At 43.1% G+C, this 60,948-nt stretch overlaps 1 protein-coding gene across 2 annotated transcripts; it reads right to left on the reverse strand.

Moving 5' to 3' along the window:
• Positions 1 to 39,489: 39,489 nt before the first annotated feature.
• Positions 39,490 to 57,955, reverse strand: LOC103548663 (betaine--homocysteine S-methyltransferase 1). Of its 2 annotated transcripts, none has more exons than XM_008516557.2 (9): positions 57,783 to 57,955; positions 57,343 to 57,589; positions 53,515 to 53,647; positions 48,078 to 48,196; positions 46,905 to 47,096; positions 46,380 to 46,527; positions 43,470 to 43,652; positions 41,790 to 42,018; positions 39,490 to 40,190 (listed from the first exon to the last, which is right to left on the reverse strand). In XM_008516557.2, exons 2-9 carry the CDS (start codon positions 57,373 to 57,375, stop codon positions 40,004 to 40,006), a joined length of 1,224 nt encoding a protein of 407 aa, XP_008514779.1. In that variant the 5' UTR covers positions 57,376 to 57,589; positions 57,783 to 57,955; the 3' UTR covers positions 39,490 to 40,003. The 2 variants fall into 2 exon arrangements, with proteins under 2 accessions (XP_008514779.1, XP_070427648.1); XM_070571547.1 differs by having other exon boundaries at positions 57,752 to 57,818.
• Positions 57,956 to 60,948: the final 2,993 nt, after the last annotated feature.

Below are 60,948 nucleotides of genomic sequence, written 5' to 3' on the forward strand. Positions count from 1 at the left end.
TGGCAGAGCTTGATCTTAGCCATATCCCAGTGCTGAGCCTAGTGCCTGGAAAAAAAAAAGTTTGTGAAAGAGGAATACAGTGGTATCTCCAGAATTTTAATATAGATGTGGTTTAGAGTTGATTATCTGGGTGATTGGCGATTAGGGAGCTTGAATTGAAATTGCATTTGCTATAGGAAATGATGGTGGTTAAAGGGGTGTGACTAATGTCCCCTCATCCTAGCCCTTGAAATCACCAATGAATGCAAAAAGGAATGAATGAATGAATGAATGAATGAAGAGAGTAGCAGAGCTAGTGCTCTTTCAGTAGACACCACTACAAGGATACAACCTCCAAGCAATACCAGAGGACAGGAAGAAATCTCAGAATGGGACCTGAGATGGACTAATCCGATATAAACTGGGTATTGATATATTATCTCTACCTGTCAACACCCCCAGGCTGGAGAAGTATGCATTTCAATGGTTATGAAAACGATGCATTCCTTGCCCTTGCAGGAAGACAAACAACTTGAACAGGGTCTTTGACCTGTGACTTGTGGCCCACGGTTTAGAATACAATGTTCTAGAGGATATATACTTACTGATGAGATTCTCACCACTTTTTCAATTTTCCTCACAGTGGCGTGAGATTAATGAGATAACCATTTTACAGCTCGATGTGAAAGACACTAGTATGTATAAGCTATTATTGTCGTGTTTATACTCCAGAATGATCTGATTAAGTAGTATATTTAGATACCTAAATGATAATGGAGAGTTTGTGTTGAGTTTTTAATTTATTTGATTAATTTGTAGAGTTTTAAATTAATTTGAGTTTTTATTGGACTATGAGTTTTTAATTCACATGGGATCAAGAATTGGAGGTCTTCTCTTTGTTGACAAACTCTATCTTCTCCAGGTAGTCCATGTCTCTACTCTTTTTGCTTTTATTTTTATTTCTGTCTGGAAACTTGTCTGACTGGTCTTTGCTTCTGACGGCACCAGGTTATATGAAGGTCTTGGCATTCCTCGCTTGACGACTGCACATGACTAACTAAGTGTGGGGCGAATTCTCGTCAGGTGACTTCATAGTTCCGGGGAATCACTAGGACACATTGGTCATTAAAGCATTTTTTTTTTCTTTTGAAATGACCACAATATTTATTAAAATAGCAAATTGCTTTTTTTCTCTTTCCTTTCTAGAGATTTTAGTTTTTCTTCTTTAGTCTTCACGGCTTCACTTCTCTTGGAAGCTTGGAAATAATCTTTCCCCATAATGGGGCCTTTTTGCCAAACACTGCCTTTTTTCATTGAATTTGAAATATGGGCTTGATTTATTTCTATGGTTTGTGAGTTTGTTTACCAACATAATTAATATTATCAAAACTGCTCTTGGAACAGAGTTTAATCCCTTGGCTTTCATTTCTGATGCTAGGATGATTAACTCTGGAGAAATAAATTTTAAAAAATTGTATGTTAGGCACAATAGCAGTGACAGCATTCCTTAATTTTCCTGCTTCTGCCCACATTTGTTTACATGCACATCTGTCTGTAATGTCTCTGAATTAATCACTGTTCCTCCTGCCTAGAGAAAACTGAGAGGCCTCTTTTCTGAGTCTTTACCAATGAACTTCTTACAAATGGATCACAAGAACCATTCACTGACACAAATTTCCTTTTCTAAGAAAATGAAGTCACTGTTTTTAACTTGAGACTCCTTAGCCTCTGTTAGCCCTAATATTTTATTGAAATATCCCCATTTAAAAATCTTGGGTTCTGGGGCCTGCCTGGTGGCGTAGTGGTTAAGATCAGCACACTCTGCTTTGGCGGCCCAGGTTCAGTTCCCAGGCACAGACCTACACCACTTGTCAGCCATGCTGTGGTGGTGACCCACACACAAAATAGAGGAAGATTGGCACAGATATTAGCTCAGGGCAATTCTTCCTCAGCGAAAAAACCAAAACAAAACAAAAGCTTGGGTTCTTTAATAAAAATGAATTTCAGCAATGCTGCTTTCATTCCATGTGTGTCTTCTTTCTTTTTAATCCCATGGTACCTTTTGTGATCCAGCGGGATTTTCAAGTCCCTTGGTAAAAATATTCCCATGGTGTGGTACGCCAGGATCCCAGACTAACAGGACCTCGAGCATTGAATGTCTTGTCAGAACTTCAGTTCCACTGATGACAGATTGTGCAATAAATAGTGCTGTAGTAAGTTACTGGCTTTTCTGCCAAAAGGAAGCAAATCTTTTCTCCTTAAGAGCACCTATTTTTTTTTTTTTTTTTGAGGAAGATTAGCTCTGAACTAAGATCTGCTGCCAATCCTCTTCTTTTTGCTGAGGAAGGCTGGCCCTGAGCTAACATCCATGTGCATCTTGCTCTACTTTATAGGTGGGACGTCTGCCACAGCATGGCTTGACAAGCAGTGCGTAGGTCCATACCCTGGATCCAAACTGGTGAACCCCTGGCTGCCGAAGTGGAACATGCAAACCCAACCACTGTACCACCATGCTGGCCCCAAAGATCACCTAATTTTAAATTGCTAAGGAACCACAATTCAGCCCATAAAGATTATTCTATTAATTTGGCTCTTTCCCCAATATTCCTACATTTCATTTATTTAATTGTTCTTTCCTGCCACAAAAATTACTGCTTCATCTTGGCCTGAGATCCTCTTCTTCACACTCCCCATTCTGGTTTCTAAAGAAAATTGGAGAAGAATGAGACAGAAGTCCATGGCAGAGTTTGCAGGAAAGGAACAGAGAAGAGAGAGGCTGAGGAGGTCCAAGAACTGGTGAGTGAGTGGGGTGGACCTGTCATCAACACTTCTGGGCTCCTTCTTCCTCATCTGACTCCTTCCTCCTGGGGCTAGGACTTGACCACTGCAGCTTCCTTTGCCTCCACTCATGACTTCAAGACCATCCTTGCAGCAGACTGCCTTAGAAGGTGGTTGGTTATCTTCCTTGTTGGCCCGAGGGGTGATTCTGCCACTGTACCCGCTGGCCTGGCATCATGGAAATCTGACAAGCCCGCCTTGCAGAGACATAACAGATTGGCTTCTTTCTCTTCTTTCCTTTATCACAGTCAGAGAGAGGCCCAGAGAAGGAGGAAGCCATGGTTATAGAAATCGCCCTCCACAAGGGAGCTCTTGTGAAATTCACTCTGCAGGGAAAACAATACTGTGGGGGTGTCATTTTCAGTTGTGCTGTTGCTGGCACGACAATTTAAACAGTACTGTTTCCCTGATCTGTTTGGGCTTGGTTTCCACTCTTGCATAATGCACATGCTGGGTTCTTTGTCCTGTGGATAGCAGAGAGCCCACGGCTACCTGGGCTTGGAGAGCTGCAGGGTTCTCTAATTTTATAAGTCAAGCAGAGTCTAAGATATATATTTCTAAAATCTTGGATTTTTATTGCCACCACAATATATCAACATTAAAAGTCAGTTTTAATCATTATTTTGTTTTTGAGGAAGATTAGCCCTGAGCTAACATCTGCTGCCAATCCTCCTCTTTTTGCTGAGTTTTAATCATTATTAGATATTTTAGCCATACAAAAAATACATAGTTCTCAACTCTCATTGAGTGGGTGATGAGATGCTCATTAGAAGGATGCGCATTGGAATCGCCTGGGGAGCTTTTCAAATGACCGAACCAACTGAATCTGACTCTACAGTGATGGGGCCCAGGCGTCTGTGTTTTTAATAAGCTCCTGAGATGGGTTGAGAACCACTGGTAGAAGATAGTATTTTTAAATAACAGGTTTACTCTCCAGCCAGCTTAAGCAGTAATCTCTCACTGGTAACATTTCCCTCCCTGGCCCCAGAGGTAATCACTAGCCTAAATCTGGTGTTTATTGTTCCCATCCAAACGTTTAAATGTATGTGTGTTTGTAACCCCAAGCATACATGGTATAGCATTTATAAGTTTTAAAAATTTCGCAAAATGGAATTATGTCGTAAGTATCTTTCTGAAACTTTTTTTGCAAAGATTTATTCATATTGATACATGTAGTTTTAGTTCATTTTCACTACCATATAGTATTCTATTGTATAAATATTTTTAAAAAAATTTATTTTGAAGTGAGCCAGTGATTGTACCATTTTAACAGAAGCATTTCCATTTTTGGGGTGTTTTCTCCCAATTTTGTCCTCATGCATACATATTTAAATAGTGATAATTCCATTATAACTCAATTTTGGGTTTTTTTCCCCATCTCATATTATGTCATGAACTTCTTTCCATGTTTTCACGTGTATAATGATTATTTAATCAACTCTGTAATTTTCCTTCATGTTTCTTTATCATAATTTACCTAACTCTACCCTTTGTATATTTTGAGGGATGGAGCTGGTGAGGCTGTAAGGAAGATTTGGGGGTATGTAGCTTACGAGTTTTGTTGAATTGCTTCCCTAGGATAACTTTCCAGGAGAAGGGTTATTGAATCAAAAGCCTTGAAAAATTTTAGAATTCTTGATACATTTTGTTATATTGTTTTCCAAGCACACTTTTACCATCTCTGGGTTAACGTTGGATGATTCTGTTTCCTGGGAGAATATAATGTTAGGAGTGCTTCTTTTGGAGAAGGCATGCTCTTGGTTCCAAATTCTTAGAAAAAATCAAACACTGAAAAGAGTTCCCAGAATTGAAGCTATTTAAAAATAGACTAATGTAGAAGACTAAATGGAATAGCAAATATACAAGCAATACCAAATACATTGGATAGTCAGCTGATTCCAGATGTGACTTTACAATGATAATTGAAAATCCCATACCTATGTTGCCTAACCTCTTTACTAAACCTCAGGCTCCTCATCTGTTAAATGAGGTTATCATAGAAATAATCACAATGAGTAGCACAACAACATTTTTACAGTCCTTATCATGTGCTAGACACTGTTCTAAACATCTTTCATACACTAGCATTCAATCTTCATAACCCTATCATATAGGCATTATTATTTTTATTCTTACTTTATAGTTGAGGAACTGAGGCATAGAGAGGTTAAATGACTTTTCTAAGGTCAGATAGCTAGTAAATGGCAGAGCCAGAATTCTAACTCAGACAGTCTGGCTCCAGAGTTTATGTTCATAATCACTAAATAAATAAGATAGTCTGAATGCCTAGCATATAGTAAATACTCAATAAATGCTTGCTATTATTGTTATTATTATGTGTTTAAACAAAAACAACTGAACTAGTATAGAGAGTGGCAGAATTGATTTTAAAACTCTAAAACAGGGTCAATGAGTGGAAGTTTCAGCAAGGCAAGTTTGGACTCAATAGCAGTAGTGCACCCTTGGGCACTGGACATGAACAAGGAGAGGCTGAATGGCCACTTGTTAAGAATGTCGTAGACAAAATTTCTACATCAGGTGAGTGGCTGGACTAGATGACCTCTAAGGCACTGTCCAACTATAGGATTCTATGCTTCTAGGCAGAGTCTTATGTTCTTTTTCCATACAGTAAAGCTTCATTTGTTTTCTTTAATATTAGTTTCAGTTTATGAACCTTGTTGATGTTGTTTTCCTTGTAATTATCTGAATCATTCGCCAAGGAGAGCGTGCCTTTGTAGTTTGTGCAAGCCTTTGGCAGTCTCTTGTGTTGTAATGTTTGATGTGTTACAACACCTGAACATTGTAATGATGGGTGCTGGGGAAACCGACATACAAGCGTGTAGGTCACTGTGCTAAGGTGATCAGCCCTCCTGGGCAGGCATCTACAGGGTTACCGTCACTTGGTTGAATATTGTTTGGAGTCTGACACCTTTAACAATCAAGACAACATGCAGGCCCATGAAATCATCATATGGGGCTTTAAGTGTTTACACTGAAGAATTATGAGATATGATTGTGGATGTGAATTGATGTCACGCCTATAACAGCACAGTCTGTAAGTGACTCAGGGGAGTTCCAATGAGTTTCCTGCTGGGAAGGCGAATTGTTCCCTGGATGAACATAGTAGTTTTGCTCAAGTCGTGGGGAAGCCACACCTGACCTCATGATTTATTTTCCCTTTGGATTTCAGCCTAGGCAATTTTTCTGTCTTTACCATTACGTCTTAAGCAATCCTTCAGGACAATGCAAAATTTCGTATCCCAACTTCATGTCCTGTCTCCAACAAGGGTAATTTAAAAAGCACAGTTAATTCTGTTACCAAGAGGTTGATGATGGGAGTCCATAGCAAGTATACTGGACTGGCTCGGAGAGTCAGTACTTGGAAAACAATTCCTTCTTGGCTATATGTCTTTGTCTTTGATCTAATGTTTTATGTTGTGCTGAATGTGTAGTTACTATGGAGATAGATGAGAATAGGCATAGAGTTTTGGGGATCAAATTGTCAGCAAATGTGCTAATATAAAAATTGAATGTGGAGTCAGAAGGAAGGTGGACAAAGGCTTTCAAAACAGTATTAGGAGATTTAATCAATAATGTAAAGGGGAATGAGAAAGCCAGAGAGCAGATAGGACTTTACACATTAGATTCCCCAAAATCTTAGATAAATGATTTGAAATGATCATTTTTGAATCAGCATCACTGAAACACACAATTTACCTTATAAGGAAAATAATATCTTTTTCTTTCCCAAGGAAGATTAGCCCTGAGCTAACATGTGCCAATCCTCCTCTTTTTGCTGACGAAGACTGGCCCTGAGCTAACGTCTGTGCCCATCTTCCTCTACTTTATATGTGGGATGGCTACCACAGCATGGCTTGGCACGTGGTGCCATGTCCACACCCGGGATCCGGGCCGGCAAACCCCAGGCCATGAAAGCAGAACGTGCGCACTTAACCGCTGCGCCACCGGGCCGGACCCGGAAAATAATATCTTTTTATTTAGTGGGATTCGGCTATTTTCAACATTAGTGATAATTCTCCTAAAACAAAAGTTGTTACAGGTTGGCTTCTATTATCATGGTACTTTCATGCAAACAACTCATGTATTTATCCATAAGAATATTCATACTTTGTATTTAACTTAGAAACACTGTAACTCGAATTAAAAAAAATTTTTAAACGCCAATTTATTTTGCGTAAGCTAAGGTTTGCTTTCTAATCTGACCAACCAATAAACAATTATGAGCATACATTTGGGGCATCTTGCTTTTGGGAACTTCAAAGAAGGTGGCAAGCTGTCTGGCAGGAATTACGAGTGTCATTATCCTTGTGTTATTCATAATGAATCCAATAGGATGAGGGCGGTGTCTCCAGTCACCCAGGAACTTGAATTAGAACCCTTAAGATTCAAATGGCAGCAGTGGGCAATCAGGGTCACTGCTTTTTTGGAATGTAAGTAGCATTTCTAAAACGAACATGTGTTATTTACATACATAAAGCAAATATTGAAAGATTGGCTTAGGCTAAAAATACTCAAGGTAAAGTTGTAGTACTGGATAGTAAAAGAATGAGTTCATATTGTGGACTTTTCAAAACAAAAAAATTCTTTTAATCACGTCTATTTAAGATGAAAGTCATTTTTTGATTCAAATAAAACAGAAGGGAGTTGCCAAAAAAGTTTGTCCAAGAAATAATAATTGTATCTTATAGACAAGTACCAATCTCAGTTTACAATATTACTCTTAAGCAAATAATACTTTGACGACATCTTGCTGCATTTTAGAGACTGTATAGTTAAATATGAAATTTGAAAATTGCTTTGACATATTCTATTTTGTGTAACATTTTGAAAAAAGTATCATGAACAAGGCAGTAATATTTATCTACAAAACAAGGCAAGGAGATTGCATTTAGAATCTTCTTCTGGTAGGTTAGTTGAACAAACGAAACTTTCGTCTAGAGCTAGAAGTTGCCGTTGGTCCTGTCCAGGGTGAAGCCTTGCGTAGGGACAAGGTGCCAAATTTGGAAAGGAAAAAGGGACTGTCTCTTCTCTCTGCTGGGGAAGGAAGCACAGAGTGATTGAGGCAGCCTGAATTTCCGCCTCCTATTTGAAAAAGTCCTTCTTGTACTGGTCTTTCTCTGCCTTTAACCCCTTCTGTTGTGAGAGAACCCTGTCAGAGGGTTACTTTAGGGAATACAATTTTTTAAAACGCAGGGAGGGCTGCTCTGTAAACATGACAAGTATGGATGGCATGGAAGTCTTGATATTCTTCTGAGTCCTGAGAGTTATAGCCGCAGAAGATGAGGCCTGTAAGGTCAGTGGCCTGCCTGCTGAGATGGGAGCAGCGGTCAAGGGAAGTATGCCCAGTGCCGTGTGGGGGCAAAATGCCTCTTCACCACTTTGGCGGCCTCGCCCTGCTGACCCCTTTCTCCCACCCACCCTCCCTCCTGTCAGCCCCTACTTGGAGGCTGCTCATGCCCCTGGCAGGAAAGGACAGGTTTCTCCTCTGCTCACTTTGCTAGGGTATAAATTCCTCCTGTGAACAGACCTTTTGCGCCAAATTCTCCTGCGACTCCACCACCATGTCAGACACTTAATCCGTGATTCAGGCACAAATCAAAGGATTTGGAACTTCAAGAGACTTTGAAGACTCGAAAACTCCCAACTTCCCATTTTACTCGTGAAGAACTGAGACCACGTGAGAGCCACAGAGCTAATGAATGCCAGAGACATGGGACAAGAACCCGAGGGTCTGGAGCAGGATTCTTGCAGATGTCATTTTCTCAGGTCTGCGGGCGAGGCCTCCAGCCAGTGCTCATTCCTATGTGTGGTTACTAAGCGCTGTTGGTAGGAAACATAATTTTAGATGGGGTGATTTGGGGCTTCGTATTTAAAGAAATGAATCTTTGAGAGTCTGTCATGTGCAAACGACTGCCAAACAATTCTCTTCACACTGTTTTCTAAAACAATCATCGGCCCCACAGCTTTTCCTTATTGGGATGTGTCCTTAACTGAACTCCCGGAGATTAAACCCTTCATCTTCCATCCCTTTGAGTGTCTCACTCACACACTGAGGAATCTAAATTTGGAATCCTGAATTCTCTGGCTCGTATTTAAAGATGATTCCCTTTCTATTAGATATTCTTTATCTGAGCCTGAAGACTAGACAGCTGAGTATTCATTTAATGGGAAGACCTAAATTTTGTCCCCTGCAGGCATCCTGCCCAACTTACACAGTGGAAATCCTTGCAACTCTTTCTTTCATTTGGGCTGAGATGTCTTGTGTAGTCACAGCGAATTTATACAAAGCAAAGAAGATTCAGGAAGCAGAATAGACTGACAAAAACACTTCATTATTAGCATCCTGGAAGCAAATTGCATTGCTTTGGTTCTGTTCTCCATAAATACGTAGAGGAACAGATTGCAGGTACTGGCTCTGTGAAAGTTTTAAGCAGGCGAATTTTTACAAAATTGTGCATCTACTATGTGCCAGACATATTTTTCACATGTTCTTTCATTCAAGGAAATGCTTTATTCTCCTTCTGGGTAATATCTATCCTAAAAATTTATTCTTGGAAAGGATTTGATGTTGGTTATTTATATTTTAGTTTATGCATTTATTTACCCAGTAAATATTTTTTGAGCAGCCACTGTGTACCAGACATTATGCTAGGTGCTTTGTTACAATAGGGAGAAAACATTAGACAAATTCATGCCTTTATGTGTTAGATTAGTGAGGGACACAATATAATGACATGAGCAAATGTGAGATAAGAACTTGAAAGGCACTGTGAAGGAGGTGTACAAAGTACTAGGAGACGGGGATTCGTAAGAGCCGAGGAAAGCTTTCCTGTAAAATGATGCTTGAGCAGAAATGTGATGGAATTGGAGTTATCAGGGAAGGAAAAGTGAGTTGAGTCAAGAAAACAGTATATGCAAAAGCTTTGTGATAGTGGAGTGTCATGGAGTACAATATGGATTAAAATTTCTGCTCTTGCTGTAATGAGTGAATACGTTTGACTGGAGTTAGAAGGGAGAGAGGTAGACTGATTAGGACGTTGTTAAAAGAGACAAAGCTTGGCTAAAGAAGGTGGAGAAGACGGAGGGAAACACAATTCTGACAGGATTGGGGGATGGTTTCAGCATGGAGGTGAGGGAGAGGTAGGTGTCATGGATGACTTCCGGGTTTCAGGCTTGTTCAACTGGATGACCAGTTCACTGAGATAGAGGTCCATGGAAGGAAACCAGGTTAGCAGGATTGGTGAGTGTGGGGAGTGGTGAATTCACTAAGTTTGGGCACCTTAGAGAACCTCAAGAGGACAAGGTGAGTTGCCAGTTGTATTATCAAGTTTGAAGCCCTAGGAGACGTTAGTTTGGGCTGGAGATAGAAATTGGTGAGTCATTTCTGTATGATAGTAATGAAGAAATCGAGTAGAGGTGAGATCAGCTGGGAAAAGAATATTTTGGAGTGCATTTAAATAAATGCTTTGCTCTTTTCTGGGCATGAGCCTTTTAAGCCTTGTGCAAGTACAGAATAAATTGCTCTGATTCCTGATCAAGGAAGACCTTGAACAGGTTTTAGAGCAGGTGGACAAACTTATGAATTTGGTAGAAATGTCCCTAAAGTGATGCCACATAGGCGGACCCTTCTGAGCTTGTTCAAAAGTTGGCCAAAAATACATGAAAGATATTTTTCACATCTTTAGGAAAAATCCCCTTTTAGCTGTCTGCTTGGGAGGCAGATGGTGCCTACGGAGAGAAGGGCAGGTGAAAAGCCGAGGCCTATAGAGCAGATTAAATGCAGTACTGTGCTGGCCAATAAACTGATTAAATGATCAAAGATGTGCTTTCCATCTAAAGCAGCTTGAAGATGTTTTTTCTGTGAAGACTGAATTAATCTAAAACTTCTCTACTGGCTTCTAGAGAGTTTAAAGTGTTGGTTTCCTCGTGTGTCCAGGTGTTCGCATTCCTTCAGAATGTAAGCATTCCCGGCCATCACAAGGAGGAGGGCTGTGGCTCTTCCTGACTCCCCAGCCTGGGTCCCTGTATCCTAGGGTACTCGCTGGGGCCTTATCTGTCAGTAAGTAATTGAATAGTCCTTCCTTGATTTGTTAGTTTTGAGTCAAGAAATTATCCTTTCAGATACAACGAAGATTTATTATCCACAAATGTGCTAGGCATTGTGCTGGATGTTTTCACCTTTATTATCTCATTTAAGAACAAAGAGGTATTTATTAGGTGTCTCTTACATGTTCACTATAGTACTAGGCACTATGAAGAATAGAAATAGGTAAGATTAATGTTTTCTTCCTCAGGGTGCTTATGGTTTGGTTGGAATGAAGAGACAAGAAACCAGGAAACAATTAGGATACACGTAAGTGCTTTGTAGGCAAGAGTAATCCCAGAGGGCTGCCTGGAGGAGGTAGGAATTGAGTGGGCTTCGAAGGAGGGAGGGGGTTTAGAGAAGCAGAATGGGGATGGGGAGGGGACACCCCAAGTGGAAGGACAGTCTGAGAGGATGCCAAGCTTAGTAAAGCCCAGGAAAAACAGGAGCCCGGCTGCCAGCTGGAGCTACCCCAGCAGAGCCCCTTCCTGAACGATCTTGGTGCTGAAGCTGGCATTTAATGTCTGGAGCTTTTTCAGTCAACCAGGTAGAGAAAACTCATTGAAATTTTTCCTTTTGTAGAATATTTGGGAAAATACAAAAGAGTATAAGAAATAAAATTTAAATTACGCACTATTATTATTAACATTTTGGTGTATAAGCTTCTGGAAAATCTTGTATGCATACAGATGGACAGACTGACATGCACAAAATCAACCAACAGCTCCCTGAAAATAGCGTTTTCTATGGTACTATTCTATTCTCTTCTGTCGTCATAGCCGCTCAGGGGAGGACTGTAAATAAGAATATTGATTGATTTGCGAAGTACAAAGTTCACACAATGAACACTACAAAACTGTTTTAAAAAGATGAAAGGGAGAAGTAGATAATCTGTATGTACACGTTCACAGAAGGAATCCTATCATATATTATTAGGTGAGAAAGGCATGTTACAAAACATTATTGAAGCATATCCATTTATTGGCATTATTTTAATTTTTAAACAACATATTAGAAAAATGAATAATGATATTTCCATTTAAAAATTACGGGTTAGACATTTTTCCATATTAAACATTCTTCAAAAACAATTTTTATTGGCTACATAATGTGTCATCATGTGAGTGTACAACAGTTTATTTAATCCTCCCTTTGTTGTTCCAGTTTTTCATGATTATATAATCTCACACACACACACACACACACACACACACGCTTTTAAAGTATAGATTGCTATAATAGACCTATTGAGTCAAGGGAAATAAAAATGTTTGAGGTTCTTGCCAAATTACTTTCCAGAGAGGCTGCCAAGATTTTTCATTTGTACCAACAGTGTCTGAAAGTACAGGTCTCATTGTACTCAAAGCACTTTAAAATTCCTTTTGAAAGTTAATAGGAAAAATAATGTTTCATTGTCATCTTTTTTGCCTCATTTATATTGCTAATAACATCCAAGATTTTTGATGTTTACCAGCCACTTACATTTTTATTTGAATAATTTAATTCTTAACTTTTACCTATTTTTCTATTTTATAGTACGCAAAAAATTAATAGACTTTATTTTTTTAGTGCAGTTTTATGTTTACAGAAAAACTGAGCGAAAAAATACAGAGATTTCCCATATATCACCTTCATCCACTCTCCTCTCAGTTTCCCCTACTATTAGCATCTTGCGTTAGTGTGGTATGTTTGTTACAACTGATGAGCCAATATTGATACATTATTGTTAACTAAAGTGTATAGTGGCTTCACTTGTGGTGTTATACGTTCTACGGGTTTTGACAAATGTATAATGACATGTATCCAGTATTACGGTATCATGCAGAACAGTTTCACTGCTCTTAAAAATCCTGTGTGTCCCCCTATTCATCTTCCCTCTCCCATAACCCCTGGCAACCACTGATCTTTTTATTGTCTCTGTATTTTGTCCTTTCTATGACATCACATAGTTGGAGTCATGCAGCATGTGGAGTTTTCAGACTGGCTTCTTTGACTTAGCGATATGCGTTTAAAATTCCCCATGTCTTTTCATGGCTTGGTAGCTCATTTCTTTTTATGGCTCAATACTATTCCATTGCCTGGATGCACCATGGTTTGCTGATTTATTCTCCTGTCGAAGAGTATCTTGGTTGTTTCCAAGTTTTGGCAATTATGAATAAACCTGTTGTAAACATTCATGTACAGGTTTTTGTGTGGACGTAAGTTTCAACCAATGTGGGTAAATACCAAGGAGTGGGATCGCTGGATCATATCGTAAGAGAATACTTAGTTTTGTAAGAAACTGCCCAACTGTCTTCCAGAGTGGCTGTACCATTTTGTATTCCCACCAGCAATGGATGAGACTCGTTGTTGACAGCATTTTTAAAAATTTATTCACAGCAACAACAGTTTTTTAAAAATCTATGCATACGCTACTTGTCTGTGAAGAAGAACCTCTTGTTTCTCATACATGGAGCAGAGGTGTTTTGTTTTTTTTTAATGTCAGCTTATTGATTGTGTTCTAAAACTCTTTTTCAGTGGATAGAGTTTTACTTCACTGTGAAGGATCTGCCTGTAGTTGACTTCCTCCAAGATTCTATTTTTGATGTTGGATGCTTTGAATTCTTGATTGTAATAGTAATCAAGAATTATTTTCTAAATTTTAACAAGTTCATATGCTGCACTCAACAAGATCGCATAGAACACGTTAACATTTTGCTGTGTTTGTTACGCAACAGTAAAGTCTTTCACCAGTCAATTTTGCATGTAGGCATAATTAACTTCAGTGGGTAAAACCACCACAAAGACTTGGAGTGTCCTCTGCCGAGTTCTTTTTAGGTTCATGCAAAATATTTTGTTAATGTAAATTTAAGATTACTTATCTAAACATTCAAAAGAAAGACAATGAGACCTTTAACGTTGTCAGTGCTGGCTCGCCTGACCCCTCCTTGCCCCTGTACCTAGGCACTCCCAGGGCTGTACCGCAGAAATGAACTCATTTAATCATAGCCTTGTGAGCTAGAGGGACTCTCAAGGTGCTTTAGCTCAGCCACAGGCCTGACCTGGTTTAAGTTGCCTCCAACAAACGATGCTCGCCCTAATCCCTCAGAATTCCAGATACGCTACTCTAGTGAGGCAGAAAGGCTCCCAAGTTTTTTCTCTTTCCATACATTCTTCCTTGGGTCAAATCAAACTTCTTTACCTGCAGTTAGAAAGCCACTTCTTTGAGTTTTTTTATTTCAGAACCATCCATGAGCATTTCTCTTGGAAGTTGCTAAGAGAGTAGATCTTAAATGTTCTCACCATAACGACAACAACAAAAATGGTAATTATGTGAAGTGAAGGGTGAGTTAACTCACTTATTGTGGTAAACGTTTCACAATATATATGTGTATGAAATCATCACATTGTACACCTTAAACTTACACAATGATATATGTCAATTATATCTCAAGAAAGCTGGAAAAAATGTAAATCCTTTACAAACATGAAGACAGGTTCCCTTTGCCTCTGACTTTTGTGTCATCATTCTTAATTATGCCTTTCTTTTTAAAAATTTTTCGGTGAGGAAGATTGTCCCTGAGCTAACATCTGTGCTAATCTTCCTCTACTTTGTATGTGGGATGCTGCTACAGCATGGCTTGATGGGCAGTGTGTAGGCCTGTGCCTGGGATGCAAACCAGCCAAACTGGAGTGTGCGAACTTAACCTCTATGCCACCAGGCCGGCCCTGATGCCTTTCTTTTTATTTCTGGCTTTTTCTTTGTTCTTGAACTATATACTTGTATCTTTCTAGACAATTCAATTAACATTTACAGAGTACCTACTGTGTGCCAGGGGCATTGGGCTAAATTCTAGGAATCCCTTTAAGGAACCATCAAGGACAGGAGGTGGCAAACTTTTTCTTTAAAGGACCAGATAGTAAATATCTTAGGTTGGGGGTGCTATACTGTCTCTGTCACACTACTCAACTCTGCCTTCGTAGTTTGAAAACAGCCATAGACAGTAAGTAAACAATTGGGCATGGCCATGTACCAATAAACCTTTTTTACAAAACAGGTGGTGGACCCCTGATCAAGGAGATCACGGATACTTCCGAAACAAATTAGAATACACCATAAAGAGTACTGTTCAGCAACAGTATCAATGTGGTAAGCGAACTCTATCAGCGTGTGAACAGCTTTCTACTGGAAGGGAGCGCAGGGAATAATTCATTTTACTTGGGGCTGCTCAACAAGTTTTCATTTAGGAGGTGACTTTTAGGATTTAAAGGATTCCAGGAGGGAAAAAGGATTTCAAAAGGAGAATTCCAACTAGTGTGAGCAAGGGATGTGAGCATGAGAGAACATGTCACGTTTGCGAAGTCTCGAGTTCTCCTTTTGTGGCTAAAATACAGTGTATTTGTGGGAAGATGGGGAAAGCCGCGCTGGAGCCAGACCATGCAAGGCCCTGAGGCTACCCTCTGGGAACTGGATTTTAGCTGTGGGCAAAGATGGGGACACAGTCAACTCTGTTTAAAAATGGAGGGGCCGGCCCAGTGGCACAGCGGTTAAGTGCGCACATTCCACTTTTCAGCAGCCTTGGTTTGCATCCCGGGTGCGGACATGGCACCGCTTGGCAACCCACGCTGTGGTAGGCATCCCACATATAAAGTGAAGGAAGATGGGCGTGGATGTTAGCTCAGGGCCAGCCTTCTGCAGAAAAAAGAGGAGGATTGCCAGTAGTTAGCTCAGGGCTAATCTTCCCCCCCCCACCCCCAAAAAAAAGGGATTGCCGAAGTCTACACCATGTGGAGGGAGTTTTGGGGTGGGAGACAGTGGAGGCAGGGAAACAAGTTATACACCCATTCCTGTTGTCCTGGTGAGACAGGATAAGGGCTTAAACTGAGGCAGTGGTTTTGGTATAGAGAAGAGAGATGTTACGAGGATGAATTGACAAGTCATGTTGACTGAATGGTTGTTTCCAGAACTCTGGGATGGTCAACTGGGTGGTTGTGTCCAGTCATTTAGTGCTCAGATTTTCTCCCAGACCCTGCCCTTTCCTTGCTCTGTATCGCAGAGAGCTGATCCTTGCAAACTATAGTTCCCAGCTCCCTCGCCTACTGGCGTCTTGTTGGGCACAGCCACGTGGGAGGGGGGAGACAGAGAGAAGCCAAGATGTTTCTCCCATCTCTCCCTGTTCCTGTGGCAAAAGCAGCAGCAGCTGCGTCTCCTTTGTACATCGAGCTCCTGCTGTGGTCCAGGGTTCCAGCTCCCACCTGATGGCCTTGGCTCTTGGGCACCGTAACACCATCTCTTCTGTGTTTCTTCAGCCCCGGGGGTGAGAATGTCTTCCTGCCATTGCTAATCTCTGGGAGGCCTCACCTTCCTCTGTTTTCTCCCTCAGCTTCTCTGATATCTTTTTAACCACTTCCGCAGGTTAAATTCCTTCAGTTGAACTCCCTAGCATAGGTTCTATTTTTCTGACGGACCCTGGCTGAGAGAGGTAATGGTTAAGAGTTGGGCAGTGCAGAAGATTAAGGTAGAAAAGGAAGATAATTCCATTTTCAATCTGTTTCTTAGTTTGATATGAGGTTCCTATTGTGCTATAATGGCCTTCATGCTTTCTCCCTCTAGTCCTTTTTTCACAAAACTGGTCAGAGTAATTTTTTAAAAAGCCAAATAGATCATATCATTCCCTGCTTAAAACCTCCCAGTGGCTTTCCATTGTACCTAGAATAAAAGCTAAACTCCTTACCTAGGTACATGAACCTCTACCTGCACCTGCTTATCTTTATGTCCTCATTTACCCTGCCAGCCACATTGGCCCTCTAGCTGTTCCTCAGACTCACCAAGTTAATTTCTGCCTCAGGGCCTTTGCACTTGCTGCTTCTACTGCTGGGAATGCTCTTTCCTCAGCTCTCCTCATGTCTTCCTGCAGGTCTCTGTTTTTGTGCCACCTCTTCAGATATACCACCACCATTCACCTCTGTATTCTGGTTTTTGCTCTTCATCAGATGTATGAAATTATAGCCTTTATGTCTTTCTAATTCTTTCAAGTTAGAGGGAAGAAAATTTTGCCTTGTCTGCCTTTCTATTCTCAGCACCTGTATAGGGTCTGGCATACATTAAGGGCAGGATGAATATTTGCTGATGAATAGATGAATCATTATTTTACCTTTACAAAGTCTTGTATAGCAGAGGTGCTTTGTATATTTTATTTTTATGACTTTACTTATTTGTTTTTATTATTTTACTTCTATGTTTTCTTTTCCTGAAATGCTCTCTCCCATTCTATCTTCACTATTCAGTTTTGTTTGTTTGTTTTTGTTTTGGGGGGTTTTTTTGGTGAGGAAGATTTGCTCTGAGCTAACATTTGTTGCCAATCTTCCTCTTTTTTTTGCTTGATGAAGATTAGCCCTGAGCTAACATCTGTGCCAATCTTCCTCTATTTTCTATGTGGGTTGCCACAGCGGCTTGACAAGTGGTGTAGGTCCATGCCCAGGATCCAAACTTGCGAACCCAGCCCACTGAAGCGGAGTGTGTTGGACTTAACCACTACATCATGGGGACGGCCCCATTCACTATTCATTTTTCAAAACAGTTGGAATCCTTTCCTCTACGAAACTTTCCCTCCCTACTCCATACAGAGCATTGACTCCTCCCTCCTGTGGGTTCCATTGTACCCTGGCAAGACTGACATTTTATTGCACTGATTTAATATTCATCTCCTTTTCCTAGATAGCAACCTCTTAAAGGAAAGCTGAGATCAGGAATGTCACTTCTATAGCTTCAGAATCTAGAGTAGTGCCTGACACATAGTTGCAGTCAGTAAATTTTTGTTGAATGAATGAATGAATGAATGGAGTAGCAGATACAGGAGACTCTTTAATTCCACATTTCTATTTTTCCATACACAGTGGCTCACTGGGAAAGAAAAATGGTTTCATATCTGTAAAATGGGGATGACAGTACCAACCTCACTCCATTTGTGGGGAAGATTGAGATCATGGAATGAAATCTCTTGGGAAGTTGTAAGTATAGTATAAACAAAACCCATCATTCCTAAAGTATGGGGAAAGGGCTTCTTCCACAGACAAGGATGCATCCTGATCTAAGTAACAGTTTTACCTGAAACTTGTCTATAAGAAACCTTCACATTTCTAGAATTTTCAGGATGACTTGGGAAGAAGGTGTCCTGATGGAAGTAGGGTTGAGATAGAGTTCACAGAAAAAGAGGGAGAAGTCCTTAGGTGAGCATGCCTGGCTTTTTAGAGGTTTGGTTGATCCTGGCAGGAAGGCCTCATACTGCGTCCGCTAGGGATGGATCCACAAAGCCCCTAAGCAAGAGAAGAACACACTCGGGGAGGCCCTGACCCCACAGCTAGATCAGGTGTTGGGCCAAGATGGCCAGAGCCGTGTATAGCGCCCATCTGTGCCTTCCCTTTCCCGTGTGAACCCGAGACCCCAGCCCAGCACCCTGAAGGGCCAATCGTCACCTGAGCACTGGAGTGTTGGGTCCTGACAGGTGCCGCCTTGCTCTGGTGCCTTCAACTCCTCAACTCCTGCATCTGCAACTTAGAGAAGCATCGGGTGGAGTAAACATGTGTGACCCCTCTTTCTGCCCGCAGTCTTTATCCTTTGCTATTCTGCAGTGCCTTTTGGAAGCCGAGGGTCTGTTTTGTCTCCAGCCCTATTTTGCACTGTGTCACTGAGTACCTAATTTACTACCTATTAAGCAAAGACTAGAGGGAGAAACAGATTTTAAAACATTTAAGAGTATTTAAGTGCCAAAGTGCTTTTTCTAAGGATGAAACCAATGACAGGATGTTGGTTTTCATCCAAGAGTTCCTAGAAGACAAAAGCCATCCATGAGAACACATCTGGATTGAACCTGGGGGCACAGTGGGTGGGGACGTTGGGTTGAACTGGGGGCCTCTATGTAAAACCAATCGTGGCCTCAGAATTTAAAATTAAGTCATGGTGTGCAGGGGTACCTGCCCCCTTTGTGCTATCCATACTGCCCTCCCATGAAGGGGATCTTAGCATCATTTCAGACATATTTTTACTTCAGACACTTTTTAAAAATCCCAGTTCTATCAAAACAATTATGGATATTTTTGCTGATGCACAGAGCCAAGTTTTAAAAGAAACCCAAGTAGACCTTAAAAAAATTAAAAGGAATTAATTACCTGCTTAGCCCAAGTGCCCGCCTTTTAAAAATTTAGTATTCTAAGAAAAGATATGTGAGTGGCTGGCATATGAGCATTCGTTGCTCTTCTCTGCGCTCTCCTATTTCTGTGCTCCTTCTTGTTTTTTCTTTTAATAGCATTTCGTATTTAACTGCATGTTTCCACATCCATCTCCCTCATTGGACTTGAGCTTATCTGGGACAGAACCGAGTCTCACCCAGCTTGGATTCATCATCACATCACTATGATATTAGTGTGCCTAGTGCAGAGTTGTTTTTCAAAAACTATTTGTTGAATGAATAAACATCATTTTTAGCGGTAGGCTTGTTGCAATCATAGGTACTTTACCTGCCACACAAGAGGGGCCACATAAAAACTGGAACGCCAGACTTATGACAAGGAAAGGTTTTTATTTCAGGTGACATCAGCTGGGAGATGAAAGTGAGCCCTCAGATTCGTCTTGTTTCCCCAAAAGATGGGAGGCCAGGGGTTTTGAAGGTTGTGAGGAATGTGGCTGCTTGTAGGGAGGAGGAGCCTGTGGGCTTGCTGGCTGGTGCTTCGTTTGGCCTTGTGAGGCTGTTTGCAGAGAGGAGGATGGTGGGATAAGGGAATCTGCAGGTGGCTGTCCTTGGTTTTCTGCCTCCGTGGCGGACAGCGGATTCTGGTGCCAGGAAGCGGAGGAGTAAGCAGGGAAAGGGGATGAGTGCTTTGGTTTTAACCCCTTATGTGCTAAGTTTAACGTAGGGCAACAGATATCAGGGCCAGTATCAGGCTTTTGTTTGGCTCTCAGCCTAATTAGATACTTTTAAATTCATAACAAGCACTAGCTCTTAATCAGATCAAAAGATGCTCCAGCTCCCTTTTAATAAAATAAATATGAATTAAAACTCTACTGAGACGCCACTTTTTCCTCAGTCATGTCCTTGTATACATTGTGCACACAGTGTCAACATTTTGTTAGTGGTATACACTAGTGTTACTTCTAGGGAAGGCATTTTGGCAACATGTACCAAAATTCCAAATGAACATACTCTGTGACCCAGGAATTCCACATCTAGAAATTTGTCTGATAGATGTTCTCCCACAGGTGACAATGATACATGTAAGAACAGTACTGTGGTGCTGTTCCCAGGAGCAAAAGCCTGGCACTGACCTAAACGTCCACCAGTGGGGGACTAGTTAAATAAATAATGACATATGCATACTGTAGACAGTCTAGTCCAGGGGAAAAAAAGAATAAGATAGCTCTGTATCTACTGATATGGGATAATGTTAAAAAAACAACATTCAAGATGGTGTGTAGGGGCCGGCCCCATGGATGAGTGGTTAAGTTCGCGTGCTCCACTGCAGCGGCCCAGGGGGTCCCTGGTTTGGATCCTGGGCGTGGACATGGCACCGCTCGTCAGGCCACACTGAGGTTGTGTCCCACATGCCACAACTAGAAGGACCTGCAACTAAGATATACAACTATGTACCAGGGGGGATTAGGGGAGATAAAGCAGAAAAAAAAAAAAAAGATTGGCCACAGTTGTTAGCTCAGGTGCCAATCTTTTTTTAAAAAAAAGACAGTGTGTACAGTATGCTACCATGTGTTATTTAAGTGATGATAAGACAAATGACATGTTTGCATGTATATGCATAGCTATCTCTGAATGGACTTATAAAACCCTAGTAATATTGGCTGCCTCCGGTTCAGAGAACTGGGTCCATAGGTCACAGAGAGCTATGGTTTCTGTCACTGGCATCAAAGAAAGTCCTATTGACCTTCTTGTTTAACCCCTTACCATTTTGCCTTTGCTTTTAGAATTAAAAGTCCAAAATCCTTCCTATGGCCAGCAAGGTGCTTCACGACAGGAACCCCACCCTCCCTCCCCTGCCTCATCCTCAGCCCCTCTCCCTTCCTCTCTGCTTGGTCTCCTTTCAGTTCCTCAAACACCATTTTCTATTCCATTTTGAGGTCTTTGCAGATGCTGTTCCTCTGCCCAGAATACTTTCCCTTCATCCTCACCTGCCTAACTCCTAGTGGTCCTTGAGGCATCGGCTTGAGGCCACTTCATCAGAGTGACCTTTGCTACCTCCTCAGACTTGTATAGCCCCCTGATAGATGCTCCCATGGCACCCCAAACTTCTTTTTCTGTGGCAAACCCTTACAATTGCAATTAATAAGTTATTGGCCTGATGTCTGTTTTCCTCGCTAAGCCACAAGCCGATGTCTGTCTTGGTTACCTTTCCACACACGCCTATCTCAAAGCAGGCACTCGTAAACACTTGTGGAAGGAAGGAGAGCAGGATGGAAGGAATGAAGGTGGGAAGGAGGAAGTAGGGAAGGTAGCAGGTAAGGGAGAGAGGAGAGAAGGAAGAAAGGGAGTAAAAACAGACGTTAAAGCTCTTTGTAGGCTATCCCTATGTGTGTTCTTTGTCAGTGGTTAGTTTGTAGGCTTGGTATTCTCAGATTTATTTGAAAATTATATTGTTAACTCCATGGCCTTAGAATTTATACTTCATAAAAATTGGGGATTTGGGTTTATAGTTTAGTGAAAAAAATTTATCACTGCCAATGTGTTTTTGTGTTAATTTAGCCTAGAAATCATGTTATTCTGAATATTTCTTGTTTTACCCTTGAGGGGCAGTGGCTCTTCAAACAGAAGGTAATAATTTCTATCTTTTATGGGTGGGAAAATATTTCAATACATCCATGTTAGGAGTTTAGGCGATTTTAATTATTCTACACATTTTTACATTGATGCTGCTATGTTTAATATGAATCAGATGGTCACTGGGTTGTACTTAGAATGAAATCAAGCTTCTTCCCCAGCCTCCAAGGTCCAGAAGGAGCTGGTTGCTGCCCATCTTTCTGCTCCAACCACGCTGGTCTTCTCAAGCCAGGATCATCTTCCCTCAAAGCCTGGTCACTTTTTACCTCTTCCAGGAATGCTGTCTTCATTCAGGTCTCTGCTCCAATGTCAGCAACTCAGGAAGGGCTTTCCAGAAACTTCCATCTGAAGTATGGGGGACCAGACAGGTTTTATGAGGCCTGAAGCTTATATAATTTGAGGAAAAGAATACAAAATTATGAATATAAAAATTCATACAAAAGTAAACACTTATTTAAAATAAGAAATGACAACAAAGGACAAAATTAAAGAGCTGACACATGCCCCAACCATTAGAAAAAGAACATATGTTTTTATCAATCAACTGCCTGAGATAATAATTTTTTACCCTACAATTTTGGCTACATACTCTTTGATCACCTCTTCCTGTGACAATGATAGTGTGATATTTTCTATACAGTGAACAAAAAGATAATGCAGTCTTCGCCATAGTATCATTGATTGATATGTCTTTTTATGATTGGCAGTTTACAAAAGTTTCTTTGAAAAGTTTCACTACTCATTATGGGTAATGTCAAGTAAATTTTTAGGATTGTTGTCAAAATTTGAGAAATTTCTATTAGGTTTTTTTAAATATATGAGCTCTAAGACTTTAGGGCATTTCAAGTGTTTTGTTTTTTTTATGGGGTGTGTGGTGTGCCAGTGTGTGCACGTGTGTGTGCATGTGTGCATGTGGGCCTCCACACCAGCATGCTCCCGTCCCTCAGGGGTCTCGGACGGAGCCTGAAGAGCTCTGAAACTGAAGTCTCATTAGCCTCACAGTCATTGCCCCCCTGTCTCTACTCCCCAGTTACTAGTTATCACTTCACTTGGTTTCTATTTTCCTCGGCACTTAACATAATCTGACAGCGTCTTAATCAAGCCCTTTCCTCTTTGCAGCCTGCCTTCCCCCACTGCAGTGTGAACCAGCAAGGATGAGGGTCCCTGACTGTTTTGTGCAGGCTGTGTCCCCAGAGCCTCTTACAGGCCTGGCCGAGGAGTGGGGCTCAATAATTTGATGAATGAATGCTAAATGGGATTTAATGTCAGTCTCTAGAATTTGTTCCTGGAACTTATGAATGTCGATTTTTCATAAGAGCCATTTAAATTAAATTTTCACATTCAGTGTTATGAGCACTAATTGTGCTAATAGGATAATCTTCTAAAGTGGCAGTTTTTACCTGATATCACAGTGTGTTTATTTCTTTGACTAGAAGTTTTGAAACGGTAACACCACAGTCTTTAGAGTTTGTATGGACCTCACATCTTTGACACAGCAGCTTTCAAACTTTCATGCTCCATTAGCTCCCAAATTAATTTTAAAACAAAATAAAATGAAACAATTGGCACCCTCATACATTTTCAAGTTATTAATTTCTTTAAATCATAAATTTAAATATTTGCAAAGGATGTAATTTCTAACTTGGTGTAAACTGTATTAATTGGAAGCAAAATACCAAATCAATTTGATTCCTGCCTTCATTGCTTTTATTTATTTATTTATTTTTTCTAAAGATTGGCACCTGAGCTAACAACTGTTCCCAATCGTTTTGTTTCCCCTGCTTTTTTTTCTCCCCAAATCCCCCCAGTACATAGTTGTATTTTTTTGTTGTTGTTGTGGGTCCTTCTAGTTGTGGCATGTGGGATGCCACCTCAACATGGCCTGATGAGCAGTGCCATGTCCGTGCCCAGGATCTGAACCCTGGGCTGCCAAGCAGAGCTTGCAAACTTAGCCACTAGGCCACGGGGCCGGCCCCTCTTCATCCCTTTTAAAAGTACATTAATGAGAGGCCGGCCCCATGGCGTAGTGGTAAAGTTCTCACACTCTGCTTAGATAGCACAGGGTTCACAAGCTCAGATCCCAGGCACAGACCTACACACTGCTGTCAAGCCACACTGTGGCAGCATCCACATAAAATAGAGGAAAACTGACACAAATGTTACATCAGTGACATCTTCCTCAAACAAAAAGAGGAAGATTGGCAACCGATGTTAGTTCAGGGCCAATCTTCCTCACACAAGCACAAAAAAATTGAAAAAAAATCAATGAGCTCTTCTTTAACAGTGGAAAATATTATAGTGTTTATTTTTCTCCCTTAAATCTGTATTCTCATTCCACTTCTTCTCCTCTCAATGTCATTTATTTTTATGCCTGAAAGTCTTCTATGGATAGACCGCTCAAACTTTTCTACAACAAAATATGTATATATATTTAAATTTAAATTTTAGAAGTTTTTTGTGATCACAGGCTCAAAGTATTAAAAATTTCTTCTGGATTGAGTTAATATAATCATTATTAATATACAGATCATCAAGAACATAAATGTTTGACAGATTTTGACCTGTAATTATGAAAAGTGAAATTTTATTAGAAATGCATTTCTCAATTAGATGAATGGAACTATTTTTTCAATTAGGTTATGTATCTACGTTTGCATCTTATTTATTGCTAGAATGAGACAGAGTTTAGCATCAATTCTATGTCTATCTTTTGTTTTATAAATCAAAACTCCGAGAAACTTTACTCACATAAATAAGCAGATGGGAAAGAAGACTATTTTCTGGGTTTTTGTTTTTGATTATTGTAGCTTTATTATAATTCTTTTTTCAATTTTATTTATTATTTTTTTTTAGTTGCAGTAACATTGGATTGTAGCATTATATAGCTTTCAGATGTACATCATAATATATTTTGAATTCTGTGTAGATTACATCATGTTCACCACCCATGAAACTAATTATAGTCCATCCCCTCAGAAGACTGTTTTGTTACAGCAGTATCTCTCAGCTGTCTGAACTCCTTCCAAGTTTTATATGAGAAATTGTATAATGATGTATCATCGGGAATTCCTGTTAATGCACTGTTAGCTGACGTGCCCTGCCTCAATTATATTGATAGCAAAGAACTAAGAACTTCCTCCTTGCAAGCAGATTAATCAATCATTAAAGTCAGTCACTTTCTCAACACCCTTGATTAGGAATCTCCCTGCGTTTGGGCCTCAGAGGTTCTTACATCTCAGGACAATCTCATGTTTCACAACGCAGTGTAGAAAGATTTGGGATGAGTGAAAAGTGTGCTTTTTAAAAATTTCGATGGTGGGGTGTGATTGTTAAAGGAGAGGTGGGAAGGAGAACCCACAGACAGCTGGACGTAGGTGAGCTTCAGGCAGATTAGTTGTAGGAAACAGTCCTTCCAAATCAAGTTGAGGGTCTGAAATTGACTTCCTTTAAGGGACCTCTGTGTACGAAGAGGAAAGTCTAGGAGTCACATCCCAGTTGGAAGGCCATCCATTCGGAACCTATTTCAGAATCAGGTTCCGAGGTGTACTTTGTAATGGTCACACCGCTAGCCCATAGCAGACCTGGGATGGTGCCAGGCGTGCCCCCACCACACACCTTCCCCACTGCTCCCCTCTTACAGCAATTGGTGTTTTTCTTTAAAAATAAACAAATAAAACACTCAATTTAAATTAGCTCGTAAAGCTCCAGCAACTTCAGTCAAGATCAACTCGTGAGTAATCTGTAGAGGGAAAGGAGCCTTTGGCTCTGGAATGACACCACGTGAACTTCTGCAATCTGCAGTTTGTTCTTGAGATCTCTTCATTTAGGAGCTTCACATGGAACAACTGTAGTAAGAGGACCAAGGGTGACCAACACGATGTCTACCAGCAATTGCAAGGTTACGACTATTTACAGTCACATCCACCAAGCAGAAAAAGTAGGTAACACGCTCTTTTATCAAAATAAGCTAAAATTAAAATACAAATTCAGTGATTCAGTCTCAATTTAGCAAATATTTATTGAGTCCACCATGTGCCGACAATACACTGGCTGCTAGAGATTTTGAAATTAATCCTAAACTAATTAGCCTACTACAGGAAGGCAGGCACGTGGTGATTAAGAGCAGCAGACGCTGGGGCACCTCTGGCTTAACCCCTGCTCCATCCTTTTGGTTAGGTGGCTTTAGGCAAGCTCAGTTTCCTCTTCTGGAAAATGGAAATAATAGTATGTAGCTCATAGTGTTGTGGGGCTCAAGGAGATAGCCATGTAATAAACACTCAGGAAATGGTAGTTACTATCATTATTTTTATGCCTCTTTCTACTCCAGCAGCTGGCATGGTGTCTGCGCATAGGGGTAGACACTTGATAAATGCTATTGTCAACAAATAATTGGAAAAATAAAGGTTTTAATACACTACTCCATCACAAAGGAATTACATTGTAGGCAGAACAGGTTATTCTCAAAAGTCCAGTTTTATTTACAGTATTTAGTCCATTCTAAAGCTAAATATCTTTTAAAATATTTCTTTCTCCTTTCTACTATTCAGTGAAGTCATAGATCTCACTTTTAGACAGCTTTCTGTATATTCAAACATTTTTCCATCAATTTTTTTTTAGCAGAGTCTATGGGATAAGAACTATTGTAGGGTTTTAAAAATTATACAATATAGTTCCAGGAAACCCAAAAGTTTCCTAGAAATACATGGATCTAGTGGGAAAAACATGTCACATCTTTGAGAATTCACAGGTGGAAGTGGGAAACCAATGCCGTAGTGTCTTGTTGAGAAGAGAGTTTAAAGGACCGTTGAGGTTATATTATTGTAGAGCATTTTTCTTGTGCCAGCTTGATACTGGGGCAGTTCTCCCTGCTGTGGGGTGAATAGTACACGTTCCAGGCCTCCAGGGTCTTTCCTAGCATCCTCTTCTGTTTGCTCCCTTCTCCCTGCCTCTACTTTCCCTGCTCTGATTATTTCCTCCAGGGACGACACCTCCAGTGCCTTGGTGGGAATGTTGGAGGTAAGAGAAGACATGGCGTCTGGGAACGTGTGCCTTAGCGTAAAACAGCATTGCTGGAGCCCCACATCCTGTGTACTCGCATTGCTTAAGCTTTGGTTGTTTTGACATTCTTTACATTCACCTGGATCCTATTACTTTCTCTTAATCATTAAATAGGGTATTGGGTTATTAAAAATTGGAAACTTAAATAAAGCCTAGGAACTGGAGAGTATGCTAATTAAGCACTCTATCTGGTTCCATTAATCCAGTCCTGTGTGTGCTTGAGGAAATATATTTTAAAGTCTTCTTTAAAATAAATATCATTTTTTCTAATTATACTTCCTTTCACACGCAAAAAAATTTTTAAACTGGTCTTTAGGTGAGGTTAGTTCTTTAGCTGATTTTGGTACTCCCCATCTCTTGTCCTGTTGGAAAATAGAAGCCCAGCTACTGATTGTACAAGCACTTGAAGAGAAGAATTAGGAATTTGTTTTGTTCTCTTTCCTAGCTCTGTTTTTCATTCCCCACACGCCTACTCCTGCCTACAAATCCAGGGCTACAGTCTTTCTTTCTAAAACCTGTTTCTGCCTACAGTGTACCCACTGTTAATTTACACAGCCCTGATTCATCTTGACTGTCATCTGCTTCCAACAGGTGAACACCTCCAGGCGGTCACCTGGAGACACTTTTCTGTAATAATACACATGTTTCATGATGGTGGTATGTATCACCCTCATTTTCCAGGCATGAGATGTGACAGAATTCCAGTTTCTTGTCCTGTGTCCTTAGATATTTGTACTTTTTTTCCATGTTTCTTTTTATGTGTGTCTTAGCAATCATTTTTAGTTTTTCTAAACTTCTCGATGTTCCTCTAGATATTTTATTGCTCCTGTGGGTTTTGTTTCCTCTTCTAGTTTGTAACATAGTAATATGTTGTTCTGATAGTATATTAGTCAAAGATGATTTCTATGGGGCCATATAAATAAGGTAAATAATGAACTGTGAAACCTGCAGTTAAAAATATGGAAGTTCCAGGAAGAAAATTTTAACCAAGCAGGAATAAGCTGGCCAAAGGCTGGGTTTCGGACTGGCTATGTTTAGATAGGGGAGTGTGTCTTTTAGCATCCCTTCCTCCCTACCAGCAGCATCCCTCAGCTTCTCAGCTCGGTATTTTCATGTCTCCCAGTTTCTAATCAGGAAGAGAAGCAGCCCATGGAGGACGACCTTTGGGGTGTGTGCTGTGCTTGCCCTGTCTCTGCCTGTCTTTTAAACCTGACTCCGTCAGTCACAGGGTGGCTACATGTTAGTCATTATTATATGAGATGACTCACCCCCAGCCATAGTTGATTGGACCTGGAGAGAACATCTAATCCAAACTGCCAATCAGATTTGTTCTCCACAAATCCTGATTCGTTTTAAAACTTCAAGTTCAAGTTTGATCTAAAGCTCCCCTTCTCCTCTCAGCACACACGTGGCCCATGGCCCCAATGACTTGCGTGTGATTTTGTGTATTTGTGCATGTGAGTGATGGAGGGGTATGCAGTGTTCTCTCACAAGAGCCCACCTTCCTCCATGATGTACCCCTCCAGCATGGGAAGAGGGAGGAAGGAAAAGGGAAAGATGTCTCCTGAGGCAAAGTTGTAGTCTGCACTCCCAATGCACTCTTCTGCACTCTGGGAGACATGGGTGAGGCTCTTAAGGGAGTCAAGCCAAACAATACCTGGGGGAAACTTTTGAGGGATCCGATGACTCCAAACCTGAAGCCTCCCGCCATATTCCTCTGTGGCCAGTGCCTCTTTGCCTCATGCTGCAATGGTCCTTGATAAACCTGCAGTCTTCAATCTTGCACACCTTCCATGGTCCCAACTCTGGGGTGTAGGAGGAGGTGAGCAGCGTTGTGCTCTTTGCCTCTGAGGAAGTGGGAGTTTGAGGGGTGTTCACTGGCCCCTCTCCTTCTGATCGCACCACCACACCTTTGGCCTCAATGCTCATTCCCCCGGTGGTAGCTTGAGATGGATCAGCAAGACCGTGCTCACCAGTCATGCAACCAAGGACTGAGATGTATGGCTTCTCTTCCCCCCAGACGCCTACCGGCTTGGAGTGGTTCTGTTGAGTTCCCCTCCCTCAGCTTTGGAGAGGAGGCCAGTCCAGAGACCAGAGTCTCGTATCAAACCTTGTCTTTCCCCGCCAAAGGAACAGTCCTCCTCTTAGACCCTCTCACGACAGAACCTGGCAAACCAGTCTAGGCTCTCCAGCCCCTGGAAGGACAGGAGTTTCTGGTTAGCAGCTGGTCCCTCCTTTTCCAGCTCCGAGAATTTCTTAAGTTCTTTCAATACAGCACTAACACTGCTGTGATCTGTGCATTATTCTGCTAACATGAGGGGCAGGACTAGCTCTCAATCAGAAACCCACACCATCTGCCTACTATAGGTCAAAGAGTCTCTGATGCTTGCAGACCGAGTCCTAGCTATTATGCCATCAAACCAGTTCTTATTCATATATTTATAACTTTTCCCAATGACATGGATTTGGTAAGATTATTGCTTAAAGAAGTCAGTGTGTCCCAAAGGAATGACTCTTCCTGGTATTTTTCAAGTTCTGCTGCGTTAGTGGGACTTGCCCTCCAGAGACGGCTGACAGTTTGGTGATTTTCCTCCAGCAGAGCTCAGCAGCTTCCGTGTAGGAATGGAGAAAGTGTGCAGTAGGGTTGCTCCAAGGCTGGGCTTTTCAGGGAGCACGTGGCAGAGAAGAAGAGAATGAGGAAGTGAGGTGCTGGTGGGAAGGTGGTTAAAGTGACAAACTGTGAGGCTCAGGTTATGGAGCCCCGAGTGGCTCTCCACCTTGGCTGATCATTGGAATTGGCTGGGGAGCCTTTCAAAATATTGATGGTTGAGTCCATCCCCCAGAGCTTCTGATGTCACTGATTAAGGCAGTTTAGTCATCCTGAGCCTCAAAGGCTCCCCAGATGATTCTAATATTTAGCTAAGGTTGCAAAACATTGTTGTACGTAAGGGAAGGGCGTGAAATTAGATAGGCGCTGATAGATTGAAAAGGGATTGAAAGGTCAAGATGCTGGAGATCCCAGACGTGATAGGGCTGCGTTCAGAAGGGAGGCTGCCAAGAGAGCAGGATGGCAGGAGAGAAGGTGGTAACGAGTTTCAGGGTGGCTTCTGCTGAAGTGGACTGTGTGGGAGGTGAAGTCGTTGGTTAGGCCAGACTTCAGGCTGGCTCACCTTTGTGGATGGTTGTCACTTTCTGGGATACCGACTGGAGGCTGAGGTTGCAAAGAAAGCCTATAAGGAGGTGCTGAAGTCCTTGCTGACATTGGTGGAGGGCCCTGGGGTAGAAGATTGAAAGAACGAGGACAGGAAGAAGGAGCGTGTTTAGATGACATGAACTGGAACTGCCCCTTCGCCTGCAGGGAGCTTTGGAGAAGGTAGCTGTACAGGAAAACTCAGGTTTCCACCTGTGAGTCTTTCTTTCCTGTGTCTGCTTTACTACTCACACAAAACCCTTTACTCTGGTCACCGGGTGTCCAGGGGGGTGGGGTGGTGGTTCCCCACACCAAGCAATTCTCTACGCCACCAGCTGGGTGTCCTACAATTTAACTCAGTCCTAACACGATCTACTTGGAGAGAGTGTCAGATCCCACAGGTTGAGATTAAGAGCTCAGTCCTACAAGGCTGTCCTCCTAGCTTCAGATGCCTCCGATGCCAATCGCAAGTCCGGGTTGTCACCTGTGCCTCTGATCAATCACCTATAAATTGGAGGTTCCCATGACCCCCTCCACAGGTTCAATAAATTTGCTAGAGCAGCTCACAGAACTCAGGGAAACACTTCCTTAGTTTTCCCAGTTTATTAAAGGACATGGTAAGGGATACAGATGAACAGCCAGATGAACAGATACAGAGGCGTGCGGTCTGGAAGGGTCCCAAGTATAGGAGCCTCTGTCCCGGTGGAGTTGGGTAGCACCACCTTCCCAGGGTGATGTGTTCACCAACCTGGAAGCTCCTCGAACCTGTGCCGTTGGGGTTTTATGGAGGCTTCCTCACGTAGGCACGATCAATTACTAAGTCCATTTTCAGCCCTTCTCCCCTCTCTGGAGAATAAGGGGTCGGGGGGGCTGAAAATCCCAAGCTTCCCTTCATGGCTTGTTCTTTCTGGTGAGCAGCCCCCACCCAGGAGCCCACGCAGAGTCATCTCAGCAGAACACACGATGCTCCTAGTGCTCTTATCACTTAGGAATTTACAAGGATCTCAGGAGCTCTGTGCCAGGAACCGGGAGCAGAGACCAACATAAATTTTCTCTTACCTCATGGTAGGGAAATGAGCAGTTGCCATAACACAGCTGTGGCAGAAGTGAGGTCCTGGAAAAGAGCCTGATTCTTCAATATTGTGGAGGTTTGGTCTCCAGATGGCTGAGGATTTCTGTGTAAAATTTTTTAGAATTGAATGAATAGATTGTTCTGGATCCATGACTTAGCCTATGCCGCGCAGGAGTCACAAACTGGCTGAATTCAGGCTTGTTTTGTTTAGATCACAGCATAATTTGAGGGGAAATTGAATTTGAATGTCTTTGTGCAGAGCCTGCTGTCCCCAGTTTACCCCAGGTCCCACCTTTGGGCTTAAAATGAAGTTGCTTCATACATTTATATTACCTACTTGGCCCCAAGACTTTTGTTTCCTTAATTTTGTTTTATTATGAAAAATTCCAGTATACAAAAGCAAAGAGAGTGCTATAATGAATCCCCATATCCCCTCACCCAGATTTCCGATGTTGAGACCCCTGGGGAGACACAAAGAGCAGTACAATCCGTTTCTTGGCACAAGCTCTTCCCCTGGTGTGGCGGGCTCCACGCTCACCCCACCCTCACTTGCTCGTTGTTGTTTGTGTCTCTACAGAAGGATCATCTTTTTATACACTTTACCACATAATCATTCATTACCTATTTGTTGAGCCCCTTCCGTGTGCTAGGCCCCCTCATAGGCACTGGAGTTAGAGCAGAGAGCAAAGCACACAAGGTCCCTGTCCTCAGAGGACTTAGAGCCCAGGGTGAGAGACAAATGGTACACAGTAAATAAACAGGTCACATGAAGTGCTCTGAGGACTGAAGCAAGGCCATTTGACAGCGTGTCTAGTCCAGGTGTAAGGGATGGGAGGATAGGGGTGCGTGGAGCACTTTAGTATTCACAAGGGCCTCCCTGAAAGGGTGACCTTTGATCTGAGACACAAATGACAAGAAGGTACCACCATGTGAAAATCTGGAGGGTACCACATTCCAGGCAGAGGGAACGGCCAGTGCAAAGGTCCTGAGGCAGGAATGAGCTTAGGGGCAGTTTGAAGAAGAGAAAGAGGTGAGCAGGAGGGAGATGTTCCTCAGGGCTTCCTTAGGACACCTTAGCCCTCCTACAGCTGGGTTAAGCCACTTTTCTCTGTGCCTCCACAGCACCATCTGTGACATCTATTATAGCACTTAAGTCCTTTCGTGAGGACTTGTCTGTGTCCCTCACCGGTCCAGGGGCAGACCAAAGGCAGGGCAGGGTAATTTTCATCTTTGTATCTCCCAGCCCTTAGCCCAGTGTCTGGCTCATAGGAGATGCTCAATCAAACTATGAAACATAAATGTGTGCATGTGGGAAAAAAGAAGAGGGGAAGCTGAACGCTGGGTTCTAGACTTAAATATGGAAGTAACAAGCAAACCACAAAAATATTTGGCTCCTAAAATTTTCTTTATGTGTCTGAGGGGAGACAAGGAAGTATTTTTGTGGCTGCTCAAGTTTGCTTCTTTCTCGGGGGTCTCCCAAACGTGCATTCGCTTTTCATTCATCAAGTATTTGCTGAGTTCTTACCACATCCAGGGCTTTGCTCTAGGCATGTGGATATGGAGAGATTAGGGCCAAGTCCCTGCTCTGGAGCAGCTGAGGTTCTGGTTCGTGGGGAGATGATGAGAAAACAAATATTCTATGACAAAAAATGCCTGGCAAATGGTGCCAATTGCTGTGGAGAAAAATAAGCAGAGGAATGGGGTTAGAGAGTGCCAAGGAGCCGCAGGGCTGTTTCACGTGGGGTGGAGAGGGGAAACAGTCATTTCTGGGTCCTCTGGGAGTCAGATGCCAAGAAGGACATAGAAACATGAGATTGGGGGCTGAGGCGGGCAGAAATCCTTGTGGAAGTAAAAGTGGAGAGGGAGGCAGAGAGGCAGGGGAGCCTTCAGACCGCAGGGCAGGTCTGATGGCTGAGAAAGGAGAGGAGGAGGAGATGGGGCTGCGCAGAGGTTGAAATGTCTTGGCCAACCGGGTGGTGAATTCTGGAGAGAACACTGCCTGTTAAAGTCGTCCTTTGTCAGGCCAGAATGCCAGGCTTCTCTACTCTCGCTTTGCTCAGGCCTCAGGTGCAGCTGCCCCAGGAAAGGTGTGACCTTGAACAAAGAGGTCCTCTGCAGCTTTGACCTTGAAGGAGCTGGATGCTGTGGTAACATAATCCACAGCTGGGCAGGCTGTCCTGTGAAGGGGCATCTGGGTGGCATAACTCAGTGCCTGTGACAGGAAGCAAGTAGAAGGTTTTGAATTGAGGAGTGACATGGTCTACTTAGTTTTTATTTTTTTATTTTTATTTTTTGGGTGAGGAAGATTGGCCCTGAGCCAACGTCTGTTCTCAATCTTCCTCTTTTTGCTTGAGGAAGATTGTCGTTGAGCTAACATCTATGCCAATCTCCCTCTATTTTATGTGGGATGCCACCACAGCATGGCTTGATGAATGGTGCTATGCCCACATCCAGGATCCCAATCTGTGAACCCCGGGCCACTGAAGCAGAGTGTGTGAACTTAACCACTACACCAGCAGGCTGGCCCATACTTAGTTTTTAAAAGAATCATGCGGGATACTCTATGGAGAAAAGATCTGAGGGAGATCAGAGGAAGCAGGGAGGCTGGTAGACTAACTTACCGTGTGATCATCTAGGTAAGAGATGACGGTGGTTTGGTCCATGGAGATAATGGTAGGAAGGAAGTGAGAAGTGGTCAAATTTTGGGTGTATATATATATATTTTTAAAGACTGGCACCTGGGTTAACAACGGTTGCCAATCTTTTTTTTTTTCTGCTTTGCCTCCCCAACCCCCCCCCCACCCCGTACATAGTTATATATCTTAGTTACAGGTCCTTCTAGTTGTGGGATGTGGGACGCTGCCTCAACGTGGCCTGACGAGCGGTGCCATGTCCGCGCCCAGGATCCGAACCCTAGGCCGCCACAGTGGAGCACGCAAACTTAACCACTTGGCCACAGAGCCAGCCCCCTTGGGTATATTTTGAAGGTAGATCTGACAGGCTTTGTTGATGGATTGAAAGTGGGTGTGAGAGAAAGAGAGGAATCAGTGAGGATTCCAAGGTTTTGGCTTGAGCAACTGGAAGATTGGAGCCGCCATATTCTAAATGGAAGCTACTGTGGGAAGGGCAAATTTAGGTGGGCAAGGGAAGATCAGGACTTTGTCTTCAGAGTCAAGTTGGGCTGTCCCTAGAGTGTAGAGGGCTCTGGGAAATATTTTTCTGGGACATATGTCTATATAAGCAATTTGTTTTAAAAGACATATTTGATTAAAAATGTGTTTAAAAATTCATGGGCCCATGTGAGGTGTGGTGATCTGCCGTGTGATTTAGAACAGAGGGTTGGAAAGAGGGCCTTGTACATTTGCTTCTTGGCCAATTGCTCTTCGGCACGTGGAGATTACCGTCTCTCCCTGTTGAGGAACAGGAAGCATCTCTTCTCGCTCCTTATTGTCAAATGTGCTGCTTTCGTATCTTCCACCGAGAGAAAAAGATAGCAATGCTATTATTACTCTCCATGCCATGGTTCTTTGGAAACTGTTTGTATTGAAATGATATAGATCTTGTTCCCACAGCTCTCTAATACCATTTATTTAATGCTGGTTAGCCCGCTACTCCTGATGCTACGTTGTCCATATGCGGTCTGAGACACTGGCTTCCGTGACTCTCAGAGGAGACTCCTGTGTTCTGTGGGTGATGACCACAAGTGCACGTCTTATCCAGAGTATGTGGGAACATGTGAATGATAATTCATTTTCTGATAAATTTACTGTTGGGGATTTCATAGTGTAAGTGTAGAGGATGTCCAACCACGTTGTTCAGCCATAAACGATGCCTTCGTAGAATGTGATTTCTTTGAATGTTCACTGTGCTCCTGCCTTCCACACACGCCATCAGCAGGAAATGCTAGAAGAGAAGTTCTCTTCCCTTAAGGAATGTCCATCTCTCATCTGGCATGACTTCAAACCAGCCTGAGACCAGCACAGCACCGTATCCATAAGAGGCCGGAGGACACTAATGAGAATAGCCTGTTGACATTGTGGAGCAATGTCTGAAAAACCCTCAGAGGACGAGGTGTGGCTACCCCAGAGAGGCCTGACACCTATGCCAGAGCCTGCGGAGGGATGGGCTGTAGGGAGTGGTGATGTCTGGGGAGGGACACACAAGGCGAGGACACCTGTTGCCACCCCTGCTGCCCTCGAGTGCTGTGGACTGCGGGCAACACTGAGGTCAGAACCCCCATGGGTGAGGGCCAATGTGGGTTGCCCGTAGATGGCTCAAGGCAAGGACTGGCAGGGGACCTTCGGTGGCCCAGAGTCCTCAACTTGTCCTGTGTCTGACATGAGCCATACGGAATCAGAGGGTCAGCACTACGCTGGGGCAGCCCAATCTCATGTGATTCCAGGACAGAAACGCTACATCTGTCACTGGGAGCCATCCTGTCACCAGCTGCCCCTCCTGGAACCGGGGCCAACAAGAGTCCTAGGGCTCCTTGGGCACTTGGTCAACTGTGACCTGTCCATGCGCTGGGCTCCCCTCCCAGAAGGCACAACCGGCTCTGACTAGTCCTAGCCACTAGAGAGGGACTTAGAAAATCTTGAGGAAGGCACCTCTGGTGACCAGAAGCCATGCAGGATCAGGTCCAGATGTGGGCATCTGCCTGGACAACCAGGGGACAGGGCGCAGGGCCTGAGGCCAAGGGCAGGGACTGGCTGATGTCTAGAGCATGTTCTTGGGAGCGGTCCAGGCTGGAGATAAAAATCTGGGAGTCATCAAGCTTCTGAGAATGGCTTTATGGAAGGAAAAAGGTCTGAGGCTTCTAGCTCCCAAACTCCACCAGCTCACTATAAAATGTGAGAGGACCCTCCCCTCCCTTCCTAGGGAGAAGAAGAACTCTAAACAAGAATTACCCACTTGAAGGTTTCTAGAACTTCCATACCTTATGCAAACCTACAAAGAACTCTGAGTGCTGAAAGTAGAAACACTTCATCATATGAAGAACCCCAGACCCAAATCTCCCGAGGAAGCAGTACCCGTGGGGAGGAAAGACGTCTCATTTCCCAGTGCCGGGCGAGTCGAGGCTGATGACATTTTCCCTGCCCTCATAACAGTGTTGTTTTAGTCTGCCATCTGTTTAGCCGGGGGAATAATTAATTAACAATTAGTCTGCTGGAAACACACCACTGAGTGGCACTCAGGACGTTTGTTGACAATGATGAGGCCCTTGTGTCTCTATACCATCAAAACAGAAACATGAAAGTGTGGGGCTTTTCCAGCAAGGTGTTAGAGACTTTTCCTCCTACAGATGAGAAAATTGAAGGTCAGAGAAGCGAGGTGGCTCATCCAGCGTTGCCCAGGGAGGTAGGCGCCAAGCGAGGACTGGCACCCCAAGTTCCTGAGTTGAAATGCATTCATTGCTTTTTCTAGTGCATTGCACTAGCGTTTTTGGGAAATGGCTGGATTCCACTGAGCCAGTTCATATGTTGAGACATTGAATGTTCCAAAGAACAGTAACATCTCATTAAGTCAAAATAATTGGAAGAATGGCCAGGCTGAATTGGGGGAAGAGTTTGAACTATTTTCAAAGATATTCAGCTTTTTCCTCTCAAGGCCATGTAGTAAATTGGAACAAATAACCACAAAATGGGGCCACGTAGAGGCTCACTGAACCTGCTGGAGGGAACAAATAGGAATAATTTATAAACGGTACATTAACAGTTTGCATATAAGTGATGACTGCTAAAAATATTTTAGGCATTTGGGGAAATAAATTTTACTTCAAAGGAAGCTAAATGTTTCTTTTGAAAACTCACTTCATGTAAAAATTTGCATAGGGAACTTTCACAAATATGTCAGTCAAACCATGTGCTAAAAGTATCGTGGGTTTGACTGAGTGGCATATAAATTAACCTGTTTGTTTTGCGGTGCTCAAGTGGTCTGGCTTTATTTCTGCAGCTCACAGCAGCACCAGCGATGTCGTCTGTCTCTCTCACTCTCCGTTCTCTTAATTTTTCATCGCCCCAGGCCCGCAGAATGCCTCCAGCGGCTTGGAAACTGGAAGCATTTTCTGGCGATTCCTTTTCCTCACCACGCTCCCACTAATTCTCGCCAAATGACCCCGCCCTTCCTGTCACCATCCGTGAGAAGTCTCTGTATTTGGCTGCCTTTCCATCATCTTCTGTTCAAACACTAACCTCTCGTTTGTTCCTGAAGATGTTTAGAAATATTGGACCTTGTTATCTCTGTTGTTCAACACGCTGTCAGACACAATCTTGAAGCCATTCCTAGGGCTCCTCTATTTTTCTCTCTTCAAATGGACTTCTTCCTCCTTTATTTAATCAGGGTTGTCTACCTGGCAGGTAACACATGGAAAGTTCCAGACTGGCCAACGGGATATTATTGACTAACAGGGAGGCTATTTGGGAAAACAGTCTGTGTAAAGCTTTCAGTCAACCAGTGTGCCTGAAGCTGGGAAAAATGAGGATCTGTGGGGAGAATGGGGATCCAGTTGGAGACATGTAAGGATTACTGTGCTGAGTGAGTCGTCCTGGACGTAATTAGATAAAAACTGACCAAAACTAAAAAGATGGCTGCAGATATTTCTGCCGTTCAATGTTGGTTTATTCTGCTGAAAGAGCTTAAGTTCAAAGCAAAGTAAGCTTCTTTGGCATTCCCTGCTGGTGACCTGCTGCCCCCCTCTGGAGGAGTTGGGAACTGACGCTTTTGATCCCTTCCCGTCCAGTTGGGTCTCTATCGTGGGTCTGCATTGGCATGGCTCCCTTATCCAAAGGTGCTTTGCTACAGTGTAAAGAAGGGTCAGGCCATAAACTGCAAATAGTTGATTCAGTGAGTTTACATTGACTCTGAGCAACGCAAGGATCTTTATTTCCTGGCCAGAGAATGAATTCCTCAGTTTTGCGAAGCATCTGTTCTGGTTCCTCTCCCCTTCTACCAAGAATCCAAGCCACAGTCGTCTTTCTTGGCAGCTTTGGACTAGCGAGAGGTCCTTGCTGACTTGGCACCCTGCCTTAAGAATCTTAACCTTAAAAGGGAGAGTTTAGACTCTTGATCTCTAAGGCCCTCTGGTTCTAATTCCATAAAAATATGTTTACCAGTGAGAAATGTCTATTTAACATGAAAAAAGCTCTTAGGTATCAAACGAGCCTTCTTTTTAATGAACAAGATTTCTGGAAATAAAATAAATGTGCTTGGAGGAGGCGCTGAAATTTCCAAAAACATTTTCAAAATATGCAACATGCCACTAGGCGGCAGTGTTGACACATAGTTTCATTCAAGCCTATCTTCAATGATGTTCTTTTGAGGGAAATATTTACATCAAAGGATAGAAGAATGATTAGAGGTTACAATGTCTTGTGTGGCAATAAAGTTCTGAAGAGAATATTAAAGGGGCATGCATCTTACACAGTAATAGGACAGTAAGTGGAATGGAAGTTTCTATCGCTATGAACGAGAATTAAATATTGAACCTGATTTGAGAGTGAGAAACTGGTACATAGCAACTTTGTAAAAAAAAAAAACAATGTGGAGCTCACTCTCCTATTTCACCTCAGCCATCTGCAGCCTCTGAGAGATGTGCTGCTTCGTCTATTTCTATGTGTTGGAGGATGAGGGGTGGATTACTAATTTTTAGTATGAAGATTCTGGAAATTTCTTTTCCGTTTAAATACTACTACTTCCTCTTTTAAAACTCCAGCATATTCGTGAAGTAGGAAGGTAGTAGTATTTTTTAAATAGATGAATAAACTGAAGTATAGAGATTTCACATAGGACTTTAATTATGGAACAAAATTAAGAATCAAATACAACCAATAGCTCCTCTCTTTTAATAGCTGAAAAAAATTAGTTTCAAAACAGCTAAACCCATCCAAGGATGTTTAGAAAGCAGCATGAACCCTTTTCTAGTACAGTAAGAGTGGCTAGCCATGTTTATTCTAATGGTCTTGCATCTTCAGCCTTGAGTTCTCATAGGAGAGTAGACATTATGTGAAAATATCATAGCTCTCAATCTAAGAAACCTGCATAGAGTTTGGAGAACTCTATTTTTCCTTTATTATACTATTTTTAAGCTACCAAAGTAACACAGGCTCACTGCTCCTCAGCCTTACCCTTTGGAGGCCTTTGGGTGGATCCAGTTTTGAGCAGGACACCTAGATGAGTCTGTGTGTTTCTTAGCAGTAGGAATGGGTCAGCGAGGAGAGAGAACACCTCTGGAACTCTGAGAGCAGGACTCTGGACTTTATGTTCCATACGACTGATCTTCTAAGAATAAACTTGAAGAAATACCAAAGTGCCTATATCCGAAGTGTCCCATAGCAGTGTTTTTCAAACTATGGGTCAAAACTCATCGATGGGTCATAAGGTCAGTTCCAAGGGTCTCAGCCAGCATGTTTTGTTAATGAAACAGGACGGAAAGGAATGGAATAGAAAATACCAGAATCGATCACACATTTTATTTCAGTGGTTGTATATTATATGTTTTACTGGGTCATTATATAAATTGTGTTTCTTGCTGAGGGTCGTGTTCAAGAGAGCTTGGAAGTCACTTCCCTGTAGCACTCTATCTGTCCCTGTCTGGCCCTGAGCCACTTATGACAGCTCACGCCTCCTCCTCCTCCTTACTACCAGGCGAACTTCCTGAAGGCGGATTAATGTCCAATTACTTTTCCTTGGCCGCAGAGATTCCCTTAATACCTTACACACGGTGAGTAATCAGTAAACCTACTTAAGGTTCGCTCCTTACTGATTTTGCTTCTAAGTAAACTTCTAAAACATACTTTTAAAATTGTCAAGCGCTATTTGTAATTCTATTTTGTTCAGCTAGTACCAGCTTTATGTGTAGGCTGGCGTTAGCACAAGCATTGCTTTTTAACTATCTTTTTCTGTATTTCTAGGAGCTGTGGCCCAACCGTAAAGGAAGTCACCCAAAACAGCTTCCACGAAGGCTACTGTGCAGATTTGAATTTCTGTTTTTCGAAAAGCTCTCTGAGCTGCTGCTCAGTTGTGGCTTCTTTCTGCTGCATCAGCTCGGATGTTCCCTTGGTCATTCCCCAGGCGTCAGGCTTTGACAGTGAAGGGTTGTATGGCCTGCCGGAGGCTATCCGGAGATTTTCCCAGTATTCCTTCCTGGCCCTGGGTGAACAGAACACACATTAGGCTCCTCCCCGAGTGTCGGTCTTTGTCATTGAGCTAAAACACCTCCATGGAGCCGTCTTTGGACTCCTGAGAGTGTGTCCATTGACACACATTTATTAATCTGAATCTGTAGGTCTAAAATTACTTTGAATGTCTTCTTTTAATACATGCATGGACATGAAAAGCTAAGGATTTACAATAGGGATGTTTTCTATCCAATCTCTCCCACTTCCCCATCTACACATTCGGGCACTCTTCATCAACAGCCAGCGGAGCCCACATTTTCTGCTGTTCCCCAAACCCCGCGTTACTTTTGCACCTCTCTCTCTGCGGATCCTGGATCCTTCTCCTTTCTGTTTCCATTGTCTCCTAGTTCAGGCCGTATCATGTCTGGCCTCTGTTCTATAGAAGTGCCTCTCATGTTTCCCCGTCTCAAGGCTATTAAATCTCGCTAACTTGCTTGAGGTCCTTGGGGCTCTGCATTGCCTTTGGGATGAGGTCGGACAAGCTCAGGAGCACAAATCAAAGGCCGCCTCCTGTTCCCAGCGTGTCTTCTATCAAATGCTGCCTCTGTATTCTCAGACTTCTGGTTTCCCAATACCCTGTTCTCTTCCCACCTCTCAGAGCTTTCCTGGAGGCTGTTCCCTTGTCTGGCAATGTAGTTCATCCTTCAAGATTCAGCTGGGGCACCAGCTCTCTTAGGAATCCTTCATTAGCTCCCTCTGCCTTCAGCCCCTGGGCTGTCAGCTCAGGCCCCACAGCACCTGTGCAATCTTCAGCCTTGAACTTCTCTACCACTTGGGACTTCCCTGTGTCTCTCTCTGCCGACTAGACTGCTCACTCCAGCTGGCTACCTCAGTGTCCAAACAGTGTGTGACACAGCTGTGCTCAGTTACTGGAGGAAGTGCTCCCTCCACCCTCTGCTCTAGCTCGTGGAAGCCTACTCAGCCCCTCAAAATCCAGCCAAAAAACCCCTTCTCCTAAAACACCTTTCTGTTAGGCAGATACTCATTCTTTTCTCTTCGTTGTTACTTTTTTATCCGTGCCTCTCGTAAAGCCGTTACCACAGTGTAACACGGTGGCTTTCTCTGCCATTTCCCCCAGTAGACTGTCTCTCAGCCAGGACCACAGCTTTGCATTTCTAGAGTCCTGGTGCCCTGCACGTTGCCCGATGCAGACTCTGTTTACTGTTCATCCCCCTGGCACGTAAGCTCTAAGGGCAAAGACCTGTCCTGTCTTATTCACCACTGAATTCCTGGCTCCAAGAATCGTGCTCAGCACAGGCACCTAATTAGTGTTTGTTACACTTAAATCTTAACCGATTAAATGTTAGTGTCCCCCACGTGGATGGTGCTTTCCTAGAGCGTGAAATCACATTTCATTGCAACTTACATTATTTGTATTCTATGTTCTGAAAGCCTTCTCCAGAAATCACTCCATAAGGCTATTTTATAAACATCTCTGTGAGAGAATTTGAGGATAACTGATTCTTTATCATCACACAGCAAATTAGCTGCACTCTTTGTAATGATCTCGCTTGGACATATTCATAATCTAAATGAGTTTGGTTTGGCAAATATGCTATAAGGTTCTTACCTGGCTCGAATCCACGGTTTGGTGTGCATGTCCAAACCGCTTCCCCAGCTGCCATGCTTTTCTGAAGCTGGTGGCAAAAAGCCCCTTTCTGGGGCCAGCTCCTCTGCAATCGCCCTGATGTGGTAGGGTTCAAATCCACAGCACCCGCCAATGTACCTGACCCCCAGGTTGTAGGCCTCTCTGGCATATTTTTGAATATCCCATCTCGTTGTGACTCTGGGCTCCAGTCCTGTAACAAATGGCATTATGCCCCATCTCTTTTTAAAAAAAATATTCAAAATAAACAGCTATGAAAAATATGTAATTGTCAATAAACAAATTAAGTAAGTTGTCAATATTCAATTCTTAACTTCTAAAAACTATTAGCTACTTTGTGTTTGTATATCCAGCTTTAAATGCTGTCGTAGCCAGCCTTCAAGATGGCTCCCGAACATCCCTGGCCTGAAGTCTCACCCTCACGTAGCTCCCTCCCACACTATATCAGGTCAGCCTGCAAGACCAATAGAATGTAGCAGAAGGAATGGTCTCTGACTTCTGAGCCTAGTTGATAAATGACAGTCTCTCTCAGAACACTCACCCTGGGGGTGGCCAGCAGCCATGCTATGAGAACACTCAAACATCACGATGGAAAGACCTACGAGCCAAGGAACTGAGGCCTCCAGTCAACAGACAGCAAGAAGCTGACACTACTCCCGACGGCCCATAAGAGCTTGCAAGCAGACTTCCCAGCTCCCATCAGGCCTTCAGATGACTGTAGCCTGGCCAATGTCTGGACTGCAACCTCTTAAGAGGTCCTGAGCAAAAATTACCTAGCTAAGTTGCTCCTGAATTCATGACCCACAGCAACTATGAGATATAATGTTTGTTGTTTAAAAACACTAAGTTTTGCAATAATTTGTTCTACAGCAATAAATTACACAAATTCCTTTCCACTCTTCTTCCATGGTTCTTCTAGGCTGATTGTTTTATAATGTCTTACTTCTCTGAGGGTCCCTATAGAACATAGGATATGGTATAAGGACCTTAGAATGGAATAGGTGGCTGGCCATGCTCTGGCTGTGCTGACCTCTCTGGCTTGATTTTCCAGGTGGACTCGCCCCCGCTTCCCAAACATGCTCCATCCCTCTTCCTAGACTGTACGGATTCCCTCACTTCATCTGCTTGGTCTCTTCATCCAGATTTGTTGTACAGTAACCCAGTATCTTCCCCTGCCCCCCAACGCTAGAGTATCTGAGCAACCTTCACAACAGGAGAAAAGTATCTTGGAGGTAACCTGGTCTAAACTGCATATTTTTCTGATGAGAAAATTGAGATGTGGAAGCACTAAGGCAGTCTGCTGAGGTCACACAACTCAGCGACAGAGCTGGAACCAGGAGCCAAGCCTTCACGGATCCCACCCAGAAGGGCATCCTTTTCACCAACATACAAGATGACTAATTGGTCGTCTCTCTAGGTGTTGGGTCACCTTTGATTTTACATGTAAGTTCAGAGGTCTTTTTTGCTTGCTGGTCCCATCTTTTCCTTCTACTACTGTCTAATATCAAAGAGTTTGGGGGTGCAGGGAGAGAAGCTGGGGGGGAGAGAAGAGGAGATAGGCAGCCATTTACTTACTCTGATAAAGCTCTATGACCATTGATTTGGAAATTGTCATTGAGATGATTTATAAAATGTCTGTCTTACCGAAGGGGAATTCTGGCAGATCGATAAACCCCTGTTTGTTGCAGTCGGGAGTGTGGTAGGCCAAAGGCTGACTCATCAGGTGGGCTTTCAGTCGGGCAGCCTCCAAGCCTTCTTTCATGAGCTTCACTGTTTGTAAACTAATTGTGGGGTCAAAATGGCAGTTCACGCCAACGATGGACGCCCCTGCAAGTGGGAAGAATATTTTAGCTTTAGGTATTCACATAATACTCGTAGGCCCAACTCCTCTCTCAACCAGGGAGCTTTTATTTGCAATGGTGAATTTGAAGTACAGTGTTTGGTCCTTGCTCCCTGGAAACCTGTCTTATCTTTGGGCAAGAATGATTACAAATAGGCAGCAAATGCTTTCTGTGAAAGTGCTTGAAGAGTCTGGTATAACTGAAGTGTCATTTATGCACACTTGGCTGTCCATCTTTTTTTTTTAAAAGAAAAATCAGACTTGTTTTTAACTTCAAATTTTAGTAGTCAATTTTTCAATCTTTGACATTATATTGGAAGCACAATAATTTTTCAACACTCCTAGCTGCTAGATTGCACCTGTGGTTACCATACCATTCATTTGAGGAGAAAATCAATGTTCCCTTTCATCAAGCTAATTTAATAACAACACTAATGCAGATTCCATGAGCAGCAGAGCTGATGCCATAAGCCGTGGCATCCAGTATTCAGTGGCAGACATCTCAGTGATTCTCACTGGGCTGGGTCTGCAGTTGGCTCTTCATTCTTCTTCCAGTCAGGCTCATTTCCCATCATTCCTCTGAATCAGCTTTTGTCAAGGGCACTGATGACCTCAATCTTGTCAAATCCAGTAGTTACTCGTCCGTTCTCATCTTACTCATTGTCTCAGCCGTGTTCAATCTGGTGGGCCACTCCCTCCATCAGTACTGCTCCTCTGTTCTCACCTCACTCAACGTCTTAGCAGCATTCAGCCCAGTGGACTATTTCCTCCTCCACTAGCACTCCCCTTCCCTTGGCTTCTGAGAATGTTCCACACTGTGTGTCGCTCCTTCCTCCCTGGGTGTTACGTGCTGACCTCTCCTGAAGGCTGAACCTTCAATCCTGTAGTGTCCCAGGATCTCACTGAACTCTCTTCTTTTCTTCACCTACGCTTCCTTCTCAGTCCCAGGGTTTTCAATAACATTTGTGTCCAGAACTCTTTCAAATTTCTCTCTAACCCTGATCTTTCCACTGGGTTCCAGACTTGTATATTCAAAAGCTTACCATCTTCATTTGACTACCTTTTTCCTTTTTTTTTTTTTTTTGGATGTTCTGCTGCCAAAGTTTCTCTTTCCTTGTTTGACTTCATTATACTAATGACTTAATCATAAGTTGGCTATTTATTGGATGTCTGTTAGGTATAAGGGTCCTTCTAAGGGCTCATAGAGAAATATAAACATAGGACAGAGTCTGACACCAAGGATTTATAACTTAGCACAGGGCTTCCCAAGGTTTGCTCCATGAAAATAAGGTTCTAGGATCAATTAAGTTAGGCGGTAGCTATTTACTATATCTTCTTCTTGGAGACTACCAATACACACAAACATATCAAAGGTCTGAAAAACTCTGTAGTAAAGAGACCCGCTTGCCTTGGTTTAACACAGCATTTTCTAAAAGTATTTGACTAGAGAATGCTATTAACATTCTCACAGACTGGAATACATCGACTGAGGATATTCCAAATGAGTGGTGTAATGGAAAGCGTTACAGCTGCTGAGAGGAGAGTGATCTCTTGGGGTAGGGGTGATTATGTAAGGGTGCGTGGAGGTAGAATTTGAACTAACATTGGGAGATGGATGAGATTTATTAGACAGATAGTTATCAAGGACCTGTTATGTGCTAGGCACTGAGCACAGGGTACTCAATGCTGAGCCAAGCGGACACAGTTTCTGCTCTCTTGGATCCTACAAACTAGAGGGAGAGTCAGACACTAAAGAGGTGAATGAATGAGATACATGGGAAGTGCTACAAAGGCTATAACTGTTTACAGTGATAAACACGGTGGCCACCTGCTCTGAACAGAACAGCGAGGGAAGGATTAGACGCAGGCCAAGAATCCTTGCCAATTAACCATGGGGATGATGAGGCCTCCTCTGATCTTTTCAAAACAAGTTAACTTGCTTCCCGCCCCCCCATTTATATATTTCCAATAAAAAATTAGGATTATCCAATTTCATTACTAAATCTAAGTAATTGTCATTGTTAATGACCAGTAGGAAGTGACTTTCATGAAATATCAAGAGTTGGATAAGAATCAGAAATTAACAAATAGCCAATCAAAATCTCTCTGTTCCACAGAGTGATTCGGACTCTTCCACTGACACTGAGCTGTTCCTTGGGTTTAAAATGGCAGCTTTGAAAACAGTCTGTGAGTTTTCCCTAATTGAAATGGAACCCATTAATAGGAATGGAAATTATATAAAAAGATAAATTACGTGGTCAGTATTTCATATCAAACGTTTTTTTGATTTATTATACCCATTACAAAAAGCAAAGCATGCCAGTAATTTATGAGAATGAAACACTTTGGCAAAGAGAGCAAGTGACTTAAAAGTTGTTAATGTTTAAAGACCTCAACTTGAGATAAGTTTAAAATAGAACACAATTTTTCCTAATGCTTCTTATGATTTAGGAAAATTCTTCTCATTTCTAGGTGCTAAACCTCCAGCATAGGTCTAGTTGCCCCTTTCAAAAGGCTGGTGTGTGTATCTTTAAAAAAATTTTTTTTAACATTTTTCTCTTTGGGACTCAATGATATTATCAATATTCCTGAGAAAATAAATTAATGGTTTTCCTGTTACCCAAAGTAGTATATACTGATTCACAGATGGGCATGGATTTATGTGATATTTTAAAAGACTCGCTAATTGCAAACCAATCAAAATCCGTCATCACCTGCTTTAACCAGGCGCACGGCGCACTCGCCAGGGCTCACGCCGTGCAAATCGCCCTCCGGGCCGATGCACATGGTCGCTGCCACTGGTTTCCCAGATGCTTTCAAGGCTTCAACTGCCCACACAGCCTCTTCAACGTGTTCAAAATACTGAAATAAGATAAGGTTAAGGTACTCTTAATCTTGTTTCTCCCCACATAATTTAAAAACTTATTCTATTGCTTAATAATTTAATTATCACTAGATGAGTGATTTTCAAACTCTGAGTTATGACCCATTAGGATTTTTCAGATGGAATAGAATGGTGATTTCTTACTGTGAATTGCAGTCAACAGGTTTGAAGAACACTATATCAGATTAACAGAATCAAATTTAGTAGAAGCCCTAATCAGAAAAACATTTCAAAGCTAAACATTACTATTACTAGTCACGATTGGCACCTAACCTCATATGGTCCTCATGAAAGCAAAAGGCAGAGGAAACGGACTAAGGGTACTTGTCTCATCGTTGCTCACGTCGTTGTTTACCTCTGCAATCAGGAAGTCCACGTTCTTCTTTAGAAAGACCTCCAGCTGCTGCTCAAAGACTTTTTTCACTTCAGTCTCGCTCTTGCAGCTAAGGTACGAAGGCGTCTGGCTCACTCCTCCTGCCACCAACGCGTCTCCCTCATCAGCCACTTGCCGGGCAATGTCGCAAGCTGCTTCGTTGACTTTCTTCCCCTAAAATGGGTGAATATATGACACAGCTACATTTTCATGTGAAAATGAAACAAAATTATTATTCAAATACCCACATCTCAGTTGTACGTTCACAAGAGGGATTTTATTCCGGAAAATGACGGTGATGGAACCGTTCAGTGCTTTACCAAGTTGAGCAATTTGCAGTAACATCAGCACCAATAACAGTGATGATAAAACCCAATCTGACGGTGGTATCTAGGGTACTATATTACACCAAAGATCTGTGAGAGGGTAAGGTCTTTACATAAAAGGATCTGGTACCTTCTAACGCCCAAGCTGCACTTAGAAGAATATCTAGCAAATAGTGGTGACGATGATGGTTATGATTTGCTTTTATGATGAGCCATAAAATTCAATTGTAATGACTATAGAATTCATGACTTTTTGTCAGTATGTATTTTCTCAATTAACAGGTAAATGTATAACAAGGTCTTTTCAAATCAGACCTTAAAAATTGACAGTTGTCCTCAAAAAAACCCAGTACTGTAAGTCACGTAGACTCATGGAATTTTAGAACTCCCTTTTCATTTTAGAGATGAAGACAGTGCTGCCTTGAGGGAGTAGGTAAGTGGTTTGTCCAACATCAAACAGTTGCTTGTAGTGAGTCAGGAAGATTCCAGCCTGGCTGACTCCTTGTGCCTATGGCCTTTCCCCTACACCGTGCCACATTAAAAAACTGTAAGGATGTAAGAACTTATAATGATATCCACTCAGCAACTTAGTCAAGAGACTGGGAAGATCATTAATTGTTCAACACCTCTTCTTTGATCTGCTTCATTAAACGTCTTTCTGTTAATTATGGGGAACTCCAGCTAAAAACCGAGCATTATTCATGCACGTCTCATTCCTGTATTATTTACAACAGAATTCTGAAGAGGCTTAATATCTTGCTCTCTGAGAGCTTTGGTGCTGACAGGCGTCCGCCACGCTCCTCTAAGTTCCGCGTGCGATTTTACTCACGGATATTTTCTCGGCAACGTAGTTTCCCCTGTTCTCCAGCTTGTCCTCACTCGCATAAAAGGTAAAGGCCTGCATGACATTCGATCCAGCTCTGAGGAACTCTCGATGAAGCTGGCGAACTGGGAGATGGAACGAGGAGAGGTAGAAGTTGCTGTCAGCTTATTCACCCATGGTGTTTTCAAAAGGCTCTCACATAAAATATGAAAATAACTTGCATAAATTCCTGGTTGCTTGGCATTTGTGCATCCTGGGGGCCAATGAGAGGTGGATCCGAGGTCTCTTGCCAGGAAGAAGAGATTATTTCTACCACACATGTGGGGGCAAAGAGAAGAGGGCGGTCCCACAGAGGAAGAATCATGTCAGCATTTTTGCCCGGCAGAGAGGTGGAAAGGGCATTCCCTACAGAGGGAACAGCCTGAGCAAAGACCAGGAGGCAGGAACAGGTGTGGCATTTTGGGGAACAGCAAATAGGAAATGTTGGAGAAGTGGTGGGAGATGCAGCTGGAAAGGTGGACTGGCAGACAGAGTACCGGTGGCCCAGGATGTCATCCCAAGGAGTCAAGGCTCCAGACCACAGGTACTGGGGGAACATCAAGTTTGTAAGCAATGGAGTGATGTGATTAACTCTATGTTTTTGAAAGCTAATTCTGGCAGCAGAGTGGAATAAGAATTGGAACAAGGTTCCCAAGCATAGGTCCACGGATGAATGCCAAGTGGCAAAGCTTTCACTGGCCGGAGGAAATATGGTGGGATTTCTTTTCCATAAAGCCAAACATATTCAATTTAAAGAATTATCCTTTGCTCTAAAATAGTGGTCCTAAACCCTGGTTGCCCACTAGATACCCCACAAACTTTTAAAAAATTATGGATGCAAAAGTCAAACCCACAGTTATTCTAATTTAACTTGTTTGGGGCAGGGCACAGGCATTTTTTTTAAAGCTTCCCCAACTGATTCCTATTTTCCGCCTTGTTGAGAATCGCCATTCTAAGACAGCAGAAAAGGGGCTGGCCCTCTGGTGTAATGGTTAAGTTCATACATTCTGCTTTGGTGGCCCAGGGTTGGCAGGTTCGGATCCCAGGCGCAGACCTACACACCGCTCATCAAGCCATGCTGTGGTGGTGTCCCATATACAAAGTAGAGGAAGATTGGCATGGATGTTAGCTCAGGGCCAATCTTCCTCACACACACAAAAAAAGACAGTGGAAAAATGTTCATTTTATAAAATGATAGTGAGACCCAGATGGTGTTTGTTTGTGTCAGGAGAATTAACTGGGCAAAGTAATCCTATATCAGCCCCTAAAATTTATATTGAAATTTCAGAGGCCTATAAAATCCAAAGGTCTAGGGGCACCTGCATTAGAGGCTAGGAAATTATTAGGACACTGGAGTTCTTAGCCCCCCAGGGAGAAGAGTCTGGCACTTGTGTATCCCAGGTGCCTAGTAGAGCGCTGACAACATTGGAAGCTCGGTTTTTGTTTTTAAATGGACAAATAAGCAAGGTAAAAAATCTTTTGAATTTCAGAAAATGGGTTTCTAAGCTTGAAGCCAAATCTTTGTTTTTAAAATCATGAGAACTTTTGTTCTCATGGGAACTTAAAAGCATGCCTAAATTAGGGGACTTCAAACTTGTTTTAATTAGCATCAGAACCGATTAAACACACCTTATATGGAGAGTCCCCATATATGGATCAGATAAACACTGAGCTGCTGTGGTTGGACCAGGGGTGAAGGGCCTACAGACTAGGTTCCTGTACACCAGGATGAAATGGTTCACAAGCAGGAAGTCGACCCAGGTGGTCCTGGGGTGGATTTCCAGAGAAGATGTAAAAAAAAAAAAAACCCTGGAATGGTGTACAAATTGTTTGTGCATACATATGTACATTTTACACTGCGGAGGGTCTGTACCCTTTTATCAGATTTTTCCAGAGGGCAGTGACTCAGCTCCTTGCTCTTAATTGATTCGATTAGTCCAGCATGCTTTTTAAAACTGCAATGTTTCTCAAAGCGTGACCCAGCTTAGACTCACCGGGGGGGGGGGGGGGGGGGGCCAATTATTATAAACTCAGGCTCCCCAAATCCCCCTTGATCTGGCAAACCTGGATTCCTTGCCGAACTCAATGCTGATGCCCCTGGGTGTAAGAACCGTAGCTTTTGGCATAAAGTTAGCAGGAGAATTAGAGACTGGTAATTTCATTTTCAATTTCCATCTTCTGTTTCAACTTCTATTTTCTCTTTTCTCTCGGACTCCTAGAGTCTCCTAGGGTCTTCATCCTCTAACCAATAACAGATTGTGACTGACCCCTATGACAATGACACAACCTGTACTAATTACTTTCATTTTATGGCCTTAAACTCTTCATTATATTAGTTTTGTTTTAGCATCACAGAGCTAAATGTTACCTAGTTATGTAATATATGTGCAGTTATATATGTACAGTTATACAAGCATAGAGCATAGTTAGGTATTACCCTTGTAAGTTTAGTTGAGAAATGCAAAGCTTTGGAATTCCACAGTGAACTCTAAAAGACCAAATAAAATTTTGCAGTATTTCTTTAGTGGGATAATATATTTGCAGCAAAATCATTTGGGGGCAAAATGTGACCTGAACTAATGTGAGGATATTTACAATTGTATCCCATTCAATGTGGGTCGTTACATATTTTGATGCAAAAAAAGTATTCATGCGATGGAGGGGCTTCAGACCTTAATGAGAGTCTTACATCATATATAGTATATATGTTATATTAACTTTCTAAAATTCTCTAGGAGTCTGGATTCCACATTCGGCCCCAAAATGGCTTTGATAAGGGATTGTGGACCTGTAGCATAACCTTCCCTTTCTCATCGTTTCCAGTGCTAAAAAGTCAAGCCCAGGCCCGGGTCCTACAAAAGTGTGCCAGGTGCAGTCCAGCTCGCAGGGGATCTTGAGGGCCTACGTCAATTCTAGCTCTCACCCAGTCTAATTAGAAAAGCACCTGCAGACACGCAAATTCATTTGCATAAAAGAGCATCAAAACTGACCACTTCTCTCAGAGCATGACTGTTCCAAATACCCTTCACCCCTCCCCACACCCCCAAGGCTCACTCCATCAGCTGTGCTGTGAGGATAGGCCTTGAAGATGCATTACGGATGTGTCTTTTCTGATGCATCCTCTAGTCCACTGCAGTTGACAGAATTCCAGCTAGGCACTGGCAGAGTCAAATATACGGGATTTCAGTCGGTACCAGAAAGGATTAACTCTAATGACTCAGTATCATGGAGTTTTCTCATTAATTCTTGAAAAGCATGGAACACCCAGAAGAAAAAGTGGAGCAGATACTCAACAAACTTAAATGAGCTAAAAATACTCAAGACACAGATGGCCAAGAGAGAAAATGCGCTGTTTCTGCATTAATAAAATCAAAGCAAATCAAATCAATCAGAACACTTTCTCTTGAGCTCCTTCAATGCATAACATTTTTTTAAGTGACAAAATTGAAGCTTTTTTCAGTCTGGCCTAAGAAATATTTCATTCTGAGTTGAACCTAGCAAGCAGATCTTAAGAAACAGACCAGAGATACACTGAAATCCCCACTGTTGGATCTGAATTATTCCTTTGTGTTTCTTAAAGCCTTTTATTGCAATGTTGGTCAAAGTGCGGTTCACCTGGCTATCGCCTGGGGACAATTATAAGCGTGCGGGTCCCTGGACTCCCTCACAGACCTAAGGAACACAAATCTCTGTAAGTGGAGGCTGGAAATCTGTAATATTTAACAAACCCCACTGGTGATAAGTAAATGAAAAGCAATAGGATATATTGGAGTATATGAGGAAGGCATTTGGTTTAAAATTAACTTGGCCTGACCCTGTTTTTCCCAAAGGGCCTGACATGGCCTGTTGAGCATGCACTGTACATCTGCTTTAAATATTTACTATACTATATTTACCACTGAGTGATCTGACCTGCAACAGGCGGAGCCAGGACAAGTCCTAGGAAACAAATCGAAAGCATTGCTTTTGGCGCTGGATCTCCTTTTGGACTGCTGGTAATGAGCACCCAGCCCACCACTGGTGACAGAGCTCCTAGCATGCTCTAGGGGCACACCTGTTAAACCTCTCACCAGCAGGTGCAGCATCTCAGATGTTTGAAAGGTTCAGGGGAAGTAGTGATTATAAAGAGTATGGAATCATATGGCTATTGTTGGGTACCACCAATGCACTGGAGAAAGACCATGAAAGGCTAAGAGTAATTCATCACCTCTTTAAGGCAAAGGGGGAAAGTCTGCGGCTCTCCTGGGTAGCATATAGAGAGACTCAACTCCTGCAGTTAGAGAGCAGAAAAAGCTGAGGATCTGGCCCAGGACTAAATTATACCAGGAGCAGAGCTCCAGCGAGGTTGAATTCTCAACCAGGGAAATCTTCAATTGCCAAAGTCAGGGCCTTATTAGGAAGAAATGGGACACTGAGATTTGGGAGGAAGACAGATGGGTGGATTCACCCATGAACCTTGAAAACCCAGATGGCTGCTGACCTCTCTGGGCCTGAAGAAGTGGCCTCTTCCTCCCTCTTAAAGATGAGTGCTTCCCTCTTGCTTGAGGAGGATGCAGAGGCCTTGCAAGACAGCATTATCTCCCTCAGGTTCCATCCCACCTTCCCACCCGGCCATGAAAGATCTGCGGTCAAAAAAGTAAAGTGAGAATAAAGTGTGTGGGTGCAGGTGCTGGATAGGTAGATAGGTGAATTTAAATCGGGTGGGGCTAGTACAATACAATGAATTTAACTAGTTGGCAAATATGCAACGGAGGGGGGCTTATCTGCAGGACAGTGGTGATGCTGTACCATGAACTTAAAGTAGGTAAGGAACGGAGGGGGACATATGGGTGATAATGGAAAATAAGCACTAAAATGGAAGGGACGGAGGACTGAGAGTCTTGATGAGGTTGAGGACTGGGAGTATGAGAGACAGTGAGCAGAAAAGGTAGGAGGTGGTGATCAGAGAGCAGGGTACTTGTGATATTGAGGAGGTGGACAGCCATGGGGAGGGCAAGGTCCAGGGAAGGGTTGTGGAGGTGGAGGCGGAGGAGGAGTTCAACTGGAGACACGGAGGAGATCAAGGCACTAACAGGCAGAGTGCTGGATGCATCACCTGTATGGATGTTGAAGTCACCTAGAGAGGTGAGGGAGGAAGGGGCAGAGAGAAAGGCAGAGAGCCAGGTTTTAGACTCATCTAGAGTGAGGGGCAGGGACCAAGTGGTAAATACAGATGACAGCAACCAGAAGGGCCATTGTGCTTTTCCAACATGTGAATTTGCACTTATATACTTGCACAGTTGCCAGCGGGCAATAATAAATATTTGGAAAACGTGGCGTGAATGCATCTGTTTGATGGCATGCTCCTAGACTTGGGTCAACACAAGCTCTTTTACGAGCACTTAGAACAGAGCGAGGCACCAACCTGCTTCCGGGTGCTCCACGGCAGCCTCTGGGGTCCAGGGACCTGCCTTAACATAGCCCCTCTTCTCCAGGGCAAAGACAAACCCTCCATCGCCAATGACAACCTCTCCCGAGTTTAAACGTTCTAGGATGCCCTACAATTACAGATAAGGGGGGAGAAAAGGAGTTACTTGAGTTTTCAAGGCAATTTTCTGTTTGTAGCACTTTTGCTATCATGTTCTTCTCTGAGAAGGATGATTCTTTAGAATTCTCAGAAAGTACATGTATATTTTATAAATTTATGACTATCTATAAGGCAAACAACCAGAATGCTGATATAATGAAAATATGTGTAATACATGTGCCACGGGTAGGGTCTTTCAGAAAACATTCAAGGGTTTTGAAGAATATGGTGGATGTTATGTTTGAAGAGAGATTTGCAGTGGGATTAAGTGAAAATGTTTACTGTAAAGCCTCAAATGAATACTTAAGCATACACTCTTAAATGGGCGAAGGGTAGCCTTGCTTCTTATTCTATCAATAAACGAAAGAGATTAAAATTGATAAAGAAGTTGAAGCGGCATATAATGCTATTAAGGCCCTTGAAGACTGAAGACACTTCACTCGGTGAAGACGCTTGGTAAAGAGAGGAGGAGGAAGACGCTTGCACAAAGGTGGCCAAGGCACTTAACGTCTTCTACCTTTGGTGTTAAAATTCAGCTTCCTCACAGCAGCTACGTTACACTGTCCAGGGGGTTATGGGTACACACGCTTGCACTCTACAAGTTTGAGACGACAAGAACTCAGGGAAGAGACAGGTAAATAAAGTATTTGTAACTAATTTCCAGCCCAATCTCCATACCTTTTCCATTTACAGTGCTATGCAATAATTACCCTGGTGTTAACGTTCAACAGATACATTTTGAATTTGGTATTTTTTAAAGGGCTTTTTGAATTAGAAAGTGATTTTCTAGTGGAACCATTTTTTTTTTAATTTAAAACAATTGTAGAATTTAAAAATAAAAGGTACCCTATATTCAATTTAGGTCACTCTCTGATTTTACAAAGAAAGAATTAAGGCCTGGGATCTCTGAGTAATTTACACAAAGTCTCCCAGGTGGGCAGTATAGGGCCTCCAGACTCTTTTACCCTCGAATGGTATCTAGATTTGATTATAAATGGGGGTTGCAGGGTGGTACAGCCCTGAAAAGACTGTGTAAAGGAATAACTTGGAACTTACTTACCTACTGGGTTCCATTGATTACCAGTAATGGTTGATACAACAAGCACTGATATAATAGCAAGGTTACATACATCTGTGAGAGGAGGTCATAGGACTGTGCATCCTAACGTCCTCGCCACCTGCTTAGAGCCTCGCTTGTGTTAAACCTCTTCCCCTCCTATGCCATTTGGTCAGCTAGTGCCCAGAGAGAAGAAACAATGGACATTTTCACTTTAAAGCAGTAAAATTGGAGGATTCTGCTATATGTTCCTGAATATCCTTCCAGATAGAAAAATTTTCAAGCATGGAAGTCCATGAGATAACAACTACAAAAATATAGAATTATCTCATGTAATTTTGAAATTCACATATCTGTCATGATTGCAATGTGTCTAAATGCCACATCTTAAAACTACAACTTTGATCATTATGACCCAATTAACGAGAGAAATATATACACTGCTAGTCAGTGCAGTTATAGCAAAAACACGAATAAGAGTAGAATAAATGACAGATGACTTGCTTCTAACTTTCATTTGGGTAAAATAACTCATGACATTTTGTTCAGTCAGTTAGCAACTCTCCTTGAACGTGTGTGTGTTCAGACTCTAGTACCGCAGACATTTAAATGCAGAGTGTAGCTAAGAATCTGATGTTGGTGGTGGAGTGGCCAGTGGTGATTCCATTACCACACTGTTCATAAACTCGTTGAGCAACTGCGTCTGGAAAAAGTCTCTCAGATTCTAGTGCATTTTTTAATTACCTGGATTGTAAACTTTTCTGTTCCTAAGCTAAATAGCTTTTTGTTAAAAAAAGTGAAACATGCTATGAAAAAAATGTTCAAGATATTATTTTGTGAAAAAGTATTACAAAACAGTAAGTGTAATATCAGACCATTTCTGTAAAAAGTACATATTTGCCTAGACAACAAACTAGCAGAATATGCACCAAAATGTAGCAGGCGCGGTTCAGAGTGCTTTTACAATGAAGATGTGTTAGCTTTGTAACATATGTTTTAATTTTAAACTCAAGAGTATGGACATGTTATTGTCCATGTTTTAACACTCACATACACATGGAAACAAGGTTACCAAACATTTTTTTTCCATCTTACTCCATCTGTAGTTTATATCATCCTTTAAAGATAATCCTTTAAAATGTTTCATTTTCTGAATTTGAGTTTGGGGAGTGGGTTAGAATCCATGGCTATGCGAATGGGGTCAACCCCCCCCCCAAATTTAAATTTCTATAGGAATCATCGTTTTCAGTCTATGCTGACCATTCATTTAGTAGACTTATGGATTGGCAAAAATTCTCAACCTGATTGAACTGGTGACAGCCTATAATCGTCTGCCATCCCCACATCTTCCTCGCACTATGGACATGCCTCTATTAATGCTGCATGGTATTTTAAAAATTTAACTGAATTAGCTTTTTTCTTGGTGGGGAGGTCTTTTCGATTTGTGGCTCAGCCCTTTGGAAACTGGCCATAGCCCATTCCTAAAGCGATGGCTGGCACTGAAGATGGGAGGTGGAACTACCCTCACGGTCCTTACAGCCAAGGGGGTACAGTCGGCCTGGCCCCATCTGCCTCCCTCCCAATCCCCGGGGCCCTTGCCAGCCGGACCTGGGGCTGGGCGCTTTCGCACCCAAGGGTCAAGTAGTATATACAGTTGGCCCGCCGCATCCTGGATCCGAGGATCGTAAACATAGTACTACCCTCTCCGTGGTCGGTTGAATCCGCGGCTGCGGAACCGGCGGATACCGAGCGCTGACTAGGGGACTTGAACACCGCGGATTTTGGTATCTGCCGGAGGTCCTGCAACCCATCCCACCCGCCCGACCACAGTCCCGCGGTCAGTCGACCCATCCATCCATCCATCCCCCAAACTAGACTAAGGCCAAGAGTCTGGACCGGAACACTAGTCCCAACAAGGGAAGTAATCTGCTGCTTGTCAATCACGTGCAGAAGCCGCTGGCTTTTTGTTTTTAAACCTTATCAACAGCCCTTCCTCCATATCTTATGGCCTCTGTGCCCTTTTTTTCGAGGCCCGCGTGGTGCATTTTGTTGTGATCGCTGAAACCAACTGCGGGTGAGGAGTTACCATCGCCCAACCAACGCCCTGCCGTGGGGCTGCGGCGCGGCGGCTGCGCGCAGGGACAGCCCGCGGGAAACGGTCGGACCCGCGCCGCGCGCCTCCTGGCCGGGCGGGCGCAGGGCGCAGGGGGCGGCGGCGCGGTCACAGGCACCGAGGAGCCGGGGCGCGCCGCGGGGACCCCTAGTCTCACCGCCGGGGGCGGGGGAGGCGGGGGGCGTCGCGCCAGTGGGTCCAGGAGCCACGCTTCTCGGGGAGCGCTCTGGCGTTAGGGTGCGGGACGCCGAAGACGCTGGGACTCTCGGAGCTCTGGGGGCGCCCTCGAGTCAGGGGTCACAGAGATCTGGGGCGCTCTCTAGACGTGGGGCAGGAGTGAGGGGCTCAGAGGCGCCCTGGGGTCCTTCGGGAGAAGTTCTGGGAGCACCTTCTGGTCACAGCCGGGCTCCGAGGGCCCCCTGCACTCCCCGGGGCTGGGTGCGGGGCCCAGAGCCCGCCGGAATGGAGAGCGCCCTCGGGTCACCCGAAGACTCACCCTCTTGGCCTTTTTGCCCCCGACGGGTGCCATCTTCGTGGTGTCGGGCGGGTCCCGGGCGAGGATGCGGACCGGCTAGGCGAGCGTCGCCCCTGCGAAGCCCGTAGCTGCCCCGCGCCGCCGCGCTCTTATGCCCGCAGCTCGGCGCGGGGTGGGTTTCCTGGCCTCGGCGCGGCCCAACCGGGCCCGGGCGCGGAACACGCCCCCCGGCCTTGCACCGGGGCCGGCCGCACTTTGGGAAACTGCCCTGTGGAGGAGGAGATCCAGATTGTTTTCCCAAGCGAGTGAAAACACCGAGAAGCAAAAGTAAATTAAAAGAAAAAAAAAAGAGGTTGCCACCCGCCTAGGTTTCAAAGCTACTTGTGCACGGTCCCGCTACGCCCCTCGCGGGTCCCCGACCCTGGTTTACCTCTCCCTTGCCTGGGATCATGCACCATTACCTACTTAAGTCGCCCGACCAGGCCCCTAAGAATTCCATTCAATGCCCAAATATTTGTCAAAGGCCAGGGACACAAGGTTATGGAGCGAGGAGGCGGTGCCCTGGAAGAACTTCAGCCTAAAGTGATCTTTTGTGTGATATACGGCCAGAGGTTGTGTAAGGGAACGCAAATATGGCATTTACAGGGCGTCCGCGGATACTAACCTTGAATTGGAGGGTCTGTTCAAAGTGCCTTCGCCCCTTATATCCAAACATGCCTGGCAGTTTCTAGTACTACGACCGTTTCTAATAAGAATATCTTTGCAATATTTAACAAGGACAAACTTTTCACATTTATGTATGACAGTGGAAATGTACTTTACAGACTTCGAAATTCAGCATGAAAACTGTATAAAAACGTATAGGCATCAGAAGAACTGGAAGGAAGTAAAAATGTTAGTATTATCTGTTGGTGGAGTTAGGGCTTGCTTTTATTCGTTATGTTTTACTGAATTTCTCGAAATATCTTTATAATAAGAACATATTGATTTTAAAATAATAAAAATATTACTTTAAAAAACATACAACATGGCGGTAAAGAGCCTAGAGAACAACTGAAAAGTCTGAATCAGAGTTCAGAACCTTTCACTCAAAGTACGGGTGGAAATTTTGTATGTGAGATGATAGCCTCCATTTCAAATATGCAAAGAAGGAAATTACCGTAGCAAATGATAAGTTAATAAAAATTTAATTGCTAAAATGATGGGCACTTCAGATACAACTGGGAAAGTAGAAAAGTCCTTTTGCTTCTGGTAATGGTCAAGTTTAAAGTGGGAAAAAAATGGATGATGGATGCATATATCATAATTGAAATAATCTATTATTTCACCTGCCCAGCAAGAATGAGGCATGAGGTAATGTCATCCTTCACAGTACCTAGCCTTGCGGCCATTGAAGCAATGGGGTATCTGAGGAGGCAACGGTTATGCATTCATTGCTTATAGTATTAACGTGGCCCACGTTGAACAGGTCCTGAGCCAGCCCCGCTGTGGCTGCAGGGAGCAGCTGCAGTGATGGGTACCAGGCAGTAGGGGGCGGTACCAGGGCTCTGACAGTAAAAGCTGAAAGCAGACAGTCTCAATTTCATAGTTCTTCCAAATTTAGCAAGCCTAGGAGAAATCTTAAACTAGCAGCATTTAATTTAAAAATGAATTGTGAATTTCTAAAAGATAATATAGACGCAGCAACATTTTACAAAGTCTTTCCCAGCTGCTGCTCCCAGTTCAAGTCCTGCCTGGAGGTAAACACTGTTACCTGTTACCTCTTCCTCCAGAAGAGCTCGATACAATACCTAGGGGTATACAAGTACAGAGAAGGATTTGTGTTTAAATGTAGGGAGTTTTAGTTATTTAAACACTTATCTGCTTCTACCTTTTCCAAGATAGTTTTATAAGCAGCTGTTGAAATAATTTTGTTTTCCCCAGCCTCTCAGTATGTTGTCCTATCCCCCTCAACATTAGGTCCATGCAAAAAAATTCATTCTCCAACTATTTCCATAATAGATAATAGTATCCACAGTTCAGTGGATGCTTACTATGTGCCAGGCTGTCTACATACATGATATTACTGACTCTTCACAGCTCTGTGAGGTAGGTGCCCCCACTTTGTACTCAAGAACCATGAAGTCAGGGCCAACCTGTTGCTGTAGTGGTTAAATTCCCGTGCTCTGCTTTGGTGGCTAGGGGTTCTCAGGTTCAGATCCCTGTGCCAACCTAGCACTGGTCACCAAGCCATGCTGTAGTGGTGTCCCACATACAAAATAGAGGAAGATTGGCACAGATGTTAGCTCAATGCCAATCTTCCTCAAAAAAAAAAAAAAAAAAAAAAGAGCCATGAACTCAGAAATTAGGAGAGTTATCAGCTTGAGCACTGAAGTTCCTTTGCCTCCTTCCCAAAGGACCAAGTCCGCTTGGATGCTGCCTGCAGAGTGAGTTCTGTAATAACTGTCCTTGGGCTGCTGCCCGTGTTCCCTGTCCTCTGCTGGAGCAGTGAGGTGAGGAAGGTCAGAACACTGAAGGCCTTGGCCTCCTACGAAGATGTTTGGAGTTAAAAGTAAACCCTGAAGGGGAAGAGGAGGTTAGAGCTGGAGATCTAGCCCCTCAGTTTGTTTTTTTTTTAAAGATTGGCACCTGAGCTAACAACTGTTGCCAATCTTCTTTTTTTTCCCTGCTTCTTCTCCCCAAACCCCCCAGTACGTAGTTGTATATTTTAGTTGTGGGTCCTTCTAGTTGTGGCATGTGGGATGCCACCTCAACATGGCCTCACAAGTGGTGCCATGTCCGTGCCCAAGATCTGAACCAGCAAAACCCTGGGCCACCGAAGCGGAGAGTGCTAACTTAACCCCTCGGCCATGGGACTGCCCCCCCCCCCCCCCCCGCCTCGGTTTTATACCCTCAAAAAGAGAAGTTATCATTCTGCCTCCAGCTAGTGCTTTGGTCTACTCATAATCTCCTTTATTCAGTCAACAAACATTTATTAATTACCATTCATCCAATGTTTCAAACACCATGCTTGTTGCTGGAGGTAAAGGATATCTCCTCCCTTTTTCCAAAGGAGAGAGAGACACTGTGTCACGGAATTAAAACATCCTCTTTATCAATATGTAGATGGGAAAATACCAGGACTTTTCATTTTCTATTCAATTGAGATCATCTTTAAAACGAAACTGGCATTTCATAGATGTTTTTAGACTAATAGTTTCATTTAGCCTTTAAACCACTGAAAATATTTTGCTTTAACACCATGTAGTACAGTGTTTGCAAACTGGTGGCATGTGTTTCCTTTGGCAAGGCCAGTGTTTTTTACAAGTTGACTGTGAACTCCTTCTGTGGCGCCTTCCTGTTTGCCAGTCTACCCCCTGACCCCCGCCAGCTATCCTGCACTCTTCTGGTTCACATCTCCACCTTACCCTGCAGGCATTTGAGTGGTCACCTTCTGCCTTACGTAGAAGGCATGTTTGGGGGTATCAGATGCCTGTGGGATGTCCTTTGCTCTGAGTTCTCCCAAATAGCCCCCAGAATGAAGGTTTCACTCTCCTTGTATTTTCCCATTGTCTCTAATCCCAGTTATTTTTTGTTGCCACTGCCCGGGATCATAATAAAGGGATGGCGGAGATGGACTTTTCATCT

The sequence above is a fragment of the Equus przewalskii genome, chromosome 13, assembly GCF_037783145.1.
Source record: "Equus przewalskii isolate Varuska chromosome 13, EquPr2, whole genome shotgun sequence".
NCBI classification, from domain to species: Eukaryota; Metazoa; Chordata; class Mammalia; order Perissodactyla; family Equidae; genus Equus; species Equus przewalskii.

Coding starts and splice junctions, on each gene's coding strand:
- LOC103548663 (XM_008516557.2), bottom strand. CDS start 57,375: ATGGCACCCGTCGGGGGCAAAAAGGCCAAGAGG. Junction 48,197..53,514: donor CGTGGAGCACCCGGAAGCAG/GTTGGTGCCTCG, acceptor TCCATCTCCCAG/TTCGCCAGCTTCATCGAGAG. Junction 43,653..46,379: donor CGTGCGCCTGGTTAAAGCAG/GTGATGACGGAT, acceptor TCCCACTTGCAG/GGGCGTCCATCGTTGGCGTG.